Genomic DNA, 71590 nt, shown 5'->3' with positions numbered 1-71590 from the left:
GCATCGTACAAATCGGTCCCCCAATGGAGAACCAGCGCTGGATAGGCGGCGCGTCGAAAAGAGTGCATTGCACGCCGCCCTGGCGACGAAACGCGGCATATTCCAGCCACACAACCAGACGACACACACACATACGCAGCCGTATTATAGTTCGTATGTTCCGTTTTCGTGCCGCTTCCAGTGGAGTTTTTGTGAAGAAGCTAGCGCCATCAAGTGAAGAAATGACGAAAGAAGCTTTTTAAGCTTTATATATTTTTCACAGTGCGTCGCGGCGAGCACGTGTGTTTCTTTAACGGTTGCGTCGTGTATCAATGCCAGGCTTGCATGGCTGCCTGCCTCGCAAATCTAGCAGTTATGGCTCCGGTCGTGCTGCGCTATGGTTTCGTAAGTATTAGTTGGCCTGAAGATATTCCATACTTCTCTGGCTAGACATAAAAAATTCTTATGTTACTTCGCCACAGCAGTCAATGGAGAAGAAATCTTTATCGCATCAGTTGACTCGCGCAAGCAAAGGTTTGAGTGCTCCGCTGCTTGATCATCCTGGCTACATTTAGCACTAATTACAGAAATTTGCCGGATGCATCTCAGCGCCGAGTCCTTATCCGCATGCGCATTTTTATAAACACATAGGTGGCTTAGTCGCGCGTGCGCCGGCACTATGCGCATACAACTCTTATTACAAGGCAGCTTCCCTCCCACATAATTCTTGGCAATGAATGGATAATTTTTACCTTTCGTATCGTTCGCTTGGTGCGGTGGCGTTGGAAGGGGCTTGGCGGTGGCATGGCGAAGGAAAAATGGTACATATGCCGGATGGTGCATGCTATTGCTCATTTTATTTCCGACGAAATACCGACTGCAGATTCTGCTGTTTGGTACTGTCTGCCATGGCTGACCGTCTTCACTATCGAATAAACCAAGGATACACGCGAAATTTGATTTAGAAACCAGCCCGACACCGCTTGACAAGGCGACAAGACGGGATCTTACTCCGCTCGCCTGACTGCTTGGATCCAACGCCGCCTCCGTTCTTGTTCGTAGGGTTTAGATGGAAAGACGCAGAAGGATAAATCCTCCCTCATCCCGACTTAGTTGTGGCACTTGTATACGCAACAGTATCGTCGGCGCCCTGTTGTTTTTTTTCGACTGTAAGGACACGCAACGCAATTTTCGTCCGCGGGGAAGGCTGCATAGTGCACGTTCTGACCGCCAGGGCGGCGCTGCAGGCGCCGTGAAAACTCCAGCGCTGGTTCCCCATAAAACGTTGGTGACATCGTCCCTCGTGACCCGTGCAACACGAATGTGCTCCAGTCAAGAAAGAAGGCAACAGGAGCGACATACTATGCGCTGGGAACTATTTGCGACCAGTTACCCTGCTGCATTCATTGCGAACGATCAAAAGCGTGTGTTGAACAAGCCCGAAGAAAAGAGAGTTTTCTGAAAGCACGTGAGCATCCCGTACGTGCCCTGCATGCAAGCGAAGCGCTTTCTAGCATCTTTTCAAAATATGACGCGTTTCGCGCATGTGCCAGCTTACAAGCTATGGAACCAAGTCTTTAATGCGAAAGACCGCGTAGCAGACGACAGATTCCCGGTGGCATGGTGGTATACATAATACCTTGCAATGACTGCACCTTCGTCTACATCGGCGAAACTGGGAATTTTGCAAGGCGACTGAAATAAAATAAACGCGATGTTGAGAAAAATTGTCACGTGTTGAACGCACTGGCGGAAACTGCACAAGTGCAATAACACCATAAAATAGGACAGCGCTTCAATTATCGGGAAAGAAAAGAATGCGAAAGAATGCGACCACGAGGCTGCTGCTCGAATCTTTGGGTATACAGGCTAGAGAAAACACTATCCAGACCGACGCTACCCCGCCCCAAGTTTGTCGTCTCTCCCCACGTCACGTGATACTCGAAAAGCTGACCACGGTGTCTTATCCGTGGCATTGTGAGCAACGAGCCCGTACGGGTTCCGAAACGTCTAATATTCTTGACTTGGTAAGTGATCGTAATTTTCTTGTGAGAAATATTGCGTTTTGTAATGAATGTAACTTTGTACAGGCGCAGAATCAATAGTGTTGCAATTGCAATCAGAAAACTTATGACACCATGAATATATTCTGCGTACCATTTTGGAACTTCAGTCTGGAAAGCGTTAAAAAAGGCGAGACCAGTAAAGTTGGGGTTATACCAGATGCTTCATTTATTGTGCTGTCGCACTGGACCAAGCGTTTTTTGGATACTGGAAATGCTGAAGATGGTCACGCTTCTACAGTTGCGTATGTACGGTCACTCAATCTCTTCACGTGTGTTGTATAATACTAACTGCACGATGACCACATTGAGCAGACAAGGCTACTTTAATAGAAAATGATTTGATTGTAGAACTTCAGTGTGCCTAGCCTGTGTGCTGCTCAATGTTTTGAGCATCTGTGAAAGGCACAGTATATTGCAAGATTTGTGTTGAGATTACAGAAAAGTGTGTTGAAGTATCATATTGTTATATTGTAGCTCCGTGCAAGCAGCCCAAGGCGTCATCGATGCGTGGTAGTGGGCAGAGGTCTTTTCGCGTGATCTTGTTTAAGTGGCGATAATCGAGGCAAAAACGCCAGGTACCGTCTTTTTTTTTTCACGAGGACGACAGGCGAAGCCCAAGGGCTGGCTGATGGTCCGATGACCCCTTTGCAGAGCATTTTGTCCACTTCTGACTGGATGACTCGACGTTCAGCCTACGATACGCGATAGCGACGCCGTCGAATAGTATTCGTGTCTTCACTGTTTATACGGTGGTGAACAACAAATGTTTGGCCTAAAGGCCTGTCGTCGAAATCAAAGATCTCACTGTACGATTCGAGCAGGAAACACATGTCCGTGGCCTGCGCAGAGGTGAGGTCAGGTGCAATAATTTTCGCGAAGCCATCCGTTTGGGAACCAGAGCTGTGAGCTGCAATTGGCGCTAATAAACCACCTTCGGCATTCGGAGTCGCCATGTAAGACTCGGAAGTACTAGAAACGCTGGCCAAGAACATAGCGGCCTGAAGCACTTGGGAACACAGGCTCAAATTCAGAAGCGGTAGAACGACGTTGTTATTAGTAACCGGGAGCAGCGTATGTGGAACAGCAACATGCCGCCTCAAAAGCACGTCGACGATGGGGCGAAGCACATATTCATCGTCAGAAACCTGTGGCCGGGCGGTCAAGAGAGAGAGAGAATGAAGAGGAAAGGCAGGGAGGTTAACCAGATGTGAGTCTCCGGTTTGCTACCCTACACTGGGGATGGGGGATAGGGGTTAGAAAGATGACAAAGAGGAAAACGCAAAAAAAAACGAACGCGCACACATAGAGACACACACAGAAAAGGCGTTCCAGTTAACGTCGTTCACACAGGCCGGTAGATCGCAAGAAGCGCAAAAGCGCTTGCACGGCCTTCTTCTGTGAGGGTAGGTCCTTTCGATGTTGCAGAATTCTTACGTCACTTTGACCGGGTAGTCAAATTGACGGAAGTAACTGCCTCGGTGACGGACGCACATCGTGAAGCGAGAACAAGTACGGTGGGGCGGTGCCTGGAGCATCGGCGTGTTGAGGCAGTTCCAAGTGAAGAACGCCGGTTGCGCAGTCTATGAGAGCAGATTGATTGGATAAAAAGTCCAATCCAAGGATAACGTCGTGAGGGCAGTTGTCGATAGCAGACAGAACTAGGGCGGCCGACTATACTTACAGGCGCAGTACACATTCGAAGAACAACCAGCAATCCGCCGTTGGCCGCACGATGCACGTAGGCTAGCACTCATACAGAAACGTGGGCTCCAGTGTCGACGAGTGCTTGAACAGGTAAGCCGTCTATTTTAACGTCATTAACACTACTCTTTGTGGGCACAGACACAGGATTTGATGCAGCAGTAGGCAATAAAGCACCACCTCCGAGGACTGCATTTCTTAGTTTTCCGAAAGGGTGCGGCCAAAAGCCACAGGGGACGAAAGGCGACGTGGCTGCGGCAAACGGGAAGATGGGTGAAGTGTTTGCGGTGAACGAGACTGGTGTCCGCGCGGCGATGGTAAGCGACTGTACCACGTGTTCCTAGCAGAGTTGTCGGCGTTGTTAGGCTCGGCGGTGGGCGAAATATTGCGGGCATTTCCATCAAAATGGCTCAGGGTGGTCGGCGTGCGAGGTGGTGAGGGCCACAAGTTGCGACAGTGTCGGGCGACATCACCAATGCGGCGACATGACCAATGCGGCGACAGGTGAAACATATTGGCTGGTCGTCGGCTGTTCGCCACTCAGTCGGATTAGGAAAACGTGTGGAGAAGCGTCGGGGTGGAGCGAAAATACTATAGAAGGGCGTTCGTTGACTCTGGGGTTGGTGACAGCACAGACAGAATGTAAACCAATGTTTTGAAGTTCCTGGCGAACGATGCCTTCTACGAGGGGAACTGAAAAAGGGGTAGCATCAAGGATACGCGAACAGAAAGCTGCGGCCGTCATCGCACCCAGTTCACCTCGAACGACTCGCACCACGTCCTCTGATGGCGACACATGCTGCTGTGCGGGTTGATCTTCACACGTCGACGTTGCGGCAGTATTGGGAAGTCTGGCGAATGGTTGCAAGACGCGTCGGCTTTTGGCCTGCTCCAATTGTCGGCACTCTGATGACAGCATGAACTGTCGAGCAGCTTTAGCATTTGTGAAGATTAAAGGCGTCGTCAGCAATGCGCCTAAGCACGTGCCCGACCTTCTCAGCTTCTATCATGTCGTGATCGTCTTTACGACAAAGCGCCAGCACGTCCTCGATGTACGAGGACGTGCTGGGGGATTGGGCACGGGATTAGGAGGAACTCCGTGGGGGATTAGGCACGGGAGGCAAGTTCCTGCTTTGCGTCAATTTTCAGCCAGCTGGTTTGCCAAACAACTCTGTCAACTTGCCTTTGCATTGGTCCCAGGTGATTAGATCCTCTTAGTGGTTCTCGTACCATACCTTAGTCGTACCTCTTAGGTAGAGCAGGCTAGCCTGCATAAGCATAAGGTCCCATCTGTTGATTCCATTCACGCGTTTGTATGTACATCGCCATCCACTCTTCAACTTCGGCGCCATCGGTGCCGCAGAAAGTTCCAGGATCCTTGGGTTGCACAACAACAACCTTCACTTCACTTTTATTTCCTTAAGGACCCCTCACTGGGGGTATCTTATAAGGGGTAGAGTGTAATAGATGCCGTCAGGGAACGGGCCGTCGAGAGCGGAGGGCACAACGACGCTCTCGATTACATCGCGATATGCAGCAGCTTTGAATTTGCCCTCTAGGCGAACCAGTAGTGCAAGGCCCTCCTTGGACAGCTCGCCCCACACGTTGACGGTGCAGCAGCGGCTGCTTGCCACACCCTGTACGTTGCTGGGTTCAAATGTGAAGAACGAATGTAAACCGGCGTAAGATGACTTGCGGTAATAACAATGCCCTCTAAAATATAGCAAATCATGTTGAAAATATCAAAGTAATGACTCCTTTTCGAATCGCAATAGCAAAATGTAATGTGCATTGAACTATAGCGACCACGCAAAAAACGAGAGAGCCGACATGATTACTAGCGGTGAATGTCAAACTTCGTGTAGTAAATTCTTCAAGTTCGCTGGCGCTGGTCCCAGTGGGTGGAAAACGTCGATTCGTCGGAGAACATCACGTATCACCAGTGTTCCGCAGTCCATGTTGCGTAGTCGAGGGCAAACACAAGTCTTCCGTGTTTATTGGCTTCTTAAAGCGCAGGCTTTCGTAGTGGAACACGGCTTCGCAGGCCAGCTTCGTGCAGTCGACTTCTGGTTGTAGATGTGCTGGCGGAGAGGTTCAAGCTGTCTTTGATCTGTCGAAATGTAGGGGAACGGAGTCTTTTGCTCCTTGTATGAGAAGTAAGTCCTCCTCAGTGTCCGTCACCCGGTGCCTGCGTCCACGGGGAATGTTCCAGAGGCGTCCATCATCACGAAATGCCTGGCAAATTCTATTAACTGTAGGCAAAGAGGCAATCACAGGCAATCGCACAGGCAATCAAGGCCCAAGGAAAAAAGTATGATTAAAGCGGATTGCAACTGATGCACTAATTCTTGTAGTGGTACGGGGATGCCAACTTGGTAAACACTAACATGTGCAAAAGACATTGAGAGCAATTTCTGCATTATGATGCACTTTGCACTCAACAAGTTCTAAATACATATGCACGAAAAATATAAACAATGATATACCAGATAATTTCGAAGCGTAGCCCCCCCCATTTCATAAAAAAAGAAATGTAGCATTTCCATGACGCCGCACACCACTTCCGCATGTAGGTCAGCTTTGCTGATCGAATTAAACTTCACGCTAAGTGCAGTGAATTTTGTAATGTGGAAGTTATTACTTTGCGTTTGTAGTGGCTACCTGTTTGCCAATGCTGCGACTACCACACCTTAGATTTCTGGTTTGCGCCTCTCGCTCGTTTTCTTTTCGAAGGAGAATATGAATCCTAGTTTTGAAGCACACTCGAAGCAGCTTTCTGTCTATTCTGTGGCACGCAGCAAAACAGTTGACTGTTGTGACACTGTTACAAACAGATTCCTCAAGCTGAGCCAAAAGTACTTTGTTGTAGCGCAGGTTTTCCGTGTTGGCACGAAACAAGTTTTCTGGTGTTTGCAAAAACTCAATAATGGTAGGTGAAGGCAGAGTGAGTATTAGTATATGATTTGAGTTTCGTCAGACTGCTGGCTGCTTTGCAAGTGATTGCCTCTGCGCACTGACTACAGGCAGTCATGTTCTTTTGAACACTGCTGACGACGTAGCCTGCTAGGCAATCAGAATACTTTCTCAGATTCATTGAAATCCAACAAGCCCTGAAAGAAAAACGACAATTCCCTGTGTGCGCTGCACCTGTGAGCCTGTCGAAACAATCTCCAGGACACTCAGACAAATACCCAAGGTCGTTGCTATAACTACCACTGTTACTTGGTTTGAAAAACTGGGCCATTGTTGCCGCACGGAGAGCGCATCGGAAATTAAATGGTTTGGCAGCGGGTTTTTTGACCGAAATGTAGAAACAAGTATTCTGGGCTATCTTGCCCAAATCGGCTTAGTAGCACAAAAGAAAAACCTGAAACATTGAGGCAGTAGTACTCTTGAATTTCATGGGCTGCAGTTGTGCCAAGTACAACAACCTGAATCGGCTTCCATACTGTTTTTCCTCGCTCTCCAATCTTAAGGCTTTCAAATAGCTTGATTACATCTTGCAGAAAAGTAACTGGCTTCGTATTTCACTTCGTCCAGCTTACTGTATGCGAGCTTAGTTGTTCTGGACGTCATTCTCTTAAACCACTTGTACACTACATTAAAGAACGAAGCTGTTAAGGCTTTTTAGGAAGCTTGCTCGCCTGAACAAGGTAGTGCAAAGCTGCTCAAGTGTCGTGATTAAACAGCGAGTACACCAGGCCCACTTTCATCTTCGCAAAGTTTCCCGTGTCCAAGCATGCCTCTTTTAAGTGTGGTGTAACCTTCAGCTGCTGCAAATCAATTTCCACAAGTTTTTCACATAAGCAAGGCTCACTTCATCTGAAGGCAAATTATGCTTCTTAACAATGTCAGGTGGAATGTAAATTGTCTGCCCACGAGTAAGATGATTCTTCAAATTTTTAAGTAAACCAGGAACACCTGCCATGAAATAGAGCTTTCCACTTTGGTTACGGAGGTGAGCACAAGATACAAAAGGCCTGGAATATTTTTCCACGACTAAGCCACACTTCTTCCACAACGCATGATTTCCCCCACCCATGTTACTGACCACAGCATCCGCTCTGATGCCAATTTTTTCACACTCTTTTATGACTGACAAAACAAAGTTCTTTACCGTACTTGAGCTAAATGAATTTCTGTGAAATGGTAGCCACTCGTTCGTTTCCAATGTGTAGTTACTCCTCCTAACGTATATATCAGAGCATGAGTAGCTATTGCATCTACTGGGGAGGTGCCGTCAGCCAGTGGAAGTGAAGGCCTGCTAATTACAACTTGAGTAGAGGGGTCGTATGCCATGCCTGATGTCAACTGGATTTCATCCAGCATCATTATTGCATGCTTCTCATGGTCCTCGATGACACCAACTCAGCACGAAAAAAAGACCAAGGAAATGTGACGATAGTATTTCAGCAGTCGAAAATAGTTATGCGGGTTATTAATTCTTATATTAGTTTGGTACACAGTATGACAAAACCCTTGAGCATATAGACTCATGCTGTACACTGAGCGTGGCTAAACAAAGCGAAATGAAAACATAAACGATTTCTTAACATCACTTGTGTAATATGTGGGTGGAAGGAGCGAGAAAAGATTAAGGTTTTGTGTTTCTGGTTATTTGCGAGCTTTGCTAGATATTTATCTTCTATTTATAAAGAACAAATGGAATGTATAACATTCATAGCTCAGTCTTATAATCTCACATGTCTGATAATGTGAGCTTTCACATTCTTATGAGATCCTAAATTATTAGCTCAGACATGTTCTACCCACTTTGACGGACATAGAGTTTCTAAATTACACATAGAGTTTCTAAATGGCTCACCATGAACGTGCACGAGTGCGCAGGATTGGATTAGCGGAATGAACCTTTAGCTTATTAAGCTTTTATTAATGGCAGGAGATGTGGCGGCACTCTTCGCATAGGGTGATTGTAACCATCACCTGACCTTCCATGCAATTTCTCTTTGCAGTGGCCTCAAATATTGCTCACCGCAGCTCATCCTGGAGCAGCTTTCGATCAGTTTATCTCATTTCTAGCACGAATGTTGCAGCTTTATTGAAATATAGCATATTGCAGCAGTTGTAGCAGCACTCCTACCCCTGGTTTTTTGTCTAATTCTTCAGTGTTTATCAGTGTATGGTATTGCACTTAGTTTTCTGTGTCTTATGCCAATAATGATTCATTTTATGCAGCTGTTTTCACAATGTGGGCAACACAGTGTCAAAGGAGGTGACGGAAAAGAGGCTGAAAGCAGTGCACTGCTACCCGTTGCAACAGTTTGGCAATGTGCTGTAGCCGTGAACTTTTGCAATAATGTTTCATCTCTGCTCATATTGTTTTTATGTGTTAAAAATCTGATTCCCACATCACGCACGTAGCATGACTGAAATTTTAAATGAAATGGTGAGCTTACCTAATGTGCAGTGAGCCATCATAAGTACTGACTGGCACATTAAGGTGTTCAAAGGCGCTCAACGTATTCTAATTAAGACTGAATGACTGTAATTACAGTCAAACTGAAGATCTGTCAATTCAATAAACAACACACATTTGAACAGTGGCCTCGCCAATAAAATGGCATAACCACAAGCAAGAACAGCAGCTTATTACATCAGACTAGAAGGCTTGTAGGCCAAAAGACCGATAGGCTTGTAGGCCGATAGACATGCAGGCCGATAGCCTTGTATGCCGATAGGCTTGTAGGCCGACAGGCTTGTAGACCATCGAGGTCCCAAATTACTGTAAGCCAACAGACATGTAAGTCGATAGACTGATAGACTTTTTTACTTAGAATGGCAACTGTGATCCAGATAACATATTACGGGCTGTTAATTTATTTGATTCTTGCTTTTGTTTAACTCCATCATACTTAGAGTTTACGCGTGTCATTGAACATCATTAGCGAAAACTGTGCTCGCATAAATTAAGAGCTTATTTATAGACAGTATGGATCTCTCGCGTAAAAGCGGAGGCTATCGCTGACACAGATGGTACGATTGTGCACCTCCTGGACGTCGCCGTATTCGAGCTTCTTTTCCTCATCTCTTCGCCCATATGCCGACCCGTGCCATTACTTGCCTCGCCGTATGCCTCCTACATCAGGCGTATCCGTCGATGACAGTCGTCGTGCTCGCTCGCCGTCACCTCAGCGCCGTCGACCCAGCCACGCCGCTATACGTCTCCGACCAATTATGGACGATCCCGGACGGAAAACTAGACCATGTAGGTCCTGGAGGTAGTGCTGCATTATGTTCGTCGTGTCAAAATCCTCCATTGACGCTCCCAAGGAAGCAGAACTTACTTGATGTTCACGTCGACGGTCTCCCTTTGACGGTGTTAATAGATACTCGAGCTCAGGTGTCCATAATGAGTTGTAACCTCCATCGTCGACTGAGGAATGTTCTCACACCTCCTACTAGAGCCGTACGCGTGGCCGATGGCATCACCGTTGACGTCACTGGAACGTCTACTTCCCATGTTGTATCGCTGACCGCTACGTTCCTGTTCTCTTTACAGTGCTGACTAATTCTCCCCATGATCTAATCGTCGGACTCGACTTTCTTACGACCCCTTCAGCTTTGATCGACTGTTTTGCCGGTGCCCTTTGCCTCGAGCTTCCTCTACTAGCGCATATTCTGTGTCGAACTGCCGAACAACTTTGGTACGACCACCTTCGTCCACCTGCGACCTAAGGCCTTGACTTTCGTCGTTTTGCTATAATCTTTTCCTGAACCCGATGGCGATTACGTCACCACACCTGTTCCTGATGCCCTTTTGATACGCAATACCAATGTGCCCTACTCCGTCGTCACCGTCGCCTTTAACCGGACGTGCCTCCCTGTCGTTAATTTTGGCCTGACAAAGGAAGTTCTACCCAAAGGCATATGGGTTTCAACGCTCCGTGCTGTCGGAGATGACCACGTCACGACGCTTTCCGTAGACGTCTGCTCAGAGTCTTCTCCATGTGCACAGGTTGCTATTTGCCCCAACGCAACATTTCGTCCCACGATTGCTGCGGACCTATTGCCTGAACATGCAGCAGCTCTGTGTCGCCTTTTGGTTTCCTACAACGACATATTCGACCTCAGCAATCGCCGATTGGGCCAGACTTCAATTGTTAAGCATCACATAAATACTGGTGATGCCAGTCTTATTTATCGCCAGCCCTATCGAGTTCATGCTGCAGAGCGTAAGGTTATTCAAGATGAAGTGAACAAGATGCTTGCCAAAGGCATTATTGAACCTTGGTCGAGCCCTTGGGCGTCGCCCGTGGTCCTTGTTAGAAAGAAAGATTACACATGGCGTTTCTGCGTAGATTACCGTCATCTAAACCGCATTACCAAGAAAGACGCCTACCGCTTGCCTCGCATAGACGACGCCCTCGATTGTCTCCAGGGTGCGAACTACTTTTCATCAATAGACACGCGGTCTGGCCATTTACAGATTTCTGTGGATGATAAAGACCAAAGGAAGACCGAATTCGTCACTCCTGATGGCCTATATTAATTCAAAGTTATGCCATTCGGTCTATGCAACGTCCCAGCAACGTTCGAATGTATGATGGACTCTTTGCTTCAAGGGTTCAAATGGTCAACATGCCTCTGCTACCAAGACGAAGTTCTCGTATTTTCGCCTACATTTGAGACACACCTTGAGTGCTTATCAGCTGTTCTTTAAGTCTTCCACGTGGCTGGGCTGCAACTAAATTCATTTAAGTGTCACTTCGGTCGTCGGCAGATTACAGCGCTGGTCCACCTCGTCGATGCTTCCGGTATTCAACCAGACCTGGAGAAAATTCGTGCTGTCACGTCTTTTCCTGTACCTCAGTCTGTCAAAGGCTTTGAGTGACGCATTGCCGTGAACAGTCAGTCAATCGTTGACGTGAGCAACTTTTCGCTTTCGTATCGACCCAGTGTTAACGCGCCTGTTTATAATGAATGTTTATAATAATTCGGTGAAGTTAGGCACGAGCTGCCGCCACCAGCAAGTGAGGGCCCGACGCTGCAAGAAAGCTTTGTCAGCAACGTCATATTTTTAACCATCGTCCAAGTGTAATACAAGGGTTTTTCGGTAATAGATTGTCTAGCCATCAATGAAGGGCGGCAACATCATAGGCTCACGGTATAGTTTACACAACCTAGTCGCCTTCTGTTTGAAACTTGAGTTGCAGCCTTAAGCTACATATGTTTTCGGCACCGCCCCGACGTCGAGCTACCAGTGGAGTTTCAAGGCAGTACATGACACGAGTGTTTGCAGTGGCGTGCGTCCGAACGGTTACTTTATTTTTTAGCCGGGACTTCGTGGCGCGCGGCGATGGGCACGAACCTTCCAAAACGTTTCGCGACTAATCCACTAGGGTTGGGCGCATGCGCCTTCGCAACATGGAAGAGGTACATTCGCCTCAGATGACTGGGGAGAAGGGAACGAAATGATTCAAGTGTACGTAAGAGGAAGAAATGTCGCCGAAGTCGTGGTGTAGTGGTTAGGGCGCCGGCCTTGGCTTCGGGAGGTCACTGGTTCGAATCCCACCACCGGCGGGATTCGAAACACACCGGTTAAACGGGTAGAACTGTCTGCCCTGTCCGGAGCATGGCTCCAATTCGTGGGATGTGCGCTTGGGAGGCTCTGGTAGCTCCGCTGCGTCATTCATCAAACCAGCTTAAAGTGGCTAGAAATAGGACACTCTTTGGTTTCTGACATAGCTCATTCGGGTGTAAACCTGAGTGGTATGACTGGCCTCTAAATGACCTCTAAATCAATATCCCCCCAGGAATACCGGCGTTCCATAAGAGTAGCGGAGGTTGCGGCAAAAAATCGCCAGCGGTGTCTCTTCTTTTTTCTCCCCCTAACGATGGCCGCGTCATAACCGTGCAGCTACGCTGTAAGTACACGATGACAAGAACAACGCGTGATATGATGTGGCTTACAAGTGTATGGATTGCAGACATTCTACTGAATATTTGCCCCTTGCTGGGCATAACGGAATCCATCATCATGGTGCATTATGGTAAAGGGCATGCTGGGTGATGCTAGGTTATGGGTGGCGTGCTGGGCGACGGCTGGCATGCTGGGTTACTGGCGGGCACTGCAGGTCAGGAGCAAGGTGTGCAATGGATTGAATGAGAAGCAATTGCACTTGAAAGGCTCATGATGGGCTGTATTCATGCGGTTTTGTGTCTTGCAAAGTATGCAGTCTGTATCTACATGTGGCCAAGTATGCAGCTGCATGTTTATATGCCGTATGTAATAAATAAGTGTACCACCATAATATGTTATATATGTGTTCATTGTGAGTCTGGCGGGCTTGTGGTCTTTTTTGCTGAATTGATTGCCTTGCCGGCCCGCTTCCGTGAACAATCGTCGAAGTGTTGGCGGATGGCAACGAGATGGTGTTCTGTAGGTCGTGCTGCTAGCCCGAACGGTTGTGCGCTGATGTACTTCTGCCGGCAGACTAAGAGTGCAATAAATATAGAACTAAGTTATTTTATGCGAAGCATATTACTAGAGCTCAACCCAGCTCCTCAGGCGCGGCGTCGTCGCCTTCAATGACCTTTGACCCCATGCCATACCACGTGACACCGTGACGTCACGACAGAGGAGAAACGGGGCTCCAACTCGCGCCGTCGCTAGCAGCGGTATATAAGCAGCTGCGCTTGTTTCTAGGTGGCTTTGGCTCAACTCTTGCAAGATGGGCTGGGTGGGAATCGAACCAGGGTCTCCGGAGTGTGACACGGAGACGCTACCACTGAGCCACGAGTACGATGTTTCAAAGCGGTACAAAAGCGCCTCTAGTGAATGCGGTGTTGCCTTAGAAACGAGCTGTTTCTAAGGCTCAGGCATGCGTCGCTTGCTCAGGCGCACATTTCGTTGCCGCGCCGAACGCTGCGTTGCTCGACGCTTACCGCGTCCAATGCGGGGCGCGTAGTCGCTGCGCCGTAGGCCATTGTCTTACACCCCTTGGCTGGTCGACGGGAACGCTGTCGCGTTCCACTCTTGAAGGCGAAGCAGAGTAACGCATGAGTTGTTCCTTCGTCTAGCCGAACCAAATATAGCCAAGCAACAGCAGTTCACCAGGCTAAACAGTGGTTCAACAACTAAAATAAACGCTAGTATGCTTCGCATCCTGGGCTTCACCTTAGCTAAGCCACAGCCATTTTTTGTTACAATCTTTAGCAATAAGTGAAGGAAGGAGATATTCTGCAATCACTTCAAGCGAGATTCAAGGAAAAGTTTCAGATATTAAAATGCAGCACGATTTATTTCGCATGAACATGCTACCTGGCGCCTCAAAACAGCTTTAATTGCACAGTGAGAACACATAAACACGCATCACATTGTTTCGTTGAGTAATGTGAGATTCTCGTAATGCTTTGAGAAAGCCGTCTCTTTACTCAACGAGAAGTTCGCTTGACTGCAAAGTTTATTCGCATGGCAGCTGCACTAGAAGCCTCATGGGGCGGATTTCTGACATCGAATTTGACATAATTTGTCTGCTCTTCAATCACCAGCATTCCTTTAGGATTTGGAGAGCCACGAGTCGGCAACACTGTCTCTAATGCACGCAAGAGAGCTGCATGGTTTGTCCACCCTGTAACCTGTTACCGTTATCTGTTCATGCCTTACATTAAGCGCAGTAGTGAAGGCGGTTGGTAATTTTAGAATGAGCCATGTAGACATAAAAAAAGTTACATAAATGCCATTGTTGTGGCCGGTTTTGAAGCTCTGTTTAGCTGCAAAAACAGCAGCTAATATTTTAGTGTTCCACTGTTTCAACACCATATATTTGGCGTTTTATAAAGAAGCCTAAAGAAGCATGTTAAAACAAAAAAAAGCTATCTGTTATGCTGCTTTGTTTATAATGAACATACTTTTGCAAGAAACAAAATTTGTGGCGCACTGTTTGCTGGTGCAAGTAGAAGAGTTGCCGGCACTTAGATTCATAAAACAATCGCAGCTGCGCAGAAAAAGAATCCGAGCTGCAGCCACACTACAAATGTTAGTCGTCCATTCTAATCCAGGCTGGCAGCGAGTGCGGGAACTTTGCTGATTGCCCAGCACCTTGCTTTCTTTTTGGCACCGACGACAGGCATGAAAATTTAAAGGAGGATTTGGCAGGACAAGCTCAAGTATCCATGTCGTTGCGTACATGCCACTAATGTGCGAGTTTCTTTGTGTAGTAATTCTTTCTTCACTTCTACTCACATATAAGATGAGATCATCACAAGTAAGCGAAAGTTGTGAGAGGCCATATATTGCACAAGTTTCAAGGCTATGAAAGCAGCACGTTCAACACATAGCATGTGCAGTTGTGTAAGCTTTCTTTCAGACCAAACAATTCGCCAAGTTATGTCAGATCCCAATTTTTTTTCTTCAGAAACATTTCTTCAAGAACACAGAAATGAATGCTCCAGCATAGAAAACTATGATGACACAGTCAAGTCTACATTACACTTGAAATTTCATTTCTATTTACATCAATAAACGGTAGGTACACTGACATCATTATTTTTTTATTTCCTTTTGTTGTGTACACCAACGCTACCAGTACAGATACCTTTCAGGTATACAGCAGTGTTTCTTAAATCAGCTGATTGTTTACTTTATCTTCACAGTAGCCACTTTTGCTAGTGTCGACGCCAGCTTGCAGGACGAATTCCGAAATTGTACCGTAGGCTTGACCTATCGAGCTTCTTTCACCAGCTTCTGCTGGTGTGCACTAATGTCTGGTCACGTCCAACGTGCATTTGTCATCAGATGGGCACTCCATGATGAAGTGCCACTTATTTAGTGGCATATGTAGCTCGTCACCAACCAATACCTGCAATAGACATGAAGTATCTTTTTTAACGAGTACTCTTAACACTAAGCACGCTTGTATAAAACAGAGTGGAATAGCTGAGAGCATTAAATTTCTGATAAAACCAAACAATTTCTGTTCTGCACGTCGGACATGCTTTATAAAATTGTTATTAAACCAAACCTCACCTCGAAATTGACCTTTCTGTAAGGGGTACTTTTACGTGCAAGCTACTAAATTTAAAAAGTTTGCCGTCCTTGTGTGAGCAAGCAGTTATATTTTATAATTAAACCCTGCAGTAAAGAAGTCAACGAAGAAAGCAAAAAAAAGAAACATGGTTCCAATAAGTGCAGTGCGGTGAAAAGAGCAGTGAAAGAACGAGTTCGACCATTGTGGCCTCCAAAATTGGAAGTGGCTCCACGCAGAGAACGGCACAGCACACGTGACCTAAGAAAGCCGTGCGCACCATCCTACAAGGCCAGTGCCATCGTACACTGCATGGCCTCATTCTGAAGCATACCGGTGGAATGCCTTGAAAGCATGATTGCCCTTGCATGGCAGAAAGGAGTGAATTTGATTGCGGGGTCTGCAATCCACACGTGGCGCTCACTCATATTAGAGCTTGTACCTCCGTCGTGAATGAATTTTTGCGAGTTTTGCTTTTAGTATTTGAGCCCCCATGCATATGATAATGGCCAAAGACACTAAGCACAGTCAGCTATAGCAGCTAAGACTCCGAACACATGCAAATTACAGATGTTGTGAGCCACATTGATGCATGCTCTCAATGCAACCTGCACTGCACGTACCCGTGCTTATAAAAGCGTCATAATAACCTAACTTACCGTATGTACTCCAATCCAACACGCACATTTTTCCCAGTAGAACACGTCCAGAGATTATGTGCGCATTAGAATTGAGTACAACCCTAAGTCTGCATTACCATATCACCAGCCGCATTTCAAAATAGCCACCTCGTACGCAATTCGAGCCTAGCTGCCATAGCTTCCTCCATGTGCTGTAGTACATGTGCTTAGGTTAGTCCACCGTCAGTCTTCCCGTTACTGCATTTTTTGCTCTGTCAGCACGGTATTGCCGACTGCAAATGCACGCGGAAGTTCGACGTGATGTCGCAGTTAAAACGAAAGTGATCATGTTAGTGGAGACGAATGGAAATCGGGCCGCATCACCAGCGTTCAGAGTTACTGAAACTTGCGTGCGGGACTGGCGCAAACAATAAAGGCGTTCTACTCCCGCAGCTGGTGCGTACGGCGCGGCCACGTGGACCTTAGCTTGAAAGCGATCTGCGGTGGGGACCGAGTCTACGCGTCTAGGCGCCCCACACTCTGTTTTCCTCGCTTAGTTGGCACTGAAGCGAAAAGCAGCACAGAGGTGCAAATTACAGCAAACATCACTGTTTTACCATTATGGAGCACTTCTAAGTTCTTCGAGCCGTGATGCATAAACAACAAAATGGTTCTTTTGCCGTCTGGCGTGGTCTCCTTCGTTGTGCGGGGGCCCACTGGCCAATGTTGTCACAGAGGTGTTCGGTGATGATTAAAGGCCCGTCAAGCTCAGCCAGGAGTTTTTGACCTGGTAGGTGTGCCGCTTTCTTTGTTTAAAGCCGGTCGCCTGCTAGATAGCGTTGCGCTGCGCGATGCTGGTGATCGAAGCATTTTATTGCGCTACCACTTATATGAACACTCCTGGCGCATTTCTGTCATCGGCATCGCCATCGCCGTGATGTTCCGTGTAAAGTCAAAGGGCGCTGTTGGCTGCATGCAGCGTAGGAGGGTAAGCTGACGATAAGCCTGAATATCGCGCGCACGGGATGAATGCGGGGAGGAAGCGCGCAGTCTTTCGTAGCGCGCAACTCACCGGAAGGAAGGGAGGGAAAGGGGGCGTTCTACTCCGGCAGGTGCTGCGTATGGCGTGGCCACGTGGAACCTATCTTGAAAGCGATCTGCAATGGAAACAAAGTGCGCCGAGTGCTGTTAGCTTAATGTGCGCTGTTGTCGCCGCTTGGTTGGCCTTAAAGGGACACTAAAAGCAAACATTAAGTCTAGCTAAAGTGATAAATTAGCGCTCGAGAATCACTAAGGCGTCAATATTATCGCGAACACAGCTTTAATAACCGAGAAATTGAGGTAAATGCAGGAAATTATTAGAGAGTTCCCTGGGAAATTCAAGTACTTGCCCTATGACGAAAGCACTCCTCATTTAAATTATGTCACTAGTACTCAATCACTCGTTGCAAAAAAAAAAAACCTTGCATTTTATTATAAGACGAACTGAAATGCTATTTGGCCGGTTCCGTTTCAAGTTTAGAGCAAAGAACTCATCGAAATTACCTTCGGCAACGACGCGGGGCCGAACGGTTCGGTTTTCTCTAGACTCCGCGCGGCCGATACTTTCGCGTTTCAATAGTTATCGCGTAGTGCTGCGCTGGTTTAGCTGGCTCGCGAAATTCGCACAAACTGCAAATAGCAGTGAATTCAACTTTCATATGATGTCACGGGATGCCCGAACGGTCTGCGAAATTTGGCCAGAAAGCAGCTGCACCGGCGAATCCGCCACTCTGACTTTATCTGTCTTGGCTCGCTCGCTACCACCGTATGTCGGGCGCCCTTTTACTCACCGACGGTAGCACAAGGCGGTGATGGCATATGCAACGTCACCTTTCTCCGGTTGAGTGGCGGGAGATTTGAATTTCAAAAAAAAGGTATTCGGACCTTTCCGATGCAATTTTCTCGTAAACTAAGCCCTTTCTTGGCACGAAACGGGCGTTTCCAGCTTTCTGGAGTGTTGTTGAAACAGTCCACGCCGACTTAGTATTAGCCTTTAGTGTCCGTTTAAAGCGAGAAGTAGCACGAAGGTGAACTCGCTCGCTGCTGCTGCCGCGCTTCCTTGGTTCAGCATTCGGCAACACTTCATTTGGGCCTAGTTGGTACATACTTCTGAACTAAACGTAACAGCGCAAACATACAAGACGAGCCACAAAAAGAAAGACACGACACACACTGGCGCTGACTAACAACTTCTTTTTTCTTTCCATCGTCGATGCATTTATATACCTAGGCCACATAATCGCGCAGGCGCACAGAATGCATTACTGACGTCAGCCATCTTATCATATACGCAAACGTATGAAATCAAATTCTGATTGGTGCAGGGACAACGATGTGTCACTAATGCAATTATTTCCTTGTCTTTTTATGTGATAGGCCTCTAAGGCAAGCCGCGCATGTTCATTCTTGCTTTTTCCAAGGATAATTGTCCGATCAAGTCGCGCCTCACAATTGCTGCAAGAGTTTATATGCGCAACCAGGTGCGCTCCTTTATCTACATTTTTGTTTACTTTTTGCGCATGTTCCCTGAGTCGCTCATTGACGCAACGCCCTGTCTGGCCAACGTATGTCTTACCACAAGAGAGTGGAATGCCATAAACCACGCCGACAGCGCACGACACGTATGAGGCATCATGCCGGATTTGGCATCCTCCTCTGTTCTCTCCGCAGGTGCGGGAACATAGCTTTGAAAGCTTGTTTGGCGCAGAAATTGCCAAAGGTACGCCATGCCTGCAAGCAACTCTCTTGAGTTGATGGGTCACCTTATGTATATAAGGGACCACCGCAGGCCTACGCGTTTCACGTTCGGCGGCCGGCCTTCTTGTGGTTTTATTTCTCTGGATCAGAGCTTCAACCACTGCAGTCAAGAGCGACATAGGGAACCCAGCTGCCAAAAGTCGGCTGATCTGATTGTCAAAACTTTCTTGCATCTTGTGTACACATGACAAGAAGGCCGGCCGCCGAACGTGAAACGCGTAGGCCTGCGGTGGTCCCTTATATACATAAGGTGACCCATCAACTCAAGAGAGTTGCTTGCAGGCATGGCGTACCTTTGGCAATTTCTGCGCCAAACAAGCTTTCAAAGCTATGTTCCCGCACCTGCGGAGAGAACAGAGGAGGATGCCAAATCCGGCATGATGCCTCATACGTGTCGTGCGCTGTCGGCGTGGTTTATGGCATTCCACTCTCTTGTGGTAAGACATACGTTGGCCAGACAGGGCGTTGCGTCAATGAGCGACTCAGGGAACATGCGCAAAAAGTAAACAAAAATGTAGATAAAGGAGCGCACCTGGTTGCGCATATAAACCCTTGCAGCAATTGTGAGGCGCGACTTGATCGGACAATTATCCTTGGAAAAAGCAAGAATGAACATGCGCGGCTTGCCTTAGAGGCCTATCACATAAAAAGACAAGGAAATAATTGCATTAGTGACACATCGTTGTCCCTGCACCAATCAGAATTTGATTTCATACGTTTGCGTATATGATAAGATGGCTGACGTCAGTAATGCATTCTGTGCGCCTGCGCGATTATGTGGCCTAGGTATATAAATGCATCGACGATGGAAAGAAAAAAGAAGTTGTTAGTCAGCGCCAGTGTGTGTCGTGTCTTTCTTTTTGTGGCTCGTCTTATATGTTTGCGCTGTTACGTTTAGTTCAGCATACGGACAGCGAGCTTCCGCGGTCATCGAGTGATATGTGTGTGTGGGTGCGCCTGACATCATGCTTGTTAATTGAGTTAGCAAGCGAATGTTTACGAAGTTATAGGGCCAATAAAACTGCTGTGCTTACTTGATATAGCTGTCTACTAATTTGCTATCGCAATCGATGTTTAGCCTTTCGGTCGAAACTGCGACTTTGTATTTTGTGCCTGCATGCTGTACACTCAAGCATGCGCTTCTACACTGATTTTCTGGCAGGCCGTCTTTCTCAGCATCTGGGCGCCGACTTTGACGGGCGTGACCACTGTGAGGTTGGCCGGCTGCCCGTAAACGATCTCAGTGTTTCCTGCACGTGGAACTACGGAAGCAAGTGTTAGCGGCTCCTGTGACATGTTTATGCAAGTCCGCATTTCGCGGCATATTTTTTCTGCCGTATGGAACCTGTCAGACTTGAACTGTTTCATTCATTCTCTCTAGTCATTGGTCTTTGCGTGGTAGGTGCATGCAAATGTAGGTAAGTTTGGAGTTCGCGGTTACGGAAAGCGGTTGTCTGATCGGATATAAGTCCTATAGGAGGAGCGTGCCACAATTCAAGCCTATTCTGCAAGAATGTTGTGACATGTTTGGCTGCAGCCCTTGGGAATGTAATTTCCACGTATTTTGACAATTAAATAACGGCGCCCAATATGTCGCTGTTGTCAGCTGCTGTAGTTTGTAAAGGACTGATGTAATCGATTCTGACCGTATGGAATATGGTATGAGGCAAAAATAAGGCGTAAGCAGTCGTGGTTCACACCCTAGAAGCCTCTTGTGCTGCTGGCAGATTTTGCAGCTCGCACAATGCGATCGGACACTATTTGCCACTATCGGACGCCAAAAGCATTCTTCGACTTTTCGTAACGTGGCTCGCTGACCGTAGTGTCCTCGCTCTGGTGTGTCCTGTACAGAGTGCGAAATTCGCGACCGCATTAACAGGCGACTATTAGGTGCAGCTCCTCTTGCTGCTAGAAGTAAACCGCGCTAAACAAGAGTACAAGGAGAGGAGGAGGATGGAACTTTATTATTGCAGAAACCGTTGCGCGGTTTATTCCTGGGAGGTTCCCTCTGACAGGGCACCACTGGCGATCGCGGCTCGCCGGGCCTGGTCGGGGGTCGCCAGTTGGCTTCCCAGGTCCAGTTCGAAGAGTCGCCTCCCAAGACCGCGTAGTGAGTGTGTGTCTTGCGTGAGTGAGTGAGTGTGTGTCGACAACACGAACGCCGGCGAACGGCATTCGTGTTGTCGACTTCCCTTCTCTTGTGTCCTGAATGCACGCCTCACGTTTTCTTGCATAATGAGACCTCGAGCTGCTCAGTCCGCTTCTTCGTTGCGGCGCAGGCCTTCGCGCCCCGGGCGCCAGACTATACCGTTGGTCCATTCTAGTGAGCGGCCCAGGATTCGAATGGCTTGTGTAGGGAGTGTTCTATTCATGTATAAACGGCAAGCCGCTTGTGTGTCCGCAAGGACGCGGGCGGACCTTCCCTTGCTCTCGGCGTCGCTAAGTGCGAGAGCGATCGCTGCTGCTTCTGCTGCTGCGCTGCATGTGGCGCGGATGGAGGCAGAGGCTACCAGGTTCCCCTGATTGACGACGGCGAGTGTGTAGTGTCCATTTGGGCCCACGCCGTGGCGACGAGGGATACGGGCTAGCGACCCTGTAGTATGTATCTGGGTCTGATCCAGATATCTGGGTCTGATAGTATGATCTGGCTCTTCTCGATTGTGGAAGGGGTGCATGTTCTTGGGGATAGGGTCTACTACAATGTTCTCTGTAATTTGGTTTGGCAGGAGTTGTGTTTCTTCTTTGCAGTACTGAGGTGTCAGTGGGTACCGTAGCCGTTGAAGAAGGTGCCTTCCCTTTTGTGTCTTTTGTTTTGTGTCTTTGTGCTATGAGCGTGGCACTTGCTAGCTCCACAAAGGTGTTGTATAGCCCTAGCGCTAGTAATTTCTTTGTGCTTGTGCTTTACGGTAGCTGTAAGGCAGTTTTGTACGCCGTTCTTATGAGAGTGTCCATGCTCTCTGTATCGCTTTTGCGCTTCACTTGACACGGGAGTGCGTACGTGACGCGGCTGATGACGAGGGCTTGTACCAGTATTAAGGTTTTGTCCTCTGTGAAAGCATCTTTGCACCACGCTACTCTGGCGATTAGTGATGCGATGCTTCTTATAACGTGACTTAATTTCTCTTAGGCTACCTTTATGCCGTTGTTCTTCTGGACGGGCATACCTAATAAGCGTGCTGTCGGGGCGCACTTTATCGGTTGCCCGGCAATGTCGGGCAACCGATAATGCCTAGCTTGCTTGGGCTGGACTTGACGGTACTCCGACTTGTGCGGGGCACACATTATTCCTGCTGGGGTTAGGTGTGACTCGATGTGTCTGATAGCTGTGAGTAATGTGTTTTCTCTGTCGCCTTATGAACCCTTGGTTGCCCATAGGGTGATATCGTCGGCACAGAAGGCACATCCGAGTTTTGGCATGTTTTCCAGTTGTAAAGCAAGTTTTCTAAGTCCGATGTTGAAGAGGAAAAGAGATATTATTGATTCTTGCAGAGTACCCTTCTGCGGTAGATCACATTTGTCTGATTGTATGCCTGCTATGCCGATACGGGCTTTGCAGTGACTGAGAAAAGCCACGGTGTACTGGGGTGCGATCGCGCAAACAGCTCGCTTTTCCGTTCTCTCGCTTGCCCTCTCGTGATTCGTTGGCGCCCGCGCGTTTCGTCACGGCGGCCATTGCGCCGGGGCGGGACCACAAAATGCGTTTACGTCACACTCCTGTCAATCATTCCAAAAGCGAGGGGAAACGGCCGCTTTCGTGGAACGGTCGACAAGGGCATTCGCTTCGAAGAATGAATGGCCGTTGCCATAGCAGCGCTAGTAGCAGACGATGCGCCTGTCGTCTGCTCATAATGTCGTCGCTCGCCGAACATGGCTGGCCCTGGCGGGGGTCGAGTTTTTCGAGATTAAAACGCGATCCGCCATCGCCGAACGTTAGCGATGTTAATTATTGAAAACAACTGTGATCACAGTGAAATTAAATGCTGCGCCTGCGCTGTGATAAATATAAATAGTGCTGTTTTAATTTTGATTGATCCGAGTGCATTTGTCGAGAATGCTCGCCGTTTCACGTTGTGCTCAGAGAATCGCGTTCATTGTTCGGCGGTTTGTTTGGTGCTCACGAGTCGCGATGGCCGCTCCTATTATCGCGCTTTTGGAGTCGCTCGGGCAGCCTCGGCAACGCATCTTTCGGGACGCATTTGACGAGCTTACCGAGGAAGAGTTCCGCGACCACTTCAGGCTCTCGAAGCGCACTGTGCGCTGGCTCTGCGAGCAACTGGAAGACGCCATCGGTGGCCTTCGGACCGGTGGCATCACGACGCAAGAGAGGGTGCTTTGTGCTCTCCGTTTCTTCGCGACGGGGAGCTACCAAAGATCCATCGGCAGCGAAGAATTCGTATCGATGGGGCAAGCTTCCGTGAGCGAAAGCATTCACGCAGTTGCGGAAGCAATAACCGTGGTGGGCCGGCAACAGGGCTGGGTAAGCTTCCCGTTGTCAACGGCCGGCAAGGCTACTGCAAAGGCGGCCTTTGCGGATCGGGGCCGCATTCCCGGTGTAGTGGCCTGCGTCGACGGGACGCTCATAGCGATCAAACAGCCCGAAGGACTCAGCCCGGGCGAGACCGCGGGCTTCATGTCAAGAAAAGGCTTCTACGCCTTGAATACCATGATCGTAAGTACTCACGATCTGACATTTTTTTTGCACGCTGTCATCTTTTATTAGGTTATCGGGTTTATGTAATGCCGTCGTAGTGTGTACAATACGGGTACCACGTAAAGCAATATCGATCGTGATCGAACCCGTTCGGAATTTAATTTCTCGGTCCAGATTGACTCATTTGCTTAAGCTGCGGGAGGCAGGTAATCGCGGTTGATAATTTCGAACCGAATCAAATTGATCGATAGTGCCCTTGCGGTACGGGTATAAGAGTACGCATTGAACAACCAAGGCGGCTATGATGAGCGTTAATTCACAAATGTCTCGTGAATGTAGCTTTTTGCTCATTTCTTGCAATAATTAAAGAAGACTATTTCGGAGATTGCTTTTTACTAATGTGGGAAAGAATGCAGCTGTGTCTGGGAAAGAATTATGAAATCATGTTGGTGCAAAAACATTTCATTCAGACTATTTATCTGTCAGCATGACGTGAAATATGAGAATATTCCAGCTCAAATTGCTTATTCTGAACCATTTTCCGCCCGTTTGTTCTGCCCTCCAGGTGTGTGATGCCCACATGCGCATCGTGGACATCGATCCCCGTTTCCCCGGATCGTGCCATGACTCCTACGTGTGGAGGCACTCACCACTGTTAGGCCGCCTCACACGTAACCTGCGACGTGGAGAATGGGTGCTTGGTGAGTGCTGCAGACATGTTGCAATCAGTGAAGTATATTACACAGTTATGTTTCCAACATGCAGGAGACTCGGGCTACCCTCTTGAGCCATGGCTGCTGACTCCTGTGCCAGGCCATCCAGGCATTGACACTCCGGAGGGGCGCTACAACCAGGCCCATGCCTCCATGAGGAACGTTGTGGAGAGGGCTATTGGCGTCTTGAAGGCAAGGTTCCGGTGCCTTCAAAGGTACCGGACACTCCTTTATGAGCCCAAGGATGCAGCAACAATCGTGGCAGCCTGCACCGCTCTCCACAACATTGCTTTGAAGGCAGGGGAGCCGGAGCTGCAGGACAGTGATGAGGAGGCTGATGACAACCAGCCACCGCTGCAACAGGGCTTGCCTGTGTCTCAAGGGCACCACACCTGCCGGCAAGAAACGCCCAGAGAGCTGCTGATGAGGGCGAAGCAGATGAGGAGCCAGGTTGTCAACCTGTTCTCTGCGGCCCCTAGCTGGCGTACCACTCACCTGCGTATGCTGCATCGTCGGCTGAGGCAGCAACAGCAGCCTCGTCGTGCGGCTCAACCGTAAAGCCAGGTGAGTTCTCCAACATCGGCGTGAAAAGGCAAACCTCATAATGCCATTGAAAAATTGAAATGGTCGCCCTTGATAAAAAGGATGCAAGGCATTTTCAAAAATATTTGTTTTGATTAATACTGAAATCTCCATTGCGGATTTTCACAGGGTGTGTCACAGTAACAAAAGGTTTAGAAACAGTGGAAGAGAGACGTTAAAAAAGTGTTGCTGGGCAACGTAGTTCCTGATGGGAACGCAAATTCAAGGAGAATACAAAAAACAGCACAAGCACCTGAGCGGGTGTGCTGCTGCATCTCTTTTCCGGGTTCTTTTTTTCTTTTGTAATTTTATTCTTAAATAACTAGAAACACAAAATACAAAATGACACTCTGTTATAACAGGGAATTTTGAAAACAAAACAGACAGAGGTAGGTTTTGCACGAAGACATGTCGTGCCATTTCGACATTTTTGTCCACCCCTGTAGCCAGCTGGGTAGCTAGATTGAAACGTCACAAGAACATTTCATTTCACACTGCAACGGGCTCATTGTTCATGTAGTATATTCAGCCAGCATGGAGTAAAGCCAAGACATGGTGTAGCTCAAGGAAATGGTATTACTCTAATGTACTCCATGGTTTCAACTTTGTAAACATCCTCGTGTCACAAAAAATACAGATAAATGTCAGCCGCTACATGTTCTGCATTCAGATACACCCCATATAATACAACATATCTGAAGTAGTAACAGTGACGAAATATGTTAGAATGAGCTGGACTAACGTGCTGCTGTAGCAGGAAGCCTGCAGGACGTGTGTATGTCACATATCACAGCACCTTGAACTACTCTTCAGTATCAGGTACAGTAATGCACTCCATAGCTGTAGCTTAGCATATATAAAGTTACATGGAAGTAGTAGCAAAAAAATATCACAGGAGGAGACTATGTGGCTAGCCAGAAGTGCTTCATGTAACACTTATTACCCTCTCATTATAAAAGTGGTAAGCATACAAATAAAAAGCATCATGCAAGCCTGACGCATTCTGTACTTCGATATAAATGGCAGGAATAACATGACCTAGTTGAAAACAATATGACTAATACTGTTTTTCTCCGCGTACAAGGCATCAGCTGTTAGCTGGAGAATCCCCGTCAGGCGCCAAATCAAGAGTTAGCTTCACTATATGTAATGTGTAACACAATTCTAAAGCAGCCATCTAGTGATTTCAGGTAGACACTGGATATGGAACCTTGCAATAAAAAAAATTGGACCTCAGTGCAACAACACAGAGTACAGAAAGAGCAACGCTAGCATGACTGCCACCTAACTCATATGACTGAAACACCCTAAACATATTAATGACACTTGCTAAAAAATACTAAAACATACTAACAATAAAGTTACAAAAATAGTATGCAATTTCTTGTGCACATAACGGAAATAAGGTAACTATTTAATTTCTGCTACCTTCGAGTAACATCTCAAAGTTTAGAGATCACTAAAAAAATATTTAAATGTACAAAACAAGATCAAAGTTATAATGAACGAATAATAATGAATGATACAAAAAAATACAAGTAATAAATAATAAAACTTCAAATGTACAAAACAAGATCAAAGTTATAATGAACGAATAATAATGAACGAATAATATTGAATAATACAAAAAAATACAAGTAATAAATAATAAAACTTCAAATGTACAAAACAAGATCAAAGTTACAATGAACGAATAATAATGAATAATACAAAAAATACAAGTAATAAATAATAAAACTTCAAATGTGCAAAACAAGATCAAAGTTACAATGAACGAATAATAATGAACGAATAATAATGAATAATACAAAAATTACAAGTAATAAATAATAAAACTTCAAATGTACAAAACAAGATCAAAGTTATAATGAACGAATAATAATGAACGAATAATAATGAATAATACAAAAAATACAAGTAATAAATAATAAAACTTCAAATCGTCTATTCCCTCCTTGCAGCCACTGCCTCCTGCATCAGCTGGCCCAAGAGCTGTGAAAGCTGCCCCACTGGCCGCAGTGCCTCCGCTACTTGGTCGGCCTGCCGCTCCACAGCAGCCACGACCCGCTCAGTAGCTGCAGCCAGCCGGTCTACGCCTTGGCGGATACCACGCAGGAGCTAGAAATAAATAATTACATCAGCATCCATTCCCGCACAATCGGTCAAGCACCTCTACAGCAAAGTGACCTGCATAACGAAAGAGTAATTATGTTCGGTCGGTTCCTAGTGAGGCGTGCTGTGCACAATGTTTACAAAGTGAGCTGTAAAACGGATGATTTCGGTGGTCCCAAGCACTTTAGGTATAAAGGCGCTCAACTGCATGTATGCTCATTCAGATTACCATATGTTCATTAGTTATGGGGACAAGGACAAACACTTTCTATGTTGTTGTCTGTCTGCACCATTGTATCTGTTTTTTGTTGTTGGTTTTCATGTAGTTGTGCAAAGAAATATCAATACCATATGTACTTTTATGCTGTCGAGCCGCCGGAAAGCTAACAGATGGCATAGCAATAAGTTTGGGATTGCAAATGAGCAAGCGACCTTGACATGTATCACTGTAGCAAAGAATGCTAGGCCCTATGTTGCATTTTGTTGCAAAAGCATGTATTGGACCCTGTATATAAATTGTTATTCAAGCATTGCAAGCTGTCGCACTGCCATTATATGTGATGTTTCCCAGCCTTCCAGAACAAGTTAGCAACTTCAAACTTTGTGGAAATAGCCACAGTCCTGAGTGTATTGTGTGGCAAAGTTTTCCTCTTACTGCCTTAATTACAACCATTGCAACTCATTAATTAACAGTGTTCTCCTTTTTTATGTTTCAATAGTTTATTGAGGTTTGTGTTCTCCATCGTCCTCAATGAACTATGCAAGCTATAGTGTTTCTAAGTGCGTCAAAATAAAGGAAACTTTACGGCGATGTGCAAGCTAAATTTGAACTGTGAGTTAGCTGCCGCCTTTGCAAATAATTATGAAGATGAAGGGCCCAGAGCATTTTAGGTGTTTTACATATGCCACTCAATTTACGCCGCTGCCTTGGGAAAAATGTTTCAGACATGAATATTTTTGTGTGATGGGGGAGAACTATCACAATCAGCATGCACAATCCGATGTGTGTGGTGCAATTACAGCATATGCGGAAAAATTCATTAGGTAATACTTGAAGGTGGGCGGCCAAGGTTTGAAACGAGTAAGTCATATGAGGCAGTGTTCTAAAACAAGTGATTTAATTACAGGCAACTTGCCATGTCTATGAAACTGCTCAAAAGAAAGAGCTTTAGTGGAAATAGGAATGTGTGAAGCTGTTATTGTGTGATTGATTGCAAGTGTCCCTGTTGTCTAGTCCACCCAGTTATTGCCTGTTGCAGAAATGCTAATGGCAGTGATTACTGTGTTTGAAGCTGTTACATTGTGTTAATGATTGCAAGTGACCGTGTTTATGACCATGTACGTAATGTATGATGATGTTCTCGTCCGTCTCCCTTAGTCTTTTTTTTTTCAGTTCAGCTATTGAAACACGTGTTAGCCATGTATGTGAGTTAGTGACCTGTGCAGCTCATCAAATTGCTAAAAAAATGTTACACCTGTCTACTGTCATTCTATTACGCTCCACCATATAAAGCAGGCAAGGGCACACGCACTTCGTTTGTCTCGTCGTTCTGTGCGACGGTCCTGGCGTAGTCATCCGCGAGCCGTTCGACCAAGGCGTCCCGGTGGGACGCCCGACGAGGGCCTCGCGACCGGCGCTGCACCCGGGGTTGGTAGCCTGGAAAAAGTACCACTTTTTAATGAACTAAACACACAACTACATTACGTCCAGTGCATTCAAGCTGTGACATTGCAGGATATTTCCTTTTCACTTACTGGTTCTCACTCCGCCAGGGCCAGCTGCAGGCTGTGCAGTGGCTGGAGGGCCCACTCCTGGCTGCTGCAGTGCTCCTATATTGGTTATAGAGGGTACATTCACTCAACGGTTAGAGTAGAAATAGTTTGCGTTCCTTATATACGAAACAGATTCCACAAACAGGAAGGCAACAGGGAAGAGCAAAAGCTTACCTTCACGTGAAAGGCCACTGGTTCCTGCGGTGGTGCCCACAGATTCCACGGTCACCTCCATGGCGGGCTGCATTATGTATAAGATGCGAAGAAGCAGTTTTGTCAAGTTTGCGTAATCTGCTCCTCCCAATGTGCACTAACATAGAGTTATGACAGCAGAAAAAAATCTCTTGAAATCCCAGTAGTAAACCATCTTGTGCATGCCAGCAGCAAACACATGCACATAAAGGAAGAAAAACTATTTCTGTTATACCAGTGTCACGCAGGCACTTTTGATCTGAATCGATCCCGATCGGGGCAAAATTTCTCTATTTCTATTGCCTCCCTTCGCGGAATGAAGAAAGGAGCCAGTGGCTGTCGAGAAATTCCATCTAAACTGGGCGCGATTGCGAAGGAAGCGGCCTGCGTGACTGGGGTATAACATTGCTTACGCGATGCAGTATACGCGGCGCAACTACTGTAAATTACTGCCGCGTCCTCCCGTTTTTTTGGTGCGTAGTCAATGGCTTACCTCGTCGAGTGGTTGGTAAAAAGCCTCGCACACTCCGGTCACCGTGGAGGTGCCCACTAGGGCGATGATACGGCCACGAAGGCCGGGCAGACGGCCACCACCCGTGCCGCTGCAATTACGGACAGCATTGTAAATATCGCGAGCAACAGAACCGCTCCTCGCACTCACCTTTGACTTGCGGAAGCTGTGGCGGCATCTCGGCGGGAAAGAAATACTTCTTTCCGCCAAAAGACCTGCCACTGTTCGGCTGTCTTGGCGGCCGGGCCCTCAGTGTTCAGCAGGGCGGCGAGCTCACTCCAAAGCTGCCGCCTCCGCTCCACCGTGCACTCCGGTGTGAGTGCACACGACGCCCGCACAAGATAGGGATGGCCCTCCATAAACGCCACCAACAGTTCACGTTGGTGTGGCGACACGTGAGGGCCAAGCTTGACATTCTTGTGCGACGACATTTTGGCAACTGACGAACAGCGATTTTGCAATTGAACTGCGCGCTCCCGCCAATTTGTTTTGACGTGTGCGATACCACCTAGCGGACTAAACCAAAATATATGCCGCTTAAATTAGTTTTCTGCTCTCGCATGAGATTTCCGAGGCAGATTATATGTTGCAACAGTAAGAATCTTTTTCTTATATTACGTGTTTAATTATTAAAGCATCGCAAACATTCTGCACTTAATGTATCGTCCCCGATCGAAGCTCAAACTGGTGACGCAAACTTCCGGGGCTGGGCTCGCTCGTTTATTGGCTGTGCTCTCCCTCCCGTTCTCACAAATCTTGCGGACGGCCTACTTTGTGACGTCGCAGCCAGACCGAACGAACGGAAAAGCGAGCTGTTTGCGCGATCGCACCTCGCATCCATCCGCTCGCACTCGCTCTCCGCATCCTATTGCGGCGAGGCCATCTAGGATGGTTTCGTACGCTACATTATCAAAGGTTTTTTCCACGTCGAGGGCTAGGAGTATGTTGTTGTTGCTGCCCAGTTGTGGGTTGAGGACTTCTTCCTTGGGGAGGAGGAAGACATCCTGTGCTGACATGCCTTTCCGGAATCCGCACATGGAATTAGGGTGCAGTCCATGTTCTTCCATGTGTTGTCTATTCGAGTGAGTACAATTCGTTCAAAAAGTTTGCCCAGGCAAGACGTGAGCGAGATCGGTCGTAACTGATCGAGCCTGCGCGGTTTTCGCGGTTTTGGTATTGGGCCAATGTGAACGGTAGTCCATTCCTCGGGTAATGTTCCGCGCGGTGTCCATATTTCTTCGTTCAGCTGCTGTGTAAAGGCTCGGAGCGTTTCACCGCTCAGGTTTCTCAAGATGGCGTTGGTGGTCCCGTTGGGGCCCGGTGCCGTGTTTTTCTTGAAGCTCTGTGCTGCCGTGTATACCTCCGCATACGTGATTAGTGCATCAAGCCTCTCGTTCGGAGGTGTCGGATATTGAGGGTGTGCTTTCCCATGCCCGGTCTGGATTCCCGTGTATATTTGCTGGATTCCTGTAGGAGTTCATCTTGGGTGTCCGGATATTCGCCAACGAGTTTTTGTAGGGCTGTGTTTATTTCTGTTATGGTACTTGAAGGATTGATGATGCTGCGGAGTATGTTCCACGTCTTTTTGGTGCTTAGCATGCCTTTAAGCGAATCACAGAACGTGCGCCAGTTGTCCCTGTGAACCTTCAGGGCATAATTGGTGGCCTGTTCAGTGACGTTTGAAATCCTAAGTGTAAGTAAGGGTCGCAGCGTGTTTGCACCATCTTTGTGAGGCCTCTGCATGCTTCCCATAAGTGTATTAGATGGTTGTCGATTGCCGGCCTGTCGGTATCGGTTCGCTACACTTTAGTGCTGGCGTCATATAGTTCTTTGATGCGTTGGGCCCACTCCTTCATCGGGGTTAAGCGGCGTTGATGTTCCAGGAAGAGCAAACTTGTATCTAAGTGGGTCTGTTGCCTCTCCCTAAACTTAGGCCAGTTTGTAATTTTGGCCTTCCCTAGGGGTCGGCGTAGTTTGGCTGAGGTGCTGGTGATTTCGATAATGTAGTGTTCACTACCCAGCGAATCGTCTATGACCCTCCAGCTTGTTCCCACGGTATCGTTCGTGATGGTGAGATCAAGGGTCGTGTCCCTGCAGATGCTGTTTCCTACTCGAGTAGGCGTACCTGCTACAGTAATTAGTGTGTAATCGTGGCGCCCTATGGCTTTTAGGAGCTTGGTGCCATTGGTGTCTGCTTTCGAGTAGCCCCACGCGTTGTGCTTTGCATTGAAATCCCTGGTTATAATTAAGCGATCACAGTGTTCCAGCATTGGCTGTAGGTTCCGGAACAATGACGAGAAGTCAGCCTTTCTGTCGCGAGGGGGGGGGGGTCTGCATACGTTGCACACGACTTGTTTAGGTCTCCCCTTCTTGACAGGCCATTTCATGGTGATGAGATGTGGGATTTCCTCACCGGGCAATACTGTCAGGATTGTTGCCAAATCTTTGCGGACGAGCGTGGCCACCTTAAGGTAGCTGGGGTCGTACTGTATTTTATACCACATAATTGGCTTCGGTTGCTCTCGCGCCTCTCGCAGGCAGGTAATGTCTGGGGGGACTAGCGCCGCCTGTAGGTATAGCGAGAGCGATGCGTGCTTGCTTTTATTGTAGCTACCAGTTCCAGGACCAGATCGTGATGTTTTCGCTTTCCATTTGAGTTTTACGGGCCATGATGGGACTTAGATGGTATTGTGCTGTCTGTGTCGGAAGTTGGCATGCTACTGTCCTCTGCCTGAGAGCGTATTTCACTACTTTTCCGTTTACGCGTGGGTTCCTTGGTTAGGGATTCGTTAACGTATTTTTTTAATTCTTGGGATTCCGCAAGAACCTGCTGAAATTGTTGCTGTATTTGTTGTATTATTTGTTGTGATTGTTGCAGTGCTTGTTGCAATTGATCCTGGATTACCAAGTTGCTCTCCGACGGTGAGTGCGCCTGAGGCTGCTTTGGCGGTGTTGTTTTGGGGGAGGGGGGCAGTTGTGTTTGTAGTGGTGGATGCCCGGTGAGAGTGCTTAGCTGTGGTAATTGAGATTGTGGTGATCAATCACGGGTCGCAGCGTGTGCCTATTCAAGCATGGCCACTGTTTCCATTAAAGTTTCGATTTTGTGCTCGTAGTTGGTTCGATGCTGTTTTTGCTATTTTCCTCAATCACTATCTGACATTCCGTATTTTGTGTAATCGGTGTGGATGCGTTTCGTGGCTGGTAAGAGACTACTTCCGCCAAGCTTACCTCGTGTGATGGCTTCTGCTTGCTTGCCGGAGGCGACGGGTTCCTTTCGGTTGTCTCTGGTGCCCGATGCTCGCGGCTCGCTGACAGGGAGCGGGAGCCGGAGCGTTGCTCGGTACTGACCGGCCGGCCGGGAATGTCCACCCTGTAGGTCTCTTTTGTATCTTCCGAGGCGACCCATCTTAGGGCGTTCGACTTCATTGGGGCTGAGGATGGCGTGGGTCGGGGTCGAACCGGTTTCAGTCGCTGCTTGCACGAGTGGTCACCGGTTGGGTGAGCCTCCCCGCACGAGGCGCAGTTTATCTCGCATTTGTGTGCGTCGGTTGGATTAAGCAGTCCGCACAATGTAGAGATGGGTCTGGCCGGGTTTGGGAACACAACGGTACGGTGGCCCTTTTCCCTGCAGATATTGCAGACTTGAACTCCGTTGCTACCCATTTAGACCAACGCTCCATCTCCGTAGTAGTACACAAATCGTGGTAGATGGAGACGAATAAATATCAGCGCTGCACTTTGAGTGGCACCGATCATCCTGGTTGTAAGGATTTCCACGCCTTGTATCCTCACTCTGAGGTGGGCCATGAGGGTTTCGGTGGTTGTGTGCAACGGCATTCCATGTACCACTCCCCCGAGGGTGCCTTCTTGAGCGTTGTATGCACGCACTGCGTGACTTCTGCCGCTAAGTGTTAAAGTGTGGATGTGTCGTGCTTTTCCGGCGACCTCTTTGTACTGGTTCGATAGGATGGCTATGTTGGATCCCGGGTTCATCCTCAGAATGAATCTGTCGTCCGTGAACTCGTTGTGGCACGCGTCGATGATCGCTCGTACGAGTTTATGAGTCAGCACGTTTCTTAATGACAGTCCTTGATTTGGACGAATGATTATTGTGTATTCATTTTTCGGAAGCGGTGGAGGTCTAGCGACTCTCTGCCTTGTTGACGATGTCTCAGTGGTGGTTGCGGGGTCTTGGGGCTCTGCACTACCGCTTCGCCTCTCCAAGGCTTCTTGCTTGCGTTGCTTTTGTGTTCGTACTGATTGCCAGTTGATATCTTCTCTCACGGTGTTATGGTACAGAGTTTCTTGGCTCACCGGTTCGGTAGTCTCGTCCATGCTTTCTTCTTCGAGTCCTCTGGAAGTTGTATGGAGGAGGTCAACGACCGTAGTCGCTTCGTTCACCATGATTAGGCCAAGTGCCGTGGCGGGAATCCCCGTCGGCGAGGCGAGCGGCTGCCGCCGCCGGTTAGGGTTAGCGGCTCACCCAACGAAACTTTCAAGAATCCTCGTGGGGCCGTCGGTGGTCGGATTTCCACGGGGGTGGTGTCGATGCGGTCCTTATAACGTTAGGCAGCTGGTGGAGGCATTTCGGCGCGTTTTCTGTTGAAAGCACCAGCAAAAACTCACGAAACTACGGAGCCCGACGCGAGCCGGTGCTGTCACTGTGGTCTTCTTCCGACAAGGAGAAGGACACAGACAACAGCGCTGACTAACAACCACGTGCCTTTATTCTTTCAGTCAGCATATTTATACTCTGCCGCTACCTCAAAGCACAGAATAAACAGAATTCAGCATGTGCAGAGACGAAAATTGCAATTAATGCGATAGGATGGCAATAACCTTCGGAAGGATAGAAATAGAGGGAAGGCTTACACATGTTTCTCCGCTAATATGAATGTGAAAAGCTTCGGAAATAAGCCGCACGCGGTCATCGCAGTATTTTGACAGTAGGTCACATCTTTAAAAGACTGCTTGCAACCGCATTCGTTGCAATACAGTGATAATTCACGATCTCTAGCTCGTTCTTGAACTTTGTTTGAGTGTTCGCGCATGCGGTCATTAATACACCGCCCCGTTTGACCAGGCAACAAGTGGGAGTGATCCTGCAAAAGTTTTTGCGCCTCCTCGACATCGATGACCCCTTCCTCATAAAGACGCCAGGTAGTCTCCACCTTTCTCCGCGAGGGATTTTCAAAGGCTGTCCTCGCTTTTTCCGTGGACATCAAGTACTTATATTACTCTTTGCCTCAAGATGATGCATACACTGAAGTCGGCCATTGCATTGACACATACGGTGTTTTTAAGTTTCAGAATGCATGTGGTATGAAAGTCGACAGGTTTTTAAACCTCTTAGGGTTTTACATGCTTTCTACTTTCGTCTCTATGGAGGATAAGCTTTTTATACAAAAGAAAGGAGTGTGCATCGGTTCATATATAGCTCCTATTCTTAGCGACACTTTATTGGCCAGCTATGCCCGAAATCTTGGAACTAAGCTCAGCCAGACGAGCATTGTAAAAGCGATACGATACGTTGATGACGTTTTAATTTTTTACACTCCTAAAGAAAGGTAGTTTCGACTGACTCTTTTCCAGGTGTTGCGGCTCGTCGCACATATGATGATCCTTTGGGTGGTGTTGCACCTGGGTCACAAGCCCCAAGAGTAGCGTTGGCCTGGCGGCCTGGGTCACAACTGGAAGCATCCGAAGGTCCTCGCAAAGCATGAGTCGACTGCTAACAGAACAACTTGTTTATTCTAGCATCGCAAAAGAGCGGCCGGTCAGGTCGACCAAAGTGGAGAGACGGGAGAGCACGCTACTTAACGGAAGAAATCGGAGCCTCTCTCTTGGCGTCCGAGGGCGGCTGCTTTTATACTCTCGGAGTCGAGGGCAAGGAGGAACGCCTCGTCAGAGGCGCACGTGACGGCGGGGCACGGACACGCTGAGAGCCACGTTGAGACGAGTGTAGTGACACATCCGCCGCGCCGGCGCCGGTCAGACCTCCTCGCTTCACACTTGGGGAGCTCGTCTCCCCGGCTGCCGCGCTTTGACAAGCGTGGGCACAAACATGCACGCACACACACACACGCACACACGAATACACGTGGCATTGAAACATGCCTGGACGCGCTTGGCGGGGAGGCGCTGCGGCAGCGCTGAACGGGCCGAAATGTCCGCCGCTTTGAATGAAGCGCCGGCGTTGGTTGCATCCGCGCCGGCTATACCGCGCGTCGTAGGCGAAACGTAACAGACCGCCCCGCCGGGAGAAGGAGATCCCGATGGTCAGGGGCCTGCATCCGCTGTCTGGCGGGATGTCGCTCGATGATGCTCATAACCGAAGTCGGTCGTCCTTCGGCGTTTCTTGAGCGCAGTGCACAGAGAAGGCCTCTTTCTCACGTTCAGGTTCACACAGGACACTGTAAAGTGCCTTCGGGAGAGTTGCCATTTTAGAGCGCAGCTCTTTGGCGTCCGTTCCTGGGTTTCGCGTCGTCGTCGGCGTTGTCGTCGGCGTTGTCGTCGGCCTCGTAACCAGCTCCGCCCCCCTTTCATCCCCCCAGCGCTAGCAGCGACCGACTGATACCGCTGGATGCCGCTGACGCCGCTAGAGAGTCAAGATAACGTGACTGCATAGAACACCGTCGCCGCCATGCAGAAAGAGGAGGAAAGGGTCCCCCCCTGTTCTTGTGTGGCGGATAGGGTGCTCTTCAGTTGCCAACGCGCCGGTTATTTCACGTAGGCCCCGGCACATCGACGAATACGTGACCACCTTCCCACGGCTAGACCTGGTTCTTAGCGCTGCGGAAGCGAGGGTATCATATTGTTTGTGTCGGCATCGGCGGCGTTGTCCGTGAAACCAACTCCGCAGCTGGGGTTGACTCACTATCGGCGTCAGCGGCATCAGTCAGTCGCTGCTATCTCTTCCCTCCTCCCTTTATCGTGGTGTCCGCTTGCTGCGCGCGCTTCTGCCCCCATCGTTTGCCGCTGGGTGTACACGCCGCCCCCTCCCCCCTCTTCCTGCGAGTCTCCGGTTGTCAAAGCGCCGGCTCGAACTTAATTCCTTTCTTCGCTCCTCCTCCAATGCAACCCCTGTGCGGTGGCAATCATAAAGCCAGATCGGTGGCGGCGGATCTGTATATGTGCACCGCCCGAGCCGAAATTGCCGCTGCCGTTCGCGCTGTGCGGTGGCAATCAGAGAGCCAGATCGGTGGCGGCGGATCTGTATATGTGGATCGCCCGAGCCGAAATTGCCGCTGCCGTTCGCCACTGCGAAATTATCTGCCAGTTCTTTCTGAGCCATGAGCGAGACGACCGATGGAAGTCCTCCGTCTGCTGCTGCTGCTGCTAAACGAGCTGCCAGAGCAGAGGCCCAGCGCCGTCGCCGTCAGAATCCAGAGGTGCGTGCCGCCGAAGCAGAAGCTTACCGTCGCCGCCGTCGAGATGATCCAGGAGTACGCGTCGCCGAAGCAGAGGCTAAGCGCCGCCGCCGAGAAGACCCTGCCGTTCGCGCCGCCGAAGCGGAGGCATACATGTGTTGCTCGATTTATTTGCCTCAATCTATCGAAAAGGTGAAACAGCTTATTTGCTGCGCTCAAATTTCGCATTAGGAAGTAACGTAATCGTCGGTAATTTTTTGTTCACGTTCCCAGCAAGCGTTAGAACTACGCCGAAACTCAACCGCTCAGTCAGCAAGCACGACACAACCCTCACTAAGCCATGCCAGGCTCTTTCTCCTTTTATACTACTGCCTAGTTCCTTACAGTAGTCTCGCAGCACTCAGCAGCATCTTGTCACAAACGTAATTAACGAAGCGATGCAAACGGGAAGGGTCTTTCAGTCTTCGCGCGAGTACGCTGCCTACCTTATCGATTCGGGATACAGAAGCATCACCCGTTGGGGGTCGGACACTCCAGGGGTGCCTTTGGTACAACAGTGGGACAGTTCGGCATGGATATGCTCTCGCCCGGTCGCTGGTTTCGATACGCAAAAATTCAGTCCTACCTTTTCGCAAGGTAAATTTGCTTTCGTTAGCTTCAGCGCCGAGGAGATCATACCCTAGTTTCACGGCTAGCACATCGTTGTAGTCCGTGGATACAACCTGAGTGTCATCGCCCCTAACTATCTGCCAGGTCTCCACTGCTTTACCATGGCGTCGAAATCGGTTGGCTATGTCACGTGCCGTTTCCCCCAGTACCGCATTCCACCCGCTTCCCACTGCTGAGGTAGAGCGCAACCCTGACATTAAACCTCCTGTCACGGGGAAAGTCTTTTGCTGGCCCAGACCTGGTGGTGAGGTCAATGTCGCTCGGCGAAATCCAGTCTCCAGCAGGGTTTCGAAGAGGGAGATGTCGGACTTTTGGCGGGGTTTGGCTTGTTCGTGTGCTCGTTCGAAGGTGATTCTCTGGAATGCCACTATCTCGTCGGTCGTGGGTTGATGGTCAAAACGAGCGAAATCGTAATGCAGTGCAAACTGTCCATCACGCATGAGAACATACGTTCGCTCGTTTCGAGTCATCTCTTGCACCACTGTCTCTTCTAGTGTATTCCCCGGCCATCTGAGATAGGCACTTCCCGAGACGGAGAAGAGGTACGCCTGTTGTAGGTACACCTCTAGAGGTGCAGACACAGCGAGTCTGATCTTGCCAAACTCACTTTTGATGAGGGCCTTATTGTCCTGGGTGCGGTGGCTTCTCACTGAGTCCACTAGCTCTCTGAATGGAACCACGTCTAGCACCAGGTTCTTTCTGGCCTTGAAAGATCCAGACCGCCGCTCTCCTCCGGCATCAACCGAATAGTGTACACGACCTAGGGACGCCGCTCCTGATCGCTCCCACTCGGATGAAGCCAGCCATTCCTCGAACTCGCGCACCTCCGAACGTCGCGCTCCCGGGTACTGGACCAGGTCTCGGATCCTCCTTACGACGTCCTTTGGGGTCAGCCACTCCCCATCAAGGAGTCCATGGTCCACCTGACCTCCAGACGCTAATTCACGAGTTTCAAGAATCGGGTCCCAGTCCGAGACCGGGGGGCACATAGTACCGAACAGACAGGCACACTCGTATAGCGAAACTCTGTCGTCAGGTGACAGTTCATTGTTTTTTTTTCACCATGTCAGACAGAGTCTTGCAACTAGTCCGGTAGTGGTCTGAGTCGCCCAGAAACACACCACACGACTCTAGCACATCCCACCATGAGCTGTCGAAACACATAGCCGCAAGCAATAGGTTACACGTCGAGACATGATCGAATCCTCTGCACAGCTTCAGGACTCGGGCACAAAGATCGAGAGTTCCTTCGTGACGCATGAATCCGATCATATCACTCATGCGCATATTCCTTATCGCCAGATCGGCCTTAGTCCGAGGTGGGTAAAGTCGCTGGGCTAGCAGATCATCGTCCTCGTTGGATATCAGATCATCGATCTGTTCATCAGTTGGGGCGTCCGACTTCTTGCCCCTGTATGGGTGACACTTACGCACTTTCTGACACAGTTCACTCACAGTTAAAAGAGGGAGCCATTTGTCAGGCAGCAACGACGTGTTCACAGCGTACAAAGGACGTAAACAGTCCGGCGGCTCGGCTCCAAAAAGATTTGGGCCACTATAGACACAAGCTAAGAAAGCTGGGTCGTAGTCGAGTCCGCGAGCCACGCTGGTCACCACCAGGGACACATAGTCCTCTAGACGCCCACATTCAATGATCTCACAAATGACGTCTGCCACCCATTCACACGCCTCGTTGTCTAGTACCTCATCTGTGAAGTCTAGGAGGCCATAGTCTAGGTACTTCCGGTACAGATACTTCCGGTCTAGATACCGGAAGTATCTAGACCGGAATACTTGCGGTCTAGATACTTCCGGTACAGGACCCCCACCTTTTTCCACAAAACGAGCATTTTTCTTGGCGATACCTTCCTTGACAATGCAGCGTATGTTTTCTAGGCTGCCATCCTTCTTTTGCTCGGCTATCAAAGCCGACCGGCTGACTTTTAGCAACCTATTAAGTCCGTCTGACGTCTGACGTACGTCTGACGTACTGGAGGGGGGGGGGCAGCATAGATGACACTGCAGCCTCCGTCTCAAGTGCTCCGAAAGGTCTTTCAATAAGCACTTTTGCTACGGGCAGACACACGCTATGAGCTTCCACGGCTTGCTTGATCCATGCGCACTCGCCCGTGAACATATCGGATTCTACGTAAGAGGGGTGAACTACATCCATCGTAGCTCTCGATGCATCGCGATGCACTCGGCACTCATTCCCGTTCACGAGGAGGTCTCGCATGTAAGGCTCGAGAAGCTTCATGTTCTCGCCAGTGCTGCATAATGACAAAAACACGACTTTTGTTTTTGTTTCCGGACACTGCGCCGAAAAGTGACCCGGCTTCTGGCACGTATAACACACGCGCGCTTGCCTCGTCTCGAACAGCTTTCTGCGTTCGGCTTCGGCTGCCGCCGTCTCCTTAGGTTCAGTCGGACTGCTTTCACTCGCATCCGCACTACGTGTGTTCCCCCTTGCTCTCATGGGTGTGAACTTCGGCCTCTGAAACTTGGAGCCAAATTCACCCTTTTGACCGTCCTTAGCTCCGCGAGCCCGACGCGTCACAAACTCCTCGGCTAGCTCAGCGGCTTTAGCCACCGTACTAACGTCTGTCCTATCCAAGACCCAGTACCGCACGTTCTCAGGTAACCGACTATAAAACTGTTCCAGCCCGAAACACTGCAGAACTTTCTCGTGGTCACCAAACGCTTTCTCTTCTTTGAGCCACTCCTGCATGTTTGACATTAGCCTGACATTAATGGCTAATGACATTAGCCATTAGACGGCGGCCGCCTCGCCGGGTAACAAAGTTAGCAAGCGCTGTGGCCACATTTCCCGAGAGAACCCCTGCTTCTCGCAAGTTCGCTCAAAGTTAACCAGGAACAAACCAATGTCCTCTCCAAGCTCAAACGGCCGCATCAAGTCAGTCATTTTGAACGATACTCGTTCTCCTGCACCGTGTGCCTCACTTCCATTACGAGCGCGTTCCATCTCTACCTCGAGACGCTACATTTCCAAAGCGTGTTGACGGTCGCGCTCTTCTTTTTCTTTCTCTTTTTGTTCTTTTCGTTCGCGCTCATCTTTCTCTTTCTGTTCTTTAAGTTCGCGCTCCTGTTTCTCTTCTTGCTCTCTAACTTCGCGCTCCTGTCTTTTTGCCCTCTCCTTAATGGTCTCAAGGCATTTCGACAGCTCGTCATCAGCTTCTAACTCAAGAATAGCCCTTAGCAGTTCTGGTTTTCTGAGTTTGTCTGAGACATCCAGACTCAACTCTCTTGCAAGCTCCAGCAATTTCGGTTTGCGCAAGGACTTCAAATCCATGGCTGCTCTGAATGCTGCTTTCTCTACTGCCTACTATTGTCTTGCCGCAAACAAACCCGGCAGCAACGACAACCACAATTACCAGCTCTGTTTCTGACACTAACAAAAGCCTGGCAAAACTTGGAAGAAGAAAGGCCCGCACTCACCAAACCTCGCAGCCAAGAATTCAGCGCAGTCGTTCCGCTGCAGGCAACCAGTCATCACACAGAACTCGTTGCACTGCTCCCGGATGGTCGTTGTTCTGCTCAGCATAGTCAACCGCAAATCTTCGCTGCTGGCCTCCGTTGTCGCGATCTCACCGCTGGCAGACAGTTGTTGCAACTGTGTCGCAAGCCCCAAGGGTAGCGTTGGCCTGGCGGCCTGGGGCACAACTGAAAGCATCCGAAGGTCCGAGCAAAGCATGAGTCGACTGCTAACAGAACAACTTGTTTATTCTAGCATAGCAAAAGAGCGGCCGGTCAGGTCGACCGAAGTGGAGAGACGGGAGAGCACGCTAGTCAACGGAAGAAATCGGAGCCTTCTCTCTTGGCGTCCGAGGGCAGCTGAAGAAGGAACGCCTCATCAGAGGCGCACGTGACGGCGGGACACGGACACGCTGAGAGACACGTTGAGACGAGTGTAGTGACCCATTCGCCGGGCCGGCGCCGGTCAGACCTCCTCGCTTCACACTTGGGGAGCTCCTCTCCCCGGCTGCCGCGCTTTGACAAGCGTGGGCACCAACATGCACACACACACACACGCACACACGAATACACGTGGCATTAAAACATGCCTGGACGCGCTTGGCGGGGAGGCGCTGCGGCAGCGCTGAACGGGCGAAAATGTCCGCCACATTGAATGAAACCCGGGCGTCCCTTTCATCCGCACCGGCTATACCGCGCGTCGTAGGCGAAACGTAACAGTGGTAACACGGACTCTCTTGGAAATACAGTAGCGGCGACTGCCTCACAGTACCGGTGACTCTCTCCCGCAAGACCTAGTGAGGTGCATGTATTACTCACCAAGCAGTAGTTGATGCGACTACCTCGATGGTCCACGCAAGTACCCCTTCGTAGTCAGCGGAATCCCTTTGGAATGGCAGCACTGACCCTTCCTAGTGTAGTCGTCTGAAAACTGACAATGGTGGTGTGCATGACTACCATCGCAAGAGTTGGTCAACCGACCCCTTGGTAGTCAGCGGAACCCCTTTGGAATGGCAGCAATGACCCCTCCTAGGGTAGTCATCTGAAGACTGACAATGGTGTTGTACATGACTACCATCGCAAGAGTTGGGGAAACTACCTGCTGGTACTTAACCAGACCCTTCCCAGCAATTGCTGTGACCTCTGCCTGGGTAGTGAATAGACTACCTCTACGCTAAGATGGAATCTCAGAACATAATAGATTTTGAATAAAGGTAAAATCAGACATCCACCCGTTCGTAGCAATTGGTACAAAGGAAATCCATACGGGTTCCTCGAAAGAAAAGCCTCATAGTTGAAGAAAAATTCGTCCCTGACCAGGATGAAATCCGTATGGGTTTCCTTTGTAGCAATTGCTACGAACGGGTGGATGTCTGATTTTCCCTTTTTTGCTTACTTCTCTCCACCTTGCGGGTTCCCGCAGAACTACTACGTCATAATAGATTTTAGCTAGCGCGTGCAACAAACGCCCAGTTATTCAGCCACCATTATATGTTATGATAAACTGCAATACTATAAACAACTAAATAACACTGAGCACATAGCACTACAATGAGTGAAACACTAAGAGGAAAAATTTCACTACTATCACTGTATTAATCTAAAATGCATCAATGCATTATACCTCGCAAAAACAGAAGGCAGCAGTCTGATTTGCTAAATTGGAATCAATGGCCAACCTTGAGAAACACTATGCTTAAGTTTACAAGGCATGCTAAACAGCTGCAATATGTAAATGTAGCATTTCGGGCATTTGAACAAGGATGTAATCCTTTGCCAAGACAAAGGGCTCATTTATTTCAATATGCCAGGGACGCATACGTGTACAGAGGAATTAAATTTCAATATTGATATTAAACGACAAATTTACAATCTCACCAAATCAAAACAATCATACAGCATCGATGTTAATGGAAAAAATAAATGTGCCTAAAGACCAGATAAATGCAAAACAGGGCATTATAAATAGCGCCAGTTCAATATCCCCGAGGTGCCTGCATAGTAAGTACATCCCATAATCTTTCAAAAGTGCAACTTCTTGGCCATCCTTTCATCCAATTTGTCAAAAAAAGACTGTTGTCTCACCTGCTAAATGTTTCCGTTAGCACTGCCTCCATGCTTGCGTCAGATTCTGCCTGCTCCGGTTAAGGTGTGAAAGAGTAACACAACTGTTAAAACTTTGTAACAATTTTATTCAATAAGAATATGCAAACATCACAGTAAACTTTAGCAAGATCACATATAGTGATCACAACGAACACTTAACTCTTATAAGCATAGCATCCAGCTTACAGCAGGAAGAGAAGAGCCTGAGAATACCTATAATGCATCCGATGATGTTCTCTCGGAACGAACAACAAATCGCCTTGCCATCAGGGTATGAATCGATAAAGGCACTAACTGCAGTCGATACCAGTGGGCCGCTGCTTATAACAGGTCAATGAGGTCTCAAAACGTTTATTCAAGTAATAAAGCACAAGGTTTAATAACGTAAGCCCAATAAAAACAATTGTCTGCCTATTCCCCCCCCCCCAAAAAAAAAAATAGACGGTAACTATGTTTCACGGTTACCATATGTACATACATCAAATATTTAGTCGCGTTGAGCGGCCTTAGCAAAAAAAAAATACCATATAAAGTATCGACAAAATTATAGTAGCTCCACTTGCGCGCTTCATGCTGGAACTGGGATTTTTCGCCCTCTGTAGCTATCGCTGGAACTTCAGAGTGTGCGGGGCCTGACGGCGCCGCGAAGCGCAGGAACAGGCGCCAAGGAGCTGCGCTCTGTAAAAAACCGACAGGAATCAGGACGGTATTGCTCCGTCGAGGCCCGAGCCAGTAAGCGCGAGTAAGCATAAAATCTGAATTGTGCAAAGCCTCCGTCAAACCGGTTTTCAGAGGACGTTCCGAGCCCTGACCTTATCTACCTTCCGCGAGTGCGATTCGCGCGCTGCAGTACTGCACGCTTCCGGAGAGCCGTGAGATAATCGCCAAGGCGTCTCTCCGCGGCATCTAAGTATCCACCATACTTAAGTATCCGATCAGCGGAAGCAATACTGGGAAATGAACCCCTCTGCCGATTCTACTTCCGAACTCTTTACCCCCGTTAGAAGACGGCTCTGTTGTGGTGAAGTCAACTCTTCATACAGCTGAACATTCACATTGCGACGGGTGCTTTAGTCTTCCGACATTACCACCTGTGCAATGCGATGCAACATGAGTAATGACTTTCACGCTGTCCTCTCGAATAATACTGCCTCGGTACCTCGCAGGCACTCTTATCCAGGAAGTGCACCAGTCGCGCTGCGAGTCGCGGTCAACCTGGACCCATTTGCAACGCCCGGGCTGAACAACGGCCTGGGCCAATGCACAATTCCGATATTGAGTATTAAACGCCCAACGTCTCCCATTACCGCAACTTAAATAACTTTAAACACATGATATTCCGCGGCCCTGGTGAACGCCGACAGTATTACAGCTCCTTATAATTGTGCTCATGAAGAGGTGGACACATCTGAAGCCGTCATTTTACTGGTATACATAGGTGGAAAGCTTTAACTTCTCTGGGGAGGGGGGGGGGGGGCAACATATATGTTGGGTTCGGGAAGTTGGTCGGGCCTTGTAAATTCTCATATAAGGCCGTCACTTGAGTGACCAACTCTTCGAGGTCAGGTAGTGTTTCTTGAATATATATATATATATATATATATATATATATATATATATATATATATATATATATAGCTATATAGCTTAGCTATATATATACTTAGCTTATAGTAGGAGATACTTCAATTTCGCAGTCTGAGTCCTTTCCCACCACCAAGAATCTGGGGCCAGATCCCACTGCGGTTCCGTTCGAGAACCAGTTCCTTTCGCCTCCTCTCATTGGCCGACCGTCGTCACGTCCGGCGTGACGAAAAACTTCCGGAGGCGGCTCCGCAGTTTTCGCCTACGTCACGGGGCGTGGCCACGGCGCCGAAAGGAACCGTTTCGCCGGCCGGCACAAGAACCGCGCCGAGTAGGTCCACTTCGCGGGAACCGCTGTAAACAAACATGGCGGCGCCCATGACTCCGTATCTTTTCGCGGCTCTTTGCGGCCGCACTGGGCAGAGACGACCGAGAAACAGGGAAGACGCCTTCGATCTGCCGGAGGAGGATTTCCGCCGCCATTTTAGGATGACCAAAGCGCTGGTGCGTAGGCTGTGTGGTGATCTTGAGGGCGAAATCGGGACGAAGGGGCCGACCGGACTACCAACAGAAGCGAAAGTTCTCTGTGCGCTTCGGTTTTTTGCGACCGGGAGCTTTCAGACTTCTGTCGGCAGTGAGGTGACCATCCAACTCTCGCAATCCTCAATGAGCCGCTGCATCAGCGCAGTAGCACTAGCTATAACTCGCGTAGGCAAGCAAGGAGGGTGGGTAACCTTTCCGTCCACGCCAGCGGAAAAGCAGCAGGCAGTGGCAGAATTTTTGCACCGCGGCCGAATTCCTGGTGTTGTTGGCTGCATCGATGGAACCCTCATTGCCATCAGTCAGCCCAAAGGCCTCAGCCCCGGTGAAACGCAGGCATTCATGACCAGAAAGGGCTACTACGCCCTTAACACGATGTTGGTAAGTACAAGTCTGTCCACTCGTTAAGAGCAAATCATAAATCGCGTATTCCAGCTGCCTATACGTGGATTGCGTGCATTTGTGTGCTTAAATTTGAATGCACTCAAAATTGGAGTGAGGAGACGTCATTGACATTGTCGGGTAACATGTTAACGATACTTATGAGAAACAAATTCTGCCGAGGTTTCCGCATTACCTTAATATATTGCATTCTGCGTCGCAATGCGGTTATTGTGGCCCTGCATGAAAGACGTTAAAATTAATGTATATAACAGGGATACTCGGAAAGGCAACATATAGAATGTCACCTTCACTATCTTTGCAAAAACTTAACATCAATAGTTACTAAAATTATGCTCATATCATGTTCCAACAGTGTGCTGCTTTTATGGAAATTTAAGAGTGCATCACAGCCATGGCTTTTTTTCTACCCATTAGTTTGTCTCCAGCATATGTCAATGTTTACACTACCTTTGTATATTTGCAGGTCTCAGATTCAAAACTGAGAATTCAAATCTTCGCTCGAGTACGCTGCCTACCTTATCGATTCGGGATACAGAAGCATCACCCGTTGGGGGTCGGACACTCCAGGGGTGCCTTTGGTACAACAGTGGGACAGTTCGGCATGGATATGCTCTCGCCCGGTCGCTGGTTTCGATACGCAAAAATTCAGTCCTACCTTTTCGCAAGGTAAATTTGCTTTCGTTAGCTTCAGCGCCGAGGAGATCACACCCTAGTTTCACGGCTAGCACATCGTTGTAGTCCGTGGATACAACCTGAGTGTCATCGCCCCTAACTATCTGCCAGGTCTCCACTGCTTTACCATGGCGTCGAAATCGGTTGGCTATGTCACGTGCCGTTTCCCCCAGTACCGCATTCCACCCGCTTCCCACTGCTGAGGTAGAGCGCAACCCTGACATTAAACCTCCTGTCACGGGGAAAATCTTTTGCTGGCCCAGACCTGGTGGTGAGGTCAATGTCGCTCGGCGAAATCCAGTCTCCAGCAGGGTTTCGAAGAGGGAGATGTCGGACTTTTGGCGGGGGTTGGCTTGTTCGTGTGCTCGTTCGAAGGTGATTCTCTGGAATGCCACTATCTCGTCGGTCGTGGGTTGATGGTCAAAACGAGCGAAATCGTAAGGCAGTGCAAACTGTCCATCACGCATGAGAACATACGTTCGCTCGTTTCGAGTCATCTCTTGCACCACTGTCTCTTCTAGTGTATTCCCCGGCCATCTGAGATAGGCACTTCCCGAGACGGAGAAGAGGTAGGCCTGTTGTAGGTACACCTCTAGAGGTGCAGACACAGCGAGTCTGATCTTGCCAAACTCACTTTTGATGAGGGCCTTATTGTCCTGGGTGCTGTGGCTTCTCACTGAGTCCACTAGCTCTCTGAATGGAACCACGTCTAGCACCAGGTTCTTTCTGGCCTTGAAAGATCCAGACCGCCGCTCTCCTCCGGCATCAACCGAATAGTGTACACGACCTAGGGACGCCGCTCCTGATCGCTCCCACTCGGATGAAGCCAGCCATTCCTCGAACTCGCGCACCTCTGAACGTCGCGCTCCCGGGTACTGGACCAGGTCTCGGATCCTCCTTACGACGTCCTTTGGGGTCAGCCACTCCCCATCAAGGAGTCCATGGTGCACCTGACCTCCAGACGCTAATTCACGAGTTTCAAGAATCGGGTCCCAGTCCGAGACCGGGGGGCACATAGCACCGAACAGACAGGCACACTCGTATAGCGAAACTCTGTCGTCAGGTGACAGTTCATTGTTTGTTTTTTTCACCATGTCAGACAGAGTCTTGCAACTAGTCCGGTAGTGGTCTGAGTCGCCCAGAAACACACCACACGACTCTAGCACATCCCACCATGAGCTGTCGAAACACATAGCCGCAAGCAATAGGTTACACGTCGAGACATGATCGAATCCTCTGCACAGCTTCAGGACTCGGGCACAAAGATCGAGAGTTCCTTCGTGACGCATGAATCCGATCATATCACTCATGTGCATATTCCTTATCGCCAGATCGGCCTTAGTCCGAGGTGGGTAAAGTCGCTGGGCTAGCAGATCATCGTCCTCGTTGGATATCAGATCATCGATCTGTTCATCAGTTGGGGCGTCCGACTTGTTGCCCCTGTATGGGTGACACTTACGCACTTTCTGACACAGTTCACTCACAGTTAAAAGAGGGAGCCATTTGTCAGGCAGCAGCGACGTGTTCACAGCGTACAAAGGACGTAAACAGTCCGGCGGCTCTGCTCCAAAAAGATTTGGGCCACTATAGACACAAGCTAAGAAAGCTGGGTCGTAGTCGAGTCCGCGAGCCACGCTGGTCACCACCAGGGACACATAGTCCTCTAGACGCCCACATTCAATGATCTCACAAATGATGTCTCCCACCCATTCACACGCCTCGTTGTCTAGTACCTCATCTGTGAAGTCTAGGAGGCCATAGTCTAGGTACTTCCGTTACAGATACTTCCGGTCTAGATACTTCCGGTATCTAGACCGGAATACTTGCGGTCTAGATACTTCCGGTACAGGACCCCCACCTTTTTCCACAAAACGAGCATTTTTCTTGGCGATACCTTCCTTGACAATGCAGCGTATGTTTTCTAGGCTGCCATCCTTCTTTTGCTCGGCTATCAAAGCCGACCGGCTGACTTTTAGCAACCTATTAAGTCCGTCTGACGTAGGCGCGATGAGCAAATCTGCAGATAGCTCTTCTAACTTTCCCGCATCGGGAATTTCCTCTCCAGTATCTGGTCCCTTTAACGCTACAGGCTCAATTTTATTCAGTTCGGGCGTGCTCTGAATATCAGCTTGCTGCGCCTCTGACCCTTTCTCATTGTTCGACAACGTCGGCCCCGCAACTACCGCCTTTGCAGCGAGCTCCCGAACTTTCGATCTGGTTAAGGCCTGAACGCTAGCCTCACCAAACAAAAGCCCTTCTCGCGCAGGAGGTGATCGGACCTGTTCGAAAATAGGTACGGGTACTGGAGGGGGGGGGGGCAGCATAGATGACACTGCAGCCTCCGTCTCAAGTGCTCCGAAAGGTATTTCAATAAGCACTTTTGCTACGGGCAGACACACGCTATGAGCTTCCACGGCTTGCTTGATCCATGCGCACTCGCCCGTGAACATATCGGATTCTACGTAAGAGGGGTGAACTACATCCATCGTAGCTGCGGGATCGCGATGCACTCGGCACTCATTCCCGTTCACGAGGAGGTCTCGCATGTAAGGCTCGAGAAGCTTCATGTTCTCGCCAGTGCTGCATAATGACAAAAAACACGACTTTTGTTTTTGTTTCCGGACACTGCGCCGAAAAGTGACCCGGCTTCTGGCACGTATAACACACGCGCGCTTGCCTCGTCTCGAACAGCTTTCTGCGTTCGGCTTCGGCTGCCGCCGTCTCCTTGGGTTCAGTCGGACTGCTTTCACTCGCATCCGCACTACGTGTGTTCCCCCTTGCTCTCATGGGTGTGAACTTCGGCCTCTGAAACTTGGAGCCAAATTCACCCTTTTGACCGTCCTTAGCTCCGCGAGCCCGACGCGTCACAAACTCCTCGGCTAGCTCAGCGGCTTTAGCCACCGTACTAACGTCTGTCCTATCCAAGACCCAGTACCGCACGTTCTCAGGTAACCGACTATAAAACTGTTCCAGCCCGAAACACTGCAGAACTTTCTCGTGGTCAGCAAACGCTTTCTCTGTGAGCCACTCCTGCATGTTTGACATTAGCCTGACATTAATGGCTAATGACATTAGCCATTAGACGGCGGCCGCCTCGCCGGGGAACAAAGTTAGCAAGCGCTGTGGCCACATTTCCCGAGAGAACCCCTGCTTCTCGCAAGTTCGCTCAAAGTTAACCAGGAACAAACCAATGTCCTCTCCAAGCTCAAACGGCCGCATCAAGTCAGACATTTTGAACGATACTCGTTCTCCTGCACCGTGTGCCTCACTTCCATTACGAGCGCGTTCCATCTCTACCTCGAGACGCTACATTTCCAAAGCGTGTTGACGGTCGCGCTCTTCTTTTTCTTTCTCTTTTTGTTCTTTTCGTTCGCGCTCATCTTTCTCTTTCTGTTCTTTAAGTTCGCGCTCCTGTTTCTCTTCTTGCTCTCTAACTTCGCGCTCCTGTCTTTTTGCCCTCTCCTTAATGGTCTCAAGGCATTTCGACAGCTCGTCATCAGCTTCTAACTCAAGAATAGCCCTTAGCAGTTCTGGTTTTCTGAGTTTGTCTGAGACATCCAGACTCAACTCTCTTGCAAGCTCCAGCAATTTCGGTTTGCGCAAGGACTTCAAATCCATGGCTGCTCTGAATGCTGCTTTCTCTACTGCCTACTATTGTCTTGCCGCAAACAAACCCGGCCGCAACGACAACCACAATTACCAGCTCTGTTTCTGACACTAACAAAAGCCTGGCAAAACTCGGAAGAAGAAAGGCCCGCACTCACCAAACCTCGCAGCCAAGAATTCAGCGCAGTCGTTCCGCTGCAGGCAACCAGTCATCACACAGAACTCGTTGCACTGCTCCCGGATGGTCGTTGTGCTGCTCAGCATAGTCAACCGCATATCTTCGCTGCTGGCCTCCGTTTTCGCGATCTCACCGCTGGCAGACAGTTGTTGCATTTGTGTCGCAAGCCCCAAGGGTAGCGTTGGCCTGGCGGCCTGGGGCACAACTGAAAGCATCCGAAGGTCCGAGCAAAGCATGAGTCGACTGCTAACAGAACAACTTGTTTATTCTAGCATAGCAAAAGAGCGGCCGGTCAGGTCGACCGAAGTGGAGAGACGGGAGAGCAGGCTACTCAACGGAAGAAATCGGAGCCTTCTCTCTTGGCGTCCGAGGGCAGCTGATTTTATACTCTCGGAGACGAGGGCAAGAAGGAACGCCTCATCAGAGGCGCACGTGACGGCGGGACACGGACACGCTGAGAGACACGTTGAGACGAGTGTAGTGACCCATTCGCCGGGCCGGCGCCGGTCAGACCTCCTCGCTTCACACTTGGGGAGCTCCTCTCCCCGGCTGCCGCGCTTTGACAAGCGTGGGCACCAACATGCGCACACACACACACGCACACACGAATACACGTGGCATTAAAACATGCCTGGACGCGCTTGGCGGGGAGGCGCTGCGGCAGCGCTGAACGGGCGAAAATGTCCGCCACATTGAATGAAACCCGGGCGTCCCTTTCATCCGCACCGGCTATACCGCGCGTCGTAGGCGAAACGTAACAGTGGTAACACGGACTCTCTTGGAAATACAGTAGCGGCGACTGCCTCACAGTACCGGTGACTCTCTCCCGCAAGACCTAGTGAGGTGCATGTATTACTCACCAAGCAGTAGTTGATGCGACTACCTCGATGGTCCACGCAAGTACCCCTTCGTAGTCAGCGGAATCCCTTTGGAATGGCAGCACTGACCCTTCCTAGTGTAGACGTCTGAAAACTGACAATGGTGGTGTGCATGACTACCATCGCAAGAGTTGGTCAACCGACCCCTTGGTAGTCAGCGGAACCCCTTTGGAATGGCAGCAATGACCCCTCCTAGGGTAGTCATCTGAAGACTGACAATGGTGTTGTACATGACTACCATCGCAAGAGTTGGGGAAACTACCTGCTGGTACTTAACCAGACCCTTCCCAGCAATTGCTGTGACCTCTGCCTGGGTAGTGAATAGACTACCTCTACGCTAAGATGGAATCTCAGAACATAATAGATTTTGAATAAAGGTAAAATCAGACATCCACCCGTTCGTAGCAATTGGTACAAAGGAAATCCATACGGGTTCCTCGAAAGAAAAGCCTCATAGTTGAAGAAAAATTCGTCCCTGACCAGGACGAAATCCGTATGGGTTTCCTTTGTAGCAATTGCTACGAACGGGTGGATGTCTGATTTTCACTTTTTTGCTTACTTCTCTCCACCTTGCGGGTTCCCGCAGAACTACTACGTCATAATAGATTTTAGTTAGCGCGTGCAACAAACGCCCAGTTATTCAGCCACCATTATATGTTATGATAAACTGCAATACTATAAACAACTAAATAACACTGAGCACATAGCACTACAATGAGTGAAACACTAAGAGGAAAAATTTCACTACTATCACTGTATTAATCTAAAATGCATCAATGCATTATACCTCGCAAAAACAGAAGGCAGTAGTCTGATTTGCTAAATTGGAATCAATGGCCAACCTTGAGAAACACTATGCTTAAGTTTACAAGGCATGCTAAACAGCTGCAATATGTAAATGTAGCATTTCGGGCATTTGAACAAGGATGTAATCCTTTAAAGGGCTCATTTATTTCAATATGCCAGGGACGCATACGTGTACAGAGGAATTAAATTTCAATATTGATATTAAACGACAAATTTACAATCTCACCAAATCAAAACAATCATACAGCATCGATGTTAATGGAAAAAATAAATGTGCCTAAAGACCAGATAAATGCAAAACAGGGCATTATAAATAGCGCCAGTTCAATATCCCCGAGGTGCCTGCATAGTAAGTACATCCCATAATCTTTCAAAAGTGCAACTTCTTGGCCATCCTTTCATCCAATTTGTCAAAAAAAGACTGCTGTCTCACCTGCTAAATGTTTCCGTTAGCACTGCCTCCATGCTTGCGTCAGATTCTGCCTGCTCCGGTTAAGATGTGAAAGAGTAACACAACTGTTAAAACTTTGTAACAATTTTATTCAATAAGAATATGCAAACATCACAGTAAACTTTAGCAAGATCACATATAGTGATCACAACGAACACTTAACTCTTATAAGCATAGCATCCAGCTTACAGCAGGAAGAGAAGAGCCTGAGAATACCTATAATGCATCCCATGATGTTCTCTCGGAACGAACAACAAATCGCCTTGCCATCAGGGTATGAATCGATAAAGGCACTAACTGCAGTCGATACCAGTGGGCCGCTGCTTATAACACGTCAATGAGGTCTCAAAACGTTTATTCAAGTAATAAAGCACAAGCTTTAATAACGTAAGCCCAATAAAAACAATTGTCTGCCCATTCCCCCCCCCCCAAAAAAAAAATAGACGGTAACTATGTTTCACGGTTACCATATGTACATACATCAAATATTTAGTCGCGTTGAGCGGCCTTAGCAAAAAAAAAATACCATATAAAGTATCGACAAAATTATAGTAGCTCCACTTGCGCGCTTCATGCTGGAACTGGGATTTTTCGCCCTCTGTAGCTATCGCTGGAACTTCAGAGTGTGCGGGCCTGACGGCGCCGCGAAGCGCAGGAACAGGCGCCAAGGAGCTGCGCTCTGTAAAAAACCGACAGGAATCAGGACGGTATTGCTCCGTCGAGGCCCGAGCCAGTAAGCGCGAGTAAGCATAAAATCTGAATTGTGCAAAGCCTCCGTCAAACCGGTTTTCAGAGGACGTTCCGAGCCCTGACCTTATCTACCTTCCGCGAGTGCGATTCGCGCGCTGCAGTACTGCACGCTTCCGGAGAGCCGTGAGATAATCGCCAAGGCGTCTCTCCGCGGCATCTAAGTATCCACCATACTTAAGTATCCGATCAGCGGAAGCAATACTGGGAAATGAACCCCTCTGCCGATTCTACTTCCGAACTCTTTATCCCCGTTAAAAGACGGCTCTGTTGTGGTGAAGTCAACTCTTCATACAGCTGAACATTCACATTATATATATATATATAATAACCTTTATTCATAGAAACAAGTGGTACAAAGTGCCAAGGCATTAGGAAAAAAGTTGCTACAGAAGCAACTTGACTGGTCCTAATAACCAGAAGGTCCAAAAGGCAGCAGACAGCAAGGAGCGAGAAAAAAAAAGAAGAAAATCAAAGAAAAAGAGGAACAACGAAAATGGAGAAAGGAAAGAGTAATGGCATGTACATAGATCTCACTGAAACAATTCGCTTCACACATGAAACAGCTCAGGAAAAACAAACAATATGGATATATAGATACACAAAACTCTTAAGAAAAACATTAGGTACATGGTTAAACCCAAATAATTCTTGGGGCAATAGAAATTATACAGGTCTCTGCCAGAACAATTTCGTACATCGATGGACGCAGATCTGAGATTATTCAGCAGAGTGGGGAGAGTGTAACAAGTCATTTGGTTACCGTAGGTTGAACGCACATGCGGCACATGCCAGTATTCCGGGGACCTGGTGTTATAACATGGGATGTTGTGTTTTAATCTAGCCAGAGATGAAACAAGGCTTAAGTTCTGTTTGGTTTCATTTAGGTATCCAAGAGCAAGGCGGTAGTTAAACATATCACTGGCTTTAAGTAGCCGAAGTTTTTTAAATAGGGGCCCAGATGGGGAGTCAAAGGGCATATTACTAATTACGCGAACAATTTTCTTTTGTATTACAAGCAAACGGTTAATATTTGTAACAGATGTGGTGCCCCAGATAAGGCAGCAATAATGAAGGTGGCTCGCAAATAAAGCATTATAAATTAACATTTTAATCTTCCGAGGCATGTAGCGAATAGCGAAAACGCGTCCAGTAATTTGCGAGAGTTTGACTGCAAGAAAATCAATATGATCGCTCCAGCTCATATTTTCATCAAAAAAGACCCCGAGTGTTTTCACAGAAGGGACGAGTTCAATTTTAGAAGACCCTAACACCACGTCCCTATAAAGACAGATATTCTTATTCTTCGGTTGAAATAAAACTGCCTTTGTTTTTTCAGCGTTGATCTTGAGACCATTTTCTAGAGACCAGAAATACATTTTTTCCAAACAAGAATTAGCCACTGACACTAGCTCCGAAGCATCATTGGACGAAAACTGGACAGTAGTGTCGTCGGCATAGATTATGAATTTGGCATCGGGATCAATATTAACGAGATCATTGGCGTAAAGATTAAACAGAAGAGGCCCAAGGATACTGCCCTGGGGAACACCTGCCGTAACAGAAGAAATTTTGGACGATTTGTTGTTAATGAACACATATTGGCATCTATGCTGCAAGTATGACCGAAATAATTTTAAGGCGACACCGCGGATACCATAGCAGGTAAGTTTATTTAATAATAGTTCATGACTGATGGAGTCGAATGCCTTACTAAAGTCAACAAATACCCCTAAAGTAAGCTGGTGGTCCTCAAAATTTTGTAAGATGTATTCTTTCTGATGAAGAAGCGCAAGCTGAGTCGATCTGTGTTTGCGAAAGGCATATTGCGAGTCAGTGAGAAGGTTTTTAGTTTCAAGGAAGTTAGATACCCGGATAAAAATTATTTTTTCTAAAGCTTTCGAAAAGATCGGGAGTATAGAGATTGGTCTGTAGTTGGACATAGCTGATTTATCACCTTTCTTGAATATAGCTAACACTTTTGCAGCTTGCATTTTACGAGGGAAGACACCATTAGCGAGTGAAAGGTTATAAATATGCTTTAGCACTGGGGCAATTACATCGATAACATATTTAACAGGTTTCATCTGCAAGTTATCTATATCATACGTGCTACTGTCTTTTAAATTGTGAAAAATACTGATAAGTTCACCTTCATCAGTTGGCCGGAGAAAAACGGTGTCATGAGGCGCGGCTTTAATATAACGGCAGGCACTGCTATTTGTGGGCAACGTGGTAATGTTTGTGAAGTAATCATTAAAAACATCAGGTAACATTTCGGGGCTAACATCAACCCCGTCTTTCTTAATAATAACAGGGAGTAGGGCATCAGGTGAACGACCGAGTAGCGAATTGACCTTCTTCCATATTTTCCTACTATCGCTCGAACAGGATTCGAAATACTCGTTATTATAGCGAATCTTAGCAAGCCGCAGCTGCTTATTAAGTTTATTACGGTATCTCTTAAACGTGGCTAGATCTGCCATGTCACGGGACACGATGAACTTGTTATATAGACTATTCTTTTCTTTTATTTCTTGGAATAATTCTGCCGTGATCCACGGTTTTCTTATCTTGGAGGAGCGCTTTGTTCTAGTACGAGTCGGAAAATGCTGATCATAAAGCACACAAAAAATGCACAAGAAAGTTTCATACGCGAAGTTAGCACATTTTGACTGAAAAATCGAACTCCAGTCAATATGTCGCAGTTCATCACGAAACTTCTGCATTCGCAAGAGTGTAATTAGCCGAGTGGAAAATTCGCATGGGGAACATCTTTTAATTTTACGGTTTACACTGAAAACAATTGGCATGTGATCACTCAGAACAGAAGAACAGACACCAGCTTTGGTATTGCACTCAGGGAAATTAGTAATAAATAAATCAATACAGGTGGCTGTGTGGCCGGTCACTCTTGTCGGCACCGAGATAACATTTGAAAAACCGTAGGAATGTAGCAAGAGCTTAAAGTCACGGCAGAAAGGGGTTAATGCAAGTAGGTCAATATTAAAGTCGCCACCCCAAATAACTTCATAGTGATTATTAGAGATATAAGTAAGGAAGTTTTCAAGGAAGAGAAAAAAACGCTCAGTGTTACCATCAGGCGGCCTATACCATACAGTAACCAATAAGTTTGAGCATATAACTGAAAGGACCTCATAATCTTTGGTCACAGTACAGAAATATTCTATACGCTGCGCTACCAACTTGTTTCGAACCAGAATGCTAACTCCACCGCCACGTGTAATCGTCCTTGATTGCGTGAAGCATCTGTAGTTCGGAGGGTGCCAAATTGCCGAGTGTTGGTGGTACCACGTTTCTGACAGCATGATAAAGTCGAAAGAGACGCTTAGACTGCCAAGAAATGCGTCGAGCTCATCATGTTTATTGCAAGCAGACTGACAATTCAAGTGGACGCATTTAACGCCATTTCTGTGTGCAGGCCCGAAGTAGTTAGACAAGTCAGAAGGGCACACCCAATCAGCACAAGACATGGTTGACGTATACAAATACAGTCACCAGGAATTCAGGAAACTAGTTTGGCAAGGTCACTGGGGCATTTTATCAAGTGTGCGCGATCGCCCTCTTCTTTTCTAACGAAAACTTTGCCACTTCGGTGCCATGCATAGCAGAAATCGTGCTCATGCGCCCATGTTTTAGCCAACTTCAGTAGGGCCATGTTTTGCGTAGTTAGGTTTTCCATCATGTACGCGCCGTTCTGAACAGTTGGCAAAGCCTTACGTTTACCGAGCCATTGATCCCTAGTCGATTGATTCGAGAAGCGGACGAGGATTCCAGGAATCTTATCTGAGCTAGAGGGCAGCCGGTGGATCGCAGATACACTTTGCTCAGTTAATGGTGCAAGCTGAAGTTTTGACGCAATGGCGTTAACCTCTGACATTAAAGATTCATTGTGTTTTTTCTGGATGCCATGAAGCTCAATGTTTAGTTTTCTGCTGTGGTATTCCAGGTCGTTAACTACACAAGAAACCTTTATTTCTGCGCAGGCACCGATTTCCTCAAGTTTGGACACTCTGTTGTTCAGGTTCTTAATTTCGACGTTGTGCTTCGCAACATCAGAAACAATGGTGTCGTATTTCTTGGCCATCATGCTCAGGGATTCTTCCATGTCTTGAACGACTTTCTTTAGAGGAAGCAGTTCATCAAGTTTGCGGTTGATGTCAAGTAGCACGGTGGCAATGGCAGAATCATCGCTCTCTTTCTGACTTGAGCCGCTAGTTTTGCAATGTTTGCGGCAATCCTGACACTTCCACATCTTTTTTTGCTCTGCTCCCTTTGACTTGAACGTGGATTCGGAAATCCCTGAACATCATCATCATCATTTATTATCCCTTAAGGACCCTATTGGGCATTACATAAGGGGGGGGGTTAACAAGAGAAGTATTCACGTGGTCATATAATTATAAAGCGAAATAAAAAGACAGACAGGCAAAGTAACGTTATACATTGTTATGGAACCGTGGTTGAAGGCAAAGACGCAAAGAACACACAAGCAGTTGAGCTCCGCATATGTTTGCAATTGAATAGAAAGGTTGCAATACAATTAAATATAAAATTCAATTCAATACAATATTCAATTCAATACAAAAATGCAATTCAATACACATATATATACACACAAGTCAAAGCAGAAAATGTGACATATGTTATGTCCCATCTTAAGGAAGAAACCACAAAGTGAAATACGCGTTGGATATATGAAAAAAGCAGGAAATGTTTACCGATTATGAGATTATTTGGCAAAGTGAGCCGATATGAGCTGCCTGAATTTTGAGTTGTCACGTTCATTGACTAATGGTTCTGGAATCGAGTTCCATTCTTCAATCGCCAATGGTAAGAAAGACTTATTAAATGTGTTTGTCGAACCAGTTATGCGTTGTATACTCATAGAATTGAAAAGACGTCGTGATGTCCGTATGGGTGGCACTAAAAGGGTGGTTCTCAGGTCAGGGCGATTATAGTATAGATTTTGAAACAGGCATAGCCGTGAAATTTTCCTTCGATGAGCTAACGATTCAAGATTAATGGATGATTTAATGACACTAATGCTAACCCGTCTATTATATTCGGAAACGATGAAACGAGCAGCCCGATTCTGAATGCTTTCGAGTGATTCGATGAGATATTGCTGGTGAGGACTCCATATTGAGCTGGCATATTCAAGTTTCGGCCTAACGTACGCCTCATAGGCGAGTTTTCTGATATAACTGGGGGATAAAGAAAGGGCACGCTTAATAAAACCAAGTGTTTTGGATGTCTCTGCCACTAATTTCGTGATGTGTTCAGACCAGTTGAGTTTGTCAGTGATAACAACACCTAAGTATCGGTACGATTTAACACGTGATATGGCAGTGGAGTTTAACGAGTATGAAAAGTTAAAGGTGGAAAGCTTTCGAGATACTTGCATGCTCTTGCATTTGGATATGTTTAGATTCATCAGCCAGGTGGTGCACCAAGTTTCTATTATATCAAGGTCTTTCTGGAGGAGTCTCTGGTCAGAGGTGGTAGTTATGCGACGATAAAGAACGCAATCGTCAGCGAAAAGGCGAATTGTGGAGGAGATATTTGTAGGAAGGTCGTTGATAAAGACTAAAAATAAGAGTGGTCCCAGGACAGAGCCTTGCGGTACGCCTGAAATGACTTTGGAGGTTTTGGAGCGGTGGTTGCCGATAATAGTAAACTGGGTGCGGTCTGAGAGGAAGCAAGAAATCCATGACAATATTAAGGGATCCAGAGAGAGAGAGGAGAGTTTAGCAATAAGACGTTGATGCGGAACCCGGTCAAAGGCCTTAGAGAAATCCAGGTAGATGATATCAGTTTGAAAAGATGAATCTAAGTTCAGGTGAAGGTCGGTAGTAAACTCGAAAAGCTGGGTATCGCACGAAAATCCAGAGCGGAATCCATGTTGTTTGGTAAAAAAGAAGGAGTTCCTGTCCAGGTGAGAGGAGACTTGTGAGTATACGATGTGTTCGAGCATTTTACAAGCAATACATGTTAATGAAATTGGTCGATAGTTTGATGGATCCGAGCGGTCACCAGCCTTGAAAACCGGGACAACCTTACTTAATGTCCAGTCATTTGGAATTGCTGAACTTGAAAGTGATTGACTGAAAATTATTTGTAATATCTGGCATGAAATATCTCTTGTACCTTTTAGTATCTTGGTAGTTATGTCATCCGGCCCGGGAGCGCTTGATGGCTTCAAGTTATCAATGAGTTTAGCTATGCCTTCGACTGAAATGGAAATTGGAGGCATCTGGCTGAAATTATGACTGGGATAGCTGGGTACGTTTAGCACTGGTTCCCGAGTAAAAACTGAAGAAAAGTAAGTGTTCATGACATCTGCGCAGTCTTCTGCGGCGACCTGCGAGCCATCTTGGTCGTGCAAGATTATATTTTGAGGCGAGTTTCGGTTTGGCAACAGGATGTTCCAGAACTTTTTAGGGTTATTCGGAATAATGTTATGCAAGTCTTTATGGAAAAATTTCTTTTTGGAATGCCTCAAAAGATTTGTATAACCCCGGAGGCATTCAAAGTACTTGTCCCATTTTGAAGCAGAGGCAGAATTTTTGGCAGCTCGGAAAAGTCGTTTTTTTTTTCCTTAACAACCGTCGAAGGCCGTTAGAAAACCAGTGCTTATCAGCATCTCCGCGAATACAGATCAGCGGGACATATGTTTCCATGAGCGAAAGTATTTTTTGCTTGTAAAGTAACCAGTTACTATTAACGGTTCGGTTGTGAGCAGTTTTACTAAAGTGAGAAAGAAACGCCTCTAGTTCAAGGTTAATTTGCGCATAGTCGGCTTTGTTATAGTCGCGAATATATTTTAAAGATGGCGTACGGGTGGGAATGGGAATAGCCAAATCGAAAAATAGTAGTTTGTGGTCACTAAGGCCACTCCTAGCACACGAGAGAGACTGACATAACTCGGGGTTTGAGACAAATACTAGATCAAGGATGTTGGTACCACGGGTTGGGATTCTAACAGACTGGAACAGATTAAAGGTGAGAATTAAGTCAATAAATTGCTTCGACTGACGAGAAGATGCTGATAACAGTTCCCAGTCTATATCCGGATAATTAAACTCTCCGCATAGTACCAAGTTCGCTCGCGGAAAGCGGGTTTGGAGGTGGAAAAGGACAGAATACAGCTCATCAACAAAAGAGCAATCTAAATCTGGTGGACGGTAGCAGGCGATAAGCAAGGTGTTACCAAATTTAAGGGACAGGTTAATACATAGTAGTTCAAGGCTGCATTGGACGGGTACCAAGTGTGAGACTACCGTTGATTTAACGAGAATCAGGACACCACCTCCTCTTCGGCCAGCTCTGTCAAGTCTGTAGACACTAAACGTTCTACTAGTCTCGAACAGCTCACTGTCCTGAATATCTGCGGTAAGCCACGACTCGGTAAAGACCGCAATATCCGAGCAATTATCATCAAGAAGCGCTTCCACAGCTTCCTTCTTTGGTAAGTAGCTGCGAACGTTCGTGAACATGACAGCCATTTTACGATAAGATGGAGTGACGTGTGAGCTTTGCGAAGGCTGAGCTAGCTGTTTATAAGGAACTTTGGAAGCGGGTGGTGATCGCTATGACGAAAGTTCGATTACGCGATCCGTATTGGCGTCATATATGTATTGTTTTTTGTCGATCTCCAGTTTGTCGTACCGTATTTTGAACGTGGCGTCCCTTTCCTTACCAAAAGAGTACAACTTTTTCCGGGCTAACCGAACATGCGCAGAATAGTCCTCACGAACAGAAAATTTTGATTTCTTCAGCTTCGGCCCTGCTGTCAGAATTTTTGACTTCACCTTAAAATGTGCCAGTTTGACAATGATTGGGCGGTTTTTTGATTCTTGGAAGCGGCCCATTCGATGCGCACGTTCTATATCATCAGCATTTATCGACACACCAAGATGCTCCGAGCAGAAAGAGATTACATGCTCCTCTGATTGCTCCCAGGTTTCACCGGCCGCATCTGTGATACCAAAGAAGATCAAGTTCGACCTGCGCAACCGATTTTCTGCGTCATCGCACTTCTCTGTGAGGTTTTTAATCTCGGAGGAAAGCCTAGTAACTTCATCGTTCCAGCCTGGTTCTGAAATTTTTCCGCCTGCTTGACCTGTGTGTACTATATTTTCTAAAGCATCAATCCTCAGGGAAAGAGTGCTGACGTGATTTTCGATGCTAGTCTGAGCACTACGTATGTTTGAAAGCTCAGTGAGTACAGTGTTTTCTGATTGTTCAAGACGCGATATCGCCGCAGCGATTGATTCTAGGGTCACGGGTCCTGGGTTTAGTTCAACGTCGCCGGAGAGGACAAGCAAGAGGTGAACAATGTAAGCATTGATGCAGTGTAACCAACTTTGGTACATCAATTTGCGGCAAGAATCGATATACTCAAGTGGGCACGACACCGCAAGTAAAAAGGGATTGCTTGTACGGGTGCAACAAGCATGCGGTAAATAACTAACCTGCACAGAGAGCGGTGTTGGCATGACCGTGTTTGATGCGGTGACGTGCCCCAAGTCGAGCCGGTGCAGACGTGGATTAAGTAGGTATTCCGTTGCAGCCGGTTGCCAGATGAAAGGCTCATTCCAGGCGGGAAAAAGCGGGAAAGCGCTAGCTTCTGCGACGTCCTGAATCAGAGGCGGGAGGTGGAGTGGCTTCATAGGGCGGTGTCGATCAGGTATCAGCAAGCCAGCGAAGCAAAACGGCAACGTCGAGACGGTCCATATCAGGACAGCCTGCACAGAGAGCGGTGTTGGCATGACCGTGTTTGATGCGGTGACGTGACGTGAACATGGGCCTAAGTGATAGGCCCCGAGGCATTCGCAACAAGACATTGAGCGTTCATCAGTATTGATGTTCCCGTTACATTTAGTGCATATAGAATCTTGTAACGATGTCATGATGTCACAAACATACGCAAAAAAAGAACAGAATAACACAGATATTACGAACACATATACTAACAAATGCAAGATGGCAGCAGCAGCAGCGAGAGCACACTTCAGAAAATAGAGCTCGGGTTTACGGCATAGGGTTTAGACACCAACCTGAAAAAATTGAAGCGGCGTTCGTGAGAGACGAGTTCACGTCCAGCTGCTGCTGCTGCCAAATGACTCGTTTCACTGTGAGGCCGCCGCTTTTATGGCCCAAGGTGGCGTCGAGATCCTGGTGACGTCGTAGGTCAGTCAACTTCACGCCTGGTGTAGGTACGTCTGGGCATGCGCAGAGCAGCAGAATACTTGCTGGTGTAGGCAGGCACGATGATTAGGAATCTTCACAAGCCCCAGGAAAGCCAGGACGACAGGCGCCGAAACAGCAGCAGATAGCTGAAAAAATTGAAGCGGCGTTCGTGAGAGACGAGTTCACGTCCAGCTGCTGCTGCTGCCAAAATTGCGACGGGTGCTTTAGTCTTCCGACATTACCACCTGTGCAATGCGATGCAACATGAGTAATGACTTTCACGCTGTCCTCTCGAATAATACTGCCTCGGTACCTCGCAGGCACTCTTATCCAGGAAGTGCACCAGTCGCGCTGCGAGTCGCGGTCAACCTGGACTCATTTGCAACGCCCGGGCCGAACAACGACCTGGGCCAATGCACAATTCCGATATTGAGTATTAAACGCCCAACGTCTCCCATTACCGCAACTTAAATAACTTTAAACACATGATATTCCGCGGCCCTGGTGAACGCCGACAGTATTACAGCTCCTTATAATTGTGCTCATGAAGAGGTGGACACATCTGAAGCCGTCATTTTACTGGTATACATAGGTGGAAAGCTTTAACTTCTCTGGGGAGGGGGGGGGGGGGGAACATATATGTTGGGTTCGGGAAGTTGGTCGGGCCTTGTAAATTCTCATATAAGGCCGTCACTTGAGTGACCAACTCTTCGAGGTCAGGTAGTGTTTCTTGAATATATATATATAGCTTAGCTATATATATACTTAGCTTATAGTAGGAGATACTTCAATTTCGCAGTCTGAGTCCTTTCCCACCACCAAGAATCTCTCGGTGGCGTAATCTTCCTTCGTGTAATTGTGTACTTCGCTGTCGCTAATACTGCGTTGCCTTTCCGGCGAAACTTCTGTCTCTGTCCGTCTTCATTTTTTTATTTTTCTGTGAGTCTAAATATAAGCGCTCCTGCGCATGACTGCTGTTGATTCTGATTTCGAGTGAATCTGGCTTGGCCTCATTTCCGTTACTGAGTAATTTATAGAGGGTACCCGAACTATCATACACCAAGGCTTAAAAAAAGAGCAGTTGCGTTACTAGAACAAAACCTTGTACATCTTCTTTACAGTACAGTGGAGTAGCCACCAGGGATTCTTCCTAAAATTTCATTCGACAACTGCTATTAATTATCTGATTCGACACGCACTGTCAAAGTTATTTAAGTGTCACTGAGGCATTTCTAGGCACCCTCAAATGACATCAAACTGCTGTCTTCAGCGACGTACTAAACGCGTGCCATTTTTTCCGACTGGCAAACAGACCTCACGAAATATGAAAACTACCATGTGACTGCGCTACCACCCGCATGACAAAGCAGTGCTCTGAATAAGCTGTTCGAAAGCAACTGCATTGCCTGTCGCAAACCCGAACGGACAGCGCATCAGCTTGATAATTGTATGGAAGGAGCATCAAGAAAAGGTTTCGCGGCTTTGCAGCTATTCCTTCCTCTCTACGTCACACTTATTATCCGTCTCTCGATGCCGGCTGATCACATTGGTTTTCATCATTTCAGATGATAGTTTGTTTTATTTATTTATTTATTTTCACATACTGCAACCCAATTGGGCTATCGCAGGAGTGGGCTTGTAGATTAGATATAGTTTACCTTGCATTGCTTGCATTGCATTGTAATTTAGCGGTGAAGTAGCGTCGATGATAAGGTACGGAGCGTGATAACGCGCCAGGAGTTGGAAGAAAGGCCAGGAATGTGGGCTGGTATCCAAAGCCACACAAACGAACCAGGACCAAAGTTGTGCGGTGGTTGATGAGCACGGCCATGTCTTGTCTTTTGACTTTCTTTAGTCTCACTAGTCAGGGCACGTGCCAGCTGACGGCAATCTTCAGCATAATTGGCGACTTGAGAAAGAGGAGTATACTCTGTAGCGTCAGGTTTGTACGGCAGTGTGGTGTCCAAAGGGCATGAAGGCTCACGGCCATACACAAGGAAAAAGGGGGAAAAGCCAGTGGTCGCTTGCGTCGCCGTGTTGTATGCGAACGTAACAAAGGGGAGTACGGTGTCCCAGTTGGAGTGGTCGGATGAAATATACATCCGCAACATGTCGCCAAGTGTGCGATTGAAGCGCTCGGTCAGACCGTTGCTCTGGGGGTGATACGCGGTCGATCTGCGATAAATTATCCTGCACTCAGCGAGAAGGGCTTGGATGCCCTCCGACAGGAAGACACGGCCCCTATCACTCAGTAATTCTCGATGAGCACCGAGACGAAGAACAAAATTGAGTAGGATGAAAAAACCAACGTCACGGGCGGTCGCTGCTGGCAGAGCTGCAGTCCCAGCGTAGCGAGCAACGTGATCTACGCCGACAATAATCCACCGATTTCCATGCCCGCTGCATGGAAACGGGCCGTAGAGGTCGATGCCGACGCGGTCGAACGGACGAGATCGGCATGGTAGCGGCAGCAACAGTCCTGTGAAACGCTGGGTAGGTGTCTTGCCTGGTTGGCATGTAGTGCAAGACAATGTACTTTTGCACAAAGTTGTACATGCCTCTCCAATAATAGCGCTGACGCAACCTTGGGTAAGTTTTGAGGACGCCGGCATGGGCGCTTAGGGAATCATCGTGAAAAGACGCGCAGACGCCAGAGAGCATATGACGACGTATAGCGAGGAGCCATTTGCGTCCGTCGGGCATGTCGTTGCGGCGATATAGAAAGTTGTCCCGCACGGAAAAGTTGGTTGCTTGGCGACGCAGTGCTCGTGTCGAACGGACGTCAGACGGAGCGGCAAGGTAGTCAAGTAACATTGCAAGGGTTGGGTCCTTGCGCGGCTCTGTGAGCATGTCAGTGATGGTGAACGGTGACAGGGTGGACGAGTAACCTGACAAAGACGCCAAATCAGACGTCAGTGGGGAGCGAGAGAGCGCATCAGCGTCGGAGTGCTTGCGACCGGAGCGGTACATGACACGGATGTCGTACTCTTGCAAGCGAATCGCCCAACGTCCCAAGCGTCCAGACGGGTCTTTCAAGAAAGCCAACAAAGGGCATGGTGGTCAGTAAAAACGGCTAAAGAACGGCCGTAAAAGTATGGGCGAAACTTGCTTAGTGCCCCGATGATCGCTAGGCACTCCTTTTCTGTGACGGAGTAATTTAATTCTGCTTTCTTTAGAGTACGGCTCGCATAAGCGACGACGTATTCGTCATAGCCAGCTTTCCGTTGCGCTAAGACCGCGCCAACGCCAACTCCGCTGGCGTTAGTATGGACTTCCGAGGGAGCATTAGGGTCGTAGTGGCGAAGAATCGGTGGTGAGGTCAACAAGTGGCGTAACTGCCGAAACGCTGCATCACATTCAGGTGACCACGCTGCTATGCCATTACTGGCGGACAGTAAACTTGTCAAAGGTGCCATGATGGACGCGAAATTGCGCACGAAGCGACGAAAATAGGAACAAAAATCAATAAAACTTCTGAGGGTTTTGATACACGTGGGCGTTGGGAAGTCGGCAATGGCGCGGAACTTGTCTGGGTCCGGGAGGGCGCCGTCTTTTGAGATAACGTGACCCAAGATGGTTAGCTTTCTTGCAGCAAAACGGCACTTCTTGAGGTTAAGCTGTAGGCGGGCGGATGCGAGACAGGTGAGAATGTTATGCAGGCGAGCGAGGTGTGTTGGAAAATCGGTTGAGAAAACGACGATGTCGTCTAGGTAACATAAACAGGTCTTCCATTTGTGGTCGCGAAGGATAGCTACGCTCAAAAGTAGCAGGCGCGTTGCACAACCTGAAGGGCGTGACGTTAAACTCGTAGAGGCCATCGGGTGTAACGAATGTGGTTTTCAGACGGTCAGGCTCGGCCATTGGAACTTGCCAGTACCCGGAGCGCAGATCCAAGGAACTGAAGTATTCTGCGCCTTGTAAACAGTCGAGAGCGTCATCGATTCGAGGCAATGGATAAACGTCTTTTCTCGTTATCTTGTTTAGGCGTCTGTAGTCGACACAAAAGCAAATGGAGCCATCTTGTTTTCTCACCAATACGACAGGTGAAGACAAAGGACTTTGAGAGGGATGGATGACTCTACGTTTGAGCATGTCGTCCACTTGTTCCGTGATGATTCGGCGCTCTTCGGCGGAGCCACGATACGGGCGCTGTCGCAAGAGGGAGTGGGAACTGGTTTCGATGGTGTGAGAAACACGGCACGGTCCAGTGACTCCTGATGACAGTCGAAGGAATTGACAGACTGGTGAAGGAAAGCGAGAAGTTGGCGGCGATGACGTGGGGAAAGAGTAGGGTCGATGGCGTTGTCAAAACCCACTGAAGGTGATGAGCCGGAGACCGAAGCAATGGCGTCAACTCGACGGAGGGAGTCGGTAGGAGCATCGAGGTCGTCGACGTAGTCGACCGCCTGGAAGTATCCTACGGTCTCTCCACGCAGTAGGCTGATCGCGTACTGGTAGTAGTTGGTGACTAGCATCACAGTCGACCCAGATGTTACAGTAATCACGGCAAACGGAAGAACAATGCCTTGCGTTGAGCAAACACATCAGACGGCGTGAACACTACAGTGGCGTCAGATGTGGCATCAGACGACAAGGCAACAGCCATCGACGACCCAGGAGGTATGGCTGTGTCGGCATCAACAGTGAGTTTGTCGGCAAAGTCAGGAGAGCTGGTCGGCAGTGATTCATATAGTGGTAAAAGCGACACTTCTGCACGCGAACAGTCAATGACAGCATGATGACGTGAGAGGAAATCCCTATCAAAGATGAGGTCGTGAGAGCACGATGGTAGCACTAAACACTCGATAATGTACAGAACGTCGTTGATGACGATACGGGCCGTGCATACAGCTGAAGGGTGAATTCGCTGCGCGCTGGCAGTGGCAAGCACCAGGCCAGAGCGAACTGTAGTCACTTTTCGTAGCTTGCGGCAAAGGCTCTCATGAATGACGGAAACGTCTGCTCCGGTATCGACTAGTGCGACTGCGGGTACTCCCGTTACAAAAACGCTAATAACATTTTGCGGCGAACATTGAGCTCCTGAGAACGTCGATGTATTTGCAGTTCTTACCTCAGGAACTGCAGCAGTCGGTTTCCCTCTTCAGTGGGAACTCGACGACGTAGGGGCGAAATCGAACGCCGACGAGGGATGGGGGAGCGCTGAGTTTCCGACCGGCGGTCAGTGTCGAGACGTTGCGGTGAAAACAGAGGCGTGGCGGTGTGTTGTGGTGCGTAGCTGGGCGTGTCAAAGCTGGTACGCGCAGTTGGGGCGCGGCGACGACAGAAGCGCGCTAAATGGCCAGCAATGCCGCAGGCGAAGCACATAGGCCGGTTGCCTTGAGTGCGCCACGTCTTGGTGGGACGCAAAAACTGTGGTGACGGTCGGGCAACTGGAAATGAAGCCGGATGCACAGGTGATGAAAAGGAAGCTGTCTGCGCAGGTGGCCGTGCAACCATGGCTGCATAACTGCAGCGACGTAGGGCGAGTGGCAAAGTTGGTATGGGCCAGCGGCACACTCAGAGGATTGGGTAGGGGGGTTGTAGGAGCTGCAGGAAGCGCTTCAGATATCTGAGTTCAGATGGCTTCCTGCATCGTGGGAGGCAAACATGCCGTAGGTGCGTCGCTGTGAGGCAGCAGCAAGAGCTGCCTGGCCACCTCTTCACGAATAAAATCTTTAATATGCTGCGAGAGGGTCGAGTTGGTTGTTTCGGTAGAAACCACGATGCTAGAGACAGAATCGGCGTGCTGAAGGTTCTGGCGCGCGACGGAACGTTGGCGGCGCAACTCGTCAAAGCTGTGGCACAGGTTAATGAGGACTGATACGTTAGATGGGCTCTTTGCCAGCAATATCTGGAATGCGCTGTCCTCGATGCCCTTGAGGATGTGTTTAATCTTGTCATCCTCTGACATGCTGGGACTTACCCGCTTGCACAAATCGAGAACATCCTCGGTGTAGCTGGGCATTGTCTCTCCAGGCTGCTGTGCGCGCTGGCGTAGACGCTGTTCAGCGCGTAGCTTACGCACATCTGGGCGATCAAAGACTTGAGCAAACAGAGTCTTAAACGCGAACCATCTTGTAAAGTCTGATTCATGGTTGAAAAAGCAAAGTTTGGCTAGGTCGGCTAGGTAGAAATGCACGTGGGTCAGCTTAGACTGGTCATCCCATCTGTTATGGGCACTTACACGTTCTTACGATGACAGCCAGTCTTCCACGTCGTGTTCGGCGGTCCGACTGAAAATGGGTGGGTCGCTTGGACGAGGGACGCCGGCGCAGATGACAGTGGCAGCCGGGGGTGCAGGCAATGAGGTGGCGGGATCGGGCATAGTGCAGGACGATTTTGTTGGCAGGGTTCGTGTACGGAGCTCCAGGACGAGGTGAAGGATCTCAGCAAACTCCACCAAATGCGACGAGGTTTATTGTCGTTCACAACGGTGTGAAAGACTAGGTAAATCAAGGCACTACAAGGGCTTTTCGTAGCACGGGACTCACTCGCGATCACGGCACGGCCCTTCGTCTTCCTCTTTAGACGGCACATACACAGGGGCGCGTCTGTTTCATTACAAAGGGAACAATTTTTGCCAATTTCCAAACTAAAAGAACTATCAAACTAGATAAAGACTTTTGAAAAATTACAGCCAAATATCGACTACTTAAGCACAATATTGCTGCGTAGTGTAAAATACTGTATATTTACAACTGAGGTTACTGGCGTTCAGGCAACTGCCAGACTTCGTCTTCCTCTAGTCCAATCCAACTTGTTCCTTCCCTTCAACGTAACATCACCCTCCCGGCGGAGTAGCTCCGTCCCGGTGCAATTTATAGAGCCTCACTTAATGGGGGGGCATAGGGCTTCAGCCTGGCGACGTCAACAGCATCGCTGGTGACGTTGGGAGGCACTGAAGGCTGACCGACTGGGGCGATCTCGTATGTCACGTCGGACAGTTGGCGTAAGATCTGGTACGGACCAGCATAATGGGAAAATAGTTTTTCCGACAAGACGACGCGACGTGAAGGCGTCTAGAGAAGGACAAGCGAACCAGGTGAAAAATGGAAGTCTCGGTGCCGAAGGTCATAGCGTCGCTTTTGTGAAGCTTGCGAGAATGTGAGGCGATGACGGGAGGCTTCTCGTGCCTGGGCGGCTAAGTCAATAGCATCGCGAGCATAACCAGTGCTGGGTGATTGTACTGCGGAAGGTAGCAACGTGTCAAAGGGCAAGGTGGGGTCGCGGCTATACAACTGATAAAATAGTGAAAAACCGGCAGTGTCGTGACGGGACGAGTTGTATGCGAAAGTGATGTATGGTAAAGCGACGTCCCAGTCGCGGTGATCGTCGGAAACGTACATGGCCAGCATTTCAGTTAGCGTGTGGTTGAGTCGCTCGGTGAGGCCATTCGTTTGAGGGTGGTACGCGGTAGCAATCTGGTGCTCTGTAGAACAGGAGCGGAGCAGATCATCGACGACCTTCCATAAAAAGTAGCGGCCGCGATCCGTCAGCAACTGGTGAGGGGCGCCGTGGTGCAGGATGACGTCGTATAGTAAGAAGTCGGCGACATCTGTAGCGCAGCTGGTTCGTAGCGCTCGTGCGATGGCATATCTCGTGGCATAATCGGTTGCTGCAGCAATCCATTTGTTTCCTTTGATGGAAATTGGAAAGGGGCCAAGGAGGTCTAGGCCCACACGGAAGAAGGGCTCTGTAGGGTATCAATTGGTTGTAGCATACCAGCGGGAGGCATAGCAGGCGTCTTCCGGCGCTGACACAGCTCGCAAGAAGCGACATAACGGCGCACAGAGCGATAAATGCCGGGCCAGAAGAAGCGTCGCCTCAGACGGTCGTACGTACGAGTGATGCCCAGATGTCCAGCCGTAAGAGCGTCGTGAAGTTGCTGGAGCACGGCTAGTCAAAGGCGCTTGGGAACGACTAGGAGGAGCTCCGGGCCGTCAGGACCAACGCTACGACGGTATAAAGTTCCATCGCGCATGGTGAACATCCGTAGGGACGGGTAATTGGGCGAAAAGCATAGGCGTTTCATAGGTGTTCGAAGAACAGGATCTTTGCGCTGCTCGTCGCCAATATGGAGGCAACCGGAGAGGGATAGAACACTGATGTCCGAGTCTGCATCGGTATCGTCCGGTTGATCCACGGGATTGCGGGACAGGCAGTCCGCGTCTTTATGCAGGCGCCCTGACTTATACATAATAGAAAATGTATATTATTGTAGACGCAAGGCCCAACGTGCAAGTCGTCCAGTTTGGTCCTTCAAAGAGGAGAGCCAGCAGAGGGCGTGATGATCGGTTACGACGCAGAATCTCCGACCGAAAAGGTACGGCCGAAATTTCCCGACCGCCCATACGAGTGCGAGACATTCTCTCTCAGTAATGCAGTAATTTCGCTCGGGCGGGGAAAGAAGGCGGCTAGCGTAAGCGATGACACGGTCTTGGCCCTGTTGACGCTGAGCGAGGACAGCGCTGATGCCATGACCACTTGCGTCAGCTCGTACTTCAGTGGGCGCCGAAGGGTCAAAGCGTGACAGGATTGGGGAAGTTGTAAGCCGCTCAATCAGGGTAGAGAACGCTTTCTCCTGCAGTGGTCCCCAAGAGAAAGGGACGTCTTTCTTAAGAAGGTCAGTGAGAGGGTTAGCGATGTCGGTAAAATTTTTCATGAAGCGCCGGAAATAAGAGCATAAGCCCAGAAAACTACGGACATCGTTTGTTGTACAAGGTACAGGAAAATTTCGCACGGCGTGAACTTTCTGTGGATCAGGTTGGATACCGGCGGAGTTTACGAGATGGCCGAGCATGTTAATTTCACGGCGACCGAAATGGCACTTGGAGGCGTTTAGCTGAAGGCCAGCCCTGCGAAACACGGAGAGTATGGTTGTGAGGCGCCGCAGATGGCTCTCAAAGTTCGACGAAAACAAAATCACATAGTTGAAGTAACAGAGACATGCAGCCCACTTCAAGCCGTGCAAGAGAGAGTCCATCATGCGCTCGAATGTAGCTGGCGCATTGCATAATCCAAAGGGCATGACTTTAAATTGGTACAGACCGTCCGGTGTGACGTCTTCGTGTTCCTCTAGTCCGATCCAACTTCTTCCTTCCTTTCACCGTAACAATATCTAACAAGAAAGCGTTGTTAATGCCATCAGGGTAGCAGGATTTGTTAGTTTTTAAGCCCAAGATT

The 71590-nt window shown here is 48.4% G+C and overlaps 2 protein-coding genes across 2 annotated transcripts; one reads left to right on the top strand and one right to left on the bottom strand.

Moving 5' to 3' along the window:
* Window positions 1-22753: 22753 nt before the first annotated feature.
* Window positions 22754-28741, top strand: LOC135908881 (putative nuclease HARBI1). The gene is made up of 5 exons (XM_070532478.1): window positions 22754-23821; window positions 24369-24504; window positions 24569-24731; window positions 24814-25080; window positions 27060-28741. The coding sequence occupies exons 1-4, from the start codon at window positions 23204-23206 to the stop codon at window positions 24938-24940; spliced, it is 1044 nt and encodes a 347-aa protein (XP_070388579.1). The 5' UTR covers window positions 22754-23203; the 3' UTR covers window positions 24941-25080; window positions 27060-28741.
* LOC135908904 (uncharacterized) lies at window positions 27043-68708 on the bottom strand. The gene is made up of 10 exons (XM_065440738.2): window positions 68592-68708; window positions 62275-62553; window positions 61690-61962; window positions 41182-41406; window positions 29837-30125; window positions 29669-29777; window positions 29158-29224; window positions 28966-29040; window positions 28743-28867; window positions 27043-27216 (listed from the first exon to the last, which is right to left on the bottom strand). Exons 4-10 carry the CDS (start codon window positions 41285-41287, stop codon window positions 27043-27045), a joined length of 945 nt encoding a protein of 314 aa, XP_065296810.2. The 5' UTR covers window positions 41288-41406; window positions 61690-61962; window positions 62275-62553; window positions 68592-68708.
* Window positions 68709-71590: the final 2882 nt, after the last annotated feature.

This window comes from Dermacentor albipictus, chromosome 1, assembly GCF_038994185.2.
Source record: "Dermacentor albipictus isolate Rhodes 1998 colony chromosome 1, USDA_Dalb.pri_finalv2, whole genome shotgun sequence".
NCBI lineage: Eukaryota > Metazoa > Arthropoda > Arachnida > Ixodida > Ixodidae > Dermacentor > Dermacentor albipictus.
The sequence above is the reverse complement of the archived record's forward strand: the minus strand, read 5'-3'. Positions and strand labels throughout refer to the sequence as shown.

Coding starts and splice junctions, on each gene's coding strand:
- LOC135908881 (XM_070532478.1), top strand. CDS start 23,204: ATGCTCGCCGTTTCACGTTGTGCTCAGAGAATCGCGTTCATTGTTCGG. Junction 24,505..24,568: donor ACGTGGAGAATGGGTGCTTG/GTGAGTGCTGCA, acceptor TCCAACATGCAG/GAGACTCGGGCTACCCTCTT. Junction 24,732..24,813: donor AGGTTCCGGTGCCTTCAAAG/GTACCGGACACT, acceptor ATTGCTTTGAAG/GCAGGGGAGCCGGAGCTGCA.
- LOC135908904 (XM_065440738.2), bottom strand. CDS start 41,287: ATGCTGAGCAGAACAACGACCATCCGGGAGCAGTGCAACGAGTTCTGT. Junction 28,868..28,965: donor CCCTGGCGGAGTGAGAACCA/GTAAGTGAAAAG, acceptor TACTTTTTCCAG/GCTACCAACCCCGGGTGCAG. Junction 27,217..28,742: donor AGAACGACGAGACAAACGAA/GTGCGTGTGCCC, acceptor ATTTATTTCTAG/CTCCTGCGTGGTATCCGCCA.